Source organism: Loxodonta africana, chromosome X (genome assembly GCF_030014295.1).
Source record: "Loxodonta africana isolate mLoxAfr1 chromosome X, mLoxAfr1.hap2, whole genome shotgun sequence".
NCBI classification, from domain to species: domain Eukaryota; kingdom Metazoa; phylum Chordata; class Mammalia; order Proboscidea; family Elephantidae; genus Loxodonta; species Loxodonta africana.
Window position 1 is genome coordinate 1,145,222 of NC_087369.1, and position 51,631 is coordinate 1,196,852.

The 51,631-nt window shown below is 49.1% G+C and overlaps 1 protein-coding gene across 6 annotated transcripts; it reads left to right on the forward strand.

Moving 5' to 3' along the window:
- Positions 1-24,134: 24,134 nt before the first annotated feature.
- Positions 24,135-51,161, forward strand: LOC100664139 (colony stimulating factor 2 receptor subunit alpha). Of its 6 annotated transcripts, none has more exons than XM_064277866.1 (13): positions 24,136-24,278; positions 32,369-32,512; positions 34,010-34,101; positions 34,194-34,336; positions 37,742-37,865; positions 38,593-38,722; positions 38,812-38,984; positions 42,218-42,351; positions 42,907-42,936; positions 44,293-44,425; positions 45,191-45,287; positions 48,119-48,200; positions 49,485-49,850. In XM_064277866.1, exons 3-13 carry the CDS (start codon positions 34,056-34,058, stop codon positions 49,563-49,565), a joined length of 1,173 nt encoding a protein of 390 aa, XP_064133936.1. In that variant the 5' UTR covers positions 24,136-24,278; positions 32,369-32,512; positions 34,010-34,055; the 3' UTR covers positions 49,566-49,850. The 6 variants fall into 6 exon arrangements, with proteins under 6 accessions (XP_064133939.1, XP_064133936.1, XP_064133937.1 ...); XM_064277867.1 differs by having other exon boundaries at positions 32,429-32,512; XM_064277865.1 differs by lacking the exon at positions 34,010-34,101 and having other exon boundaries at positions 24,137-24,278; positions 32,429-32,512; positions 49,485-49,847.
- Positions 51,162-51,631: the final 470 nt, after the last annotated feature.

A 51,631-nucleotide genomic window follows, 5' to 3' on the forward strand; every position in this document is an offset into this window, starting at 1 on the left:
TTGTGAAGATGGAGCTGGACCGAGCAGAGTTTCATTTCATTGTGCATGGGGTTCCCACGAGCTGGGGTCAGCTTGACAACAGCTAACTACAAGAACATAAAGGGTCTTACAACGGAAAACAATTAAAGGAAGAACCCTCCTTTGCAGCTGTTGGCTGTCTTGGAATCCAGCCTCTTGCTTCAGTTTAGACAACAGCACGTTGTGAAAATTATGGATTGATCTTCCACTGAGAACTGTCAGTCGCATTGTTGTGTGTTCCGGAGTTGGGTGGCTTTGAGCAAACTGTGGAATATACCGTTTGCCCAAGGGCAATAATCTTTTTCAAGCAAAGTCCTGTGTTGTTGTCGAGTGCCATCGAGTCAATTCCAACTCACAGTGACCCTGTAGGACAGAGTAGAACTGCCCCGTAGGGTTCCCTACATGGTAATCTTTACAGGAGCAGATCTCCAGGTCTTTCTTCTGAGGAGGAGGTGGTAGATTCGAACCACCAACCTTTGGGTCCACGGTGGATGCTTAACTATTGGACCACCAGGGCTCCTACGAAGTCCCCCTTTTTTTGTTTTTATTTTATTGTGCTTTAGGTGAAAGTTTATAGTTCTCGTTTCTCATAGAAAAATTTATGGACGTGTTGTTATGTGACCCTAGTTGCTCTCCCTGTAATGTGACAGCACACCCCCCCTTTCCACCCCAGATTCCCCGTGTCTGTTCATCCAGCTCCTGTCCCTTTCTGCCTTCTCGTCTCACCTCCCGACAGGAGCTGCCCATTTAGTCTCGTGTATCTACTTGAGCTAAGAAGCACACTCCTCACAAGTATCATTTTATGTCTCATAGTCCAGTTTAATCTTCGTTTGAAGAGTTGGCTTTGGGAAAGGTTTCAGTTCTGGGTTGACAGAGAGTCTGGGGGCCATGTCTTCCAGGGTTCCTCCAGTCTCAGTCAGACCAACAAGTCTGGTCAAAGTCCCATATTTTTGAAAAAAAAGACAGCACTTCTAGGAATCAACAAGTCACCCACAAGCTGGCACTCAACTGCTTAAAACTACAGAGCCGGTCACAACCGACTCAGCATCTTTTATGACAACAGCGACTCCGTCACCATCCAGGCTGCTGGGAGTGAGGGGTGGGTCGATGAGGGAGTGTGGGAGCCTATGGGGCCAGGAGGCCAGTGAAAGTCCAGTACCATTGACGAGAGGCTCGTGGAGAAAGCAAACAAGGGCAAAAACAACATTTTCTGTCTACAAAATGTTTCCTGGAGCTGGTTCTGGGCCTCAGTAGCTTTAACTACTCCTCCTTCTAAGGAGCTCTGATGGCCCAATGGTTAAGAGCTCGACAGTGTTAACCAGAAGGTGGGTGGTTGAACCCACCTAGCAGCACTGAGGAAGAAAGGCCTGGCGACCTGCTCCCATAAAGGCTACAGCCTAGGAAACTCTATGGGGAGGTTCTCCACGAGGTCACTACGAGTCGAAATCGACTCAAAGGCATGGAACAGCAACCACTGTGCCAAGGTTCAAAGGAAGGAGAAAATGCTTGATCAAACCGGAGAAATCCAAACAGCTGGTGGGCACGAAACGTTTTCTAGGGTCAGGGCCTGTGAGTGTGTGCAAAACGCTGAACCAAGGAGAGGTCCCCAGCAAGCACACACAAGTATTTTATATAACTGAAATCAGGAGGGTTGGCTCCCTCCAGAGGCTCTAGGGGAGGACCCTTCCTCGTCTCTTCCCACGTTTGGTGGCTCCAGGCATTCCTGGGCTTGTGGCCACATCACTCCATTCCCCGCTCCGTCTTCACAGGGACGTCTTCCTTTTGTGTCTCTTCTCCTCTTCTATAAAACACCACTCAGATAGGACTGGGACCGACCCTGCTCCAGTAAGACCTCACGTTAATCTAACTGATAACATCTGCAGAGGCCCTATGTTTCATACTCCTAGGTACCAGGATTTCAACATATCTATTGGGGATGCAATTCAACTCAGAAAACAAAGCAAACCCCGGAGATAAGGGTCATTTCTGATCCTTATCTGACCAAAACAAAGATAGCTGAGCTGTTCTGCAACCACCAGAAACATACATTAAATATCTACAGGTAGGTATACAGAAGGCTCACACTCACTGCTGATGCAGCGCACTCAGGAGCAGAGCCTGTATGCAGAGGACCAGGTCCCAGAGGCAGGGAGCGTTCTCCAAGATGAACCTAACAATCTCAGCTGGCTCTAAATCCAGGTGGAAGCTTCCCTAGGTGCCCTCAAAAAAACAAAACGACATCCCTAGACACCCTGTTACCGCAGAACTGAAGCCACCCTCCAAGTTCACCTTGCAGCCAAAGATTTGCCCAACTCACAGTGATCCTATAGGACAGGACAGAACTGCCCCGTAAGGCTCCCAAGTAGCGGCTGGTGGATTCAAACTGCCGACCTTTTGCTTAGCCGCCGAGCTCTCAACCACTGCACCACCATTGCTCCTAATCACCCAAAGATCAAACAGGCGTGTAAAACAAACAATAGCACACGTGAGGCTCACGCGTCTTAGTTCAATCAAGTCTACAACACCAAATGGGCAACAAGCGGCAAAGGCCAGAAGGGCCAAGAAAAGGGGACGAATAGACACAGAGAACCCCGGGCAGAAAGGGAGAGCGTGCTGGTACATTGTGGGGATTGCAACCAACATCACAAAACAATTTGTGTATAAATTTTTGTAAACTTTCACCTTAAACACAATTAAAAAAAAAAAAAACAACACTGGAAGCATAAAACATGAATAAATAAATAAACCTGGTGCTGTTGAGTCGACCCCACCTCATGGCCACCCTGTGTTTGACAAAGTAGAACTGAGCTCCACGGGGTTTTCTTGGCTGTCATCTTTATGGAAGCAGATTGCCAGGTCTTTCCTCCGCATGCCATTGGGCAGACTCAAACAGCCAACTTTTAGATTAGTAGTTGAGCACAAACCGTTTGTACCACCCAGTGTCTTCAGCCTTGAATAAAGACACTAGCTTCTTCCTAGTGACCTCTGGCTGCTTTTGGAAACCCAAGCATCAGAGTAGCAAAACAGTTTCTTTCCTGAACCTGAAACCCATGGCACCCATGGCAAAGGCAGTTAGTCCACTAGAGGCCAGGGAACGTGCACCCTATTATTTCCACAAGGCTGCCCTGGATGGTGCAAACAGTGAGCGTGCTCAGCTGCTAACCGAAAGGTTGGTGGTTCAAGGCCACCCAGAGGCACCTTGGAAGAAAGGCCTGGCAATCTACATTTGAAAACTCTGCTATTAAAAACCCTATGGAGCACAGTTCTACTCTGACACACACGGCGTCACCGTGAGTCAGAGTCAACTCAAAGTATTTTGCTTTTGTTTTGCCCTGGTCATGGAGAAACCTTCTGGCCTAGAGTGAAATACCGTCATCTCTTGTGGAATAACGTGAAGACATCCAAGGTAGGTAAATCTCCACCTATGTTTAAGCTTGGTGCTTCCTGGATGTGCAATCGAGTCGACGTGGTGATCAAACGAGGGCCTTCCACGACAGCTGGGACAGTCTGTCTTTGTCACAGATGGGTCCCTGAGTTCCTGGAGACCCCAGCACACCCTCCCTCCCAGTGCTGCCTGCGGTCCTGCCTGGCTAGCAACTTCCCCGAGCTGAGGGCACCCGGGCCGGCTTTTCAGAGGGAGCTGACTGACCCCTAGTGTCCAAAACATCGAAACCCAGGGCACAGCTCAGAACGCCCAGGGTCCTTCGTTCAATGGGCTCCCTTAAAAAAAGCCCAAAAAACCAAACCCACTGCCATCGAGTCAATTCTGACTCATAGCACACAGATGAAAAAACAAGCCAAAATTGCTGCCGGGAAGTTGACTCTGACTCATGGCGCCCCCATGCGTGTCAGAGCAGAACTGTGCTCCACGGGGTTTTCAATGGCTGGTTTTTCATAAACAGATCGCCAGCCCTTTCTTCCGAGGCGTTTCATTTAAACTAGGTTCCTTGGAAAGATTTGTTACTTAGGTAAGCTGTTGGGTTATTGGGCTGTACCCAGGCCTGTACCGTAGGTAACAGAGCCCTGGTGGCTGCTCTCCAAAAGGTCGACAATTCAAACACACCAGCAGGAGAAAGATGTGGTAGTCGGTTTCTGTAAAGACTTGCAACCTTGGAAACCCTATAGGGCTGTTCTACTCTGTTCTATGGGTTGCGATGAGTTGGAATTGACTTTATGGCAACAGGTTTGGCTTTTTTTTTTTTTTTTTTTTTGGTACCTTGGGTCGAGTTCAGGAGCCCTGGTAGTGCTTGGCTGCTAACCAAAAGGTCAGTAGTTCAAACCCACCAGCTGCTCCAAGGGAGAAAGACATGGCAGTTGGCTTCCATAAAGATTACAGCCTTGGAAACCCTACAGGGCAGTCCTGCTCTGTCCTATATGGTCACTATGACTTAGAATCGGCTCGATGGCAGTGGGTTTGGGTTGGGATTGGGTCAAACTGAATGAAGAGAAAACTATATTCTTGGACAAAGCTGTGTTGGCTGCTACTGACCAAAACTAATCTCCATCAAGTCAGCTCCGACTCAGGGCGACCTCACTCACGTGCGTCAGAGCAGAACTGTGTCCTGCAGGGTTTTCAAAGGTTCACTTTTTGGAAGTAGATTGCCAGGCCTTTCTTCCAAGGCACATCTGGGTGAACTTGAACCTCCAACCTTTTGGTTAGCAGCGGAGCGTGCTGTTTGCACCACCCAGGGTCCCCCCATGTGGTGCCCAGGAATTCCTCATGGCTGCTGGCTTCCGGGGCCCAGGATCCCCTGAGACAGAAGATGGAGGAAGTGTCCAGGATCCTGTGCCCGGGCTAGTGCCCCCCCAACACACACACTGCACTGGGCAACACCCCAAAGCTGTGTATATAGTGAAAGTCTGCTCTTCTGTAAATGTAGCACGCTGCCAACAGGTGGCAGTAGAGCTTCTGGAAGGAAACGGTTGGACCTGATCCTAGCCTGGTGCTATCCACCTGCTCTGGTCAGTTAGGGGGTCAGCAAAGATGACTTACAAAGAAAGATGTCTCCACAACCTGGGGACACTGGCCCTGGGACCCCCGGAGCTGCTGGGCGTGGGGGCCACAGCACAGCAAAGTGCAGTCCTGCAATTTCTCCTCTCTGAGTCTGTTCTCTTGTGGTGAAACTCAGTTGTTACTATTATTATGATATAGTTATTGTAATACAGTTTCATAACATAAAGCAAGAAAAACCAAACCCAGTGCTGTCAAGTCAATTCCGACTCATAGCGACCCTATAGGACAGTGTAGAGCTGCCCCATAGAGTTTCCAAGGAGCGCCTGGTGGATTTGAACTGCCAATCCTTTGGTTAGCAGCCGTAGCACTTAAACACTACACCACCAGGGTTTCCTATTATAACATAGCTATTGTTACATATTGTTACATAGTTATTATAACATAGTTATTAAAATATAGTTATAACATACCCATATCCATTGCCATTGAGTTGATTCGACCTCATAACGACCCTATAGGACAGAGTAGAACTGCCCCATAGAGTTTCCAAAGAGCACCTGGTGGATTCGAACTGCTGACTTCTGGTTAGCAGCCGTATCACTTAACCACCACACCACCAGGGTTTCCAGTTGTAACATAGTTACTGTAATATAGTTATTATAACAGTTGCTATAATATAGTTGTTATAATATGATGTTTTTGTTGTTGTTAGGTGCCATCCAGTTGGTTTCGACTCATAGCGACCCCATGTACAACAGAAGGAAACACCGCCTGGTCCTGTTATAGTTATTATAACATAGTTGTTATAATATAGTTTTTATAACATGTTGTTGTTGTCAGGTGCCGTCAAGTCAATTCCGACTCATAGCGACCCTATGCACAACAGAACAAAACACTGCCCGGTCCTGTGCCATCCTTACAATCGTTGTTATGCTTGAGCTCATTGTCGCAGCCACTGTGTCAATCCACCTCGTTGAGGGTCTTCCTCTTTTCCACTGACCCTGTACTCTGCCAAGCATGATGTCCTTCTCCAGGGACTGATCCCTCCTGACAACATGTCTAAAGTACGTAAGACACAGTCTCACCATCCTTGCCTCTAAGGAGCATTCTGGCCACACTTCTTCCAAGACAGATTTGTTGGTTCTTTTGGCACCCCATGGTATATTCAATATTCTTCGCCAGCACCATAATTCAAAGGCATCAACTCTTCTTCAGTCTTCCTTATTCACTGTCCAGCTTTCACATGCATATGATGTGATTGAAAATACCATGGCTTGAGTCAGGCACACCTTAGTCTTCAGGGTGACATCTTTGCTCTTCAACACTTTGAAAAGGTCCTTTGCAGCAGATTTGCCCAATGCAATGCGTCCTTTGATTTCTTGACTGCTGCTTCCATGGCTGTTGATTGTGGATCCAAGTAAAATGAAATCCTTGACAACCTCAATTTTTTCTCCATTTATCCTGATGTTGCTCAATGGTCCAGTTGTGAGGATTTTTGTTCTCTTTATGTTGAGGCGTAATCCATAGTGAAGGCTGTGGTCTTTGATTTTGATCAGTAAGTGCTTCAAGTCCTCTTCACTTTCAGCAAGCAAGGTTGTGTCATCTGCATAAGGCAGGCTGTTAATGAGTCTTCCTCCAATCCTGATGCCCCGTTCTTCTTCATATAGTCCAGCTTCTTGTATTATTTGCCCAACATACAGATTAAATAGGTATGGTGAAAGAATACAACCCCGACACACACCTTTTCTGACCTTAAACCAATCAGTATCCCCTTGTTCTGTCCGAACAACTGCCTCTTGATCTATGTAAAGGTTCCTCATGAGCACAATTAAGTGTTCTGGAATTCCCATTCTTCGCAGTGTTATCCATAGTTTGTTATGATCCACACAGTCGAATGCCTTTGCATAGTCAATAAAACACAGGTAAACATTCTTCTGGTATTCTCTGCTTTCAGCCAGGATCTATCTGGCATCAGCAGTGATATCCCTGGTTCCACATCCTCTTCTGAAACCGGCCTGAATTTCTGGCAGTTCCCTGGAAATATACCGCTGCAGCAGTTTTTGAATGATCTTCAGCAGAATTTTGCTTGCGTGTGATATTAATGATACTGTTCTACAATTTCCGCATTCGGTTGGATCACTTTTCTTGGGAATAGGCATAAATATGGATCTCTTCCAGTCAGTTGGCCAGGAAGCTGTCTTGCATATTTCTTGGCATAGATGAGTGAGCACCTCCAGCGCTGCATCTGTTTGTTGAAACATCTCAATGGATATTCCATCAACTCCTGGAGCCAATGCCTTCAGAGCAGCTTGGACTTCATCCTTCAGTACCGTCGGTTCCTGATCATACGCCATCTCCTGAAATGGTTGAATATTGACAAATTCTTTTTGGTATAATGACTCTGTGTATTCCTTCCATCTTCTTTTGATGCTTCCTGCGTCGTTTAATATTTTCCCCATAGAATCCTTCACTATTGCAACTCGAGGCTTGAATTTTTTCTTCAGTTCTTCCAGATTAAGAAACACTGAGCGTATTCTACCCTTTTGGTTTTCTATCTCCAGGTCTCTGCACATGTCATTACAATACTTTGTCTTCTCGAGAGGCCCTTTGAAATCTTCTGTTCAGTTCTTTTACTTCATCATTTTTCCCTTTTGCTTTAGCTGTTTGACATTCAAGAGCAAGTTTCAGGGTCTCCTCTGACATCCACTTAGGTCTTTTCTTTCTCTCCTGTCTTTTCAATGACCTCTTGCTTTCATCACGTATGATATCCTTGATGCCGTTGCACAACTCATCGGTCTTCAGTCATTAGTATTCAACGCATCAAATCTATTCTTGAGATGGTGTCTAAATTCAGGTGGGATACACTCAAGGTCATACTTTGGCTTTCGTGGACTTGTTCCAATTTTCTTCGATTTCAACTTGAACTTGCATATGAGCAGTTGATGGTCTGATCCTCAGTCAGCCCCTGGCCTTGTTCTAACTAATGATATTGAGCTTTTCCATCATCTCTTTCCACAGATGTAGTTGACTTGATTCCTGTGTGTTCCATCTGGCGAGGTCCGTGTGTATAGTCGCACCTTAGTCTTCAAGGTGACGTCTTTGCTTTTCAACACCGTAAAGGGGTCTTTTGCAGAGAAAACAGCTGCAAACATCCATTAATAATTGGAATGTGGAATGTACGAAGTATGAATCTAGGAAAATTGGAAATCATCAAAAATGAAACGGAACGCATAAAGATCAATATCTTTGGCATTAGTGAGCTGAAATGGACTGATATTGCCCATTTTGAGTCGGGCAATCATATACCCAAATATACCAGGAATGACAACTTGAAGAGCAGTGGTGTTGCACTCGTTGTCAAAAAGAACGTTTCAAGATCTGTCCTGAAGTACAACGCTGTCAGTGATAGGATAATATCCATATGCCTACAAGGAAGACCAGTTAATACAACTATTATTCAAATTTATGCACCAACCACTGAAGCCAAAGATGAAGAAATTGAAGATTTTTACCAACTTCTGTAGCCTGAAATTGATCAAACATGCAATCAGGATACATTGATAATTACTGGTGATTGAAATGCAAAAGTTGAAAGCAAAGAGGAAAGATTGGTAGTTGGAAAATATGGCCTTGGTGATAGAAACGATGCTGGAGATCACATGATAGAATTTCGCAAGACCAACGACTTCTTCATTGGAAATACCTTCTTTCACCAACATAAACGGTGACTATACACAGGGATTGCTATGAGTCAGGATCAACTCGACAGCAGTGGGTTTGGGGTTTTTTTGTTTATTCGCATGGACCTCACCAGATGGCCGAGAGAGAGGATAAGCGAACCAAGCCCCTTCTTGCCTGGAATTCTGAAGATGGCAGTCTGGGAACACTTCACAAGGCTCCAGGGAGAGAGGGGTGGGCGTGCGGAAGGGCAGGCAACAGGACCCAGGCCCAGGAGGCCCACTTACCCTTGGATTTGGGGACAAAGAGCCCACACATACCTTCACTCATGGTGGCGGGCCTCCTCCCGTCCTTTTAGACACAGGGGGCCTCCCGGACCATTTGCCAGGAGTGGAGATGCAAGGGGGTCCCCAGGCATTGCAAATGGTGAACATACTTGGCTGGTAACTGAGAGGTTGCAGTTTCGAGTCTACCCAGAGGTGCCTCAGAAGAAAAGCCTGGTGATCTGATCCTGAAAGATCACCCACTGAAAATCCCTGGAGCACAGCTCTACTTGGACACGCTCGGGGTCACCATGGGTCAGGATCGACTCCACGGCAACCGGCTTGTCTTCGGGGTCACTGGGTGATGCAAACGGTTAGCATACTTGCTGTTAAACAAAACGCTGGAGGTTCAGTCTAGCTGCAGGCACCTCGGAAAAAAGGCCTGGTGATCTCCTTCCAAAAAATCAGCCATTGAAAACCCTACGGAGCACAGTTCTCCTCTGATGCACCTGGGGGCACCATGAGTCGGGGTTGACTCAACGGCACCTGGCTTGGTTTTGGGTTTTTTTTTTTTTTTTTTTTTTGGATATATAAGGCAATGAGGACTTGGCCCTGCTGGCGAGGAGTCCCCGGCTGGCAGGAGCAGAGGTGTCCAAACAGGCACAAGCCATAGGGCGCAGTGGACTGGTCTCCTGGGCTCCAAGAAACTCTTTAGAAACAGTCCATTCCAGGGACAGTCAGCAGAGAGGAGCTGCAGAGAGCAGAGTGTTGCCAGCACAGAGAAAGAGAAGGGCTGAGACGGGGAGAGGAGACAGCTCAAGGCATCGCAGCAGGCTCAGGGAGCAAGCTCTCTGGACTTGAGGTACCCGGGAGGCAGCAGGAGGGTCTGGGGCCATAGGAGACCCTGAGTGTATGGGGTCCCTAAGAAGGAAAAGGAACCTCTGCGGGCCCCTCCCCAGCTCCAAGACCTCCTGCTAGAAACCCCAGGAGACCCCAAGGTAGGCTTCTCACAGCCCAGTTGGATCCTTCTGGCAAAATTCCCCACGGGCCCTCCATCTGGGGGCCGAGGCGTGGCCTCGCCAGAAGAGACTCATGGAGCAATCAGAGACTACTCCGCCCCCGGTTTCCACACCTTCTCTCCTGCAACGCCTTCAAAAGAGCCACTGTGAGAAACAGAAGAGACTCTGCTGAGTAGCGTGACAGGAGTTTTCCTAAGTACAAGCAGAAACAAATTCCAGGGAACTGAAGGACCCAGTGGTTCACAGAAAATGCTTTCAAAACTCTCAGCCTTTGCCTTGTTCATATTCACAAGTTACATGGAAAATGAAAAAATGCTGTGTGTAACTGTTTTATCCAAATAGACTCATTGAGTTCCATGGAAATTAGTCCACGTTTTAAAAACCTCCATGAACTCTAACCTCACTAATCATTCAGTTATGAGGCAGTGCGGCTCAGTGGTAGAACCGTCATCTTTTATGCCAGAGACCTGGGTTCGAGTCCTGGCCAATGACCCTCATACATAGCCACCACCTGTCTGTCAGTACGGGGTTGCGTGTTGCTGTGATGCTGAACAGGTTTCAAAGGAGCGTCCAGACTAAGAGAGACTAGGAAGGAAGGCCTAGTTATCTACTTTCAAAAACCAGCCAATGGATCAAAATGGCCCGACCGGCCACCGATCGTGGGGATGGCCCAGGACCAGGCAGCAATTTTTTCCGGTGTCCATGGGGTCACCATGACTCAGCAGCAGCTGAAAACAGCAACGTAGATAAAGACAAATCCAAAACGTAACCTAAGTATTATCCTAACATATAAACTCTACTCTCTCAGTGCCGTCGAGTCAATTCTGACTCATAGCGACCCTAGGGGACAGAGCAGAACTGCCCCACAGAGTTTCCAAGGAGCACCTGGCGGATTTGAACTGCCGTATATATAAAACTTGTTGCCATTGAGTTAATTCCTACTCATAGCAACCCCACAGGACAGAGTAGAACTGCCCCATAGGGTTTCCTACCCCTGAACCAAAATCGTGAATAGACCCAACACACCATTTTGGGACTAAAGTATCAACAGAGCTCATGGCAGCACTATTCACTGTTAGCAAGAAGATAGAAACAACCTAAGTGCCCGTCAACGGATGAAAGGATAAACAAACCATGGTGCGTGCACACAGTGAGATAGTACGCAATGATGAGCCCGAGAAACACCTCACAACCTGGATGAATCTCGAGGGCATTATGCTGAGCGAAATAAGACAGTCACAAAAGGACAAATATTATACGAAACTGCTATTATAAGAGGAAACCCAGTGGTGTAGTGGTTAAGTGCTACGGCTGCTAACCAAAGGGTTGGCAGTTCGAATCCACCAGGCGCTCCTTGGAAACTCTATGGGGCAGTTCTGCTCTGACCTATGGGGTCACTATGAGTCGGAATTGACTCGACGGCACTGGGTTTGGTTTTTTTGGCTATTATAAGAACTCAAGAAAAGGTTTACACACAGAAAAAAAAACAACATTAACGGTTATGAGGGTGGGAGGAAGGGGAAGGAGAGATCTCTTGCTAGTAGACAAGTGTCAACTTTGGTGAAGGGAAAGACAACACACAACATAGAAGTCAGCACAACTTGACCAAGGCAAAGACGAAGAAACTTCCTAGACACATCCAAACACCTTGAGGGACTGAGTTACTGTGGCCGAAGGCTAGAGACCATGGTCTTGGGAGACATCCAGGTCAACTGGCGTAACACAGTTCATAAAAGGAAACCCTGGTGGTGTAGTGGTTAAGTGCTATGGCTGCTAACCAGGGGGTTGGCAGTTCAAATCCACCAGGCGCTCCTTGGAACCTCTATGGGGCAGTTCTACTCTGTCCTATAGGGTCGCTATGAGTCAGAATCGACTCGACGGCAGTGGGTTAGTGGGTAGTTCATAAAAAAAATGTTCTCCATCCTACTTTGGTAAGTAGTTTCTGGGGTCTTAAAAGCTTACGAGTAGCCATCTAAGGCATACGGGTTCTGTTTGGAGCAAAGCAGAGTGAAGAAAACCAAAGATGCAAGGAAAATATTAACCCAAAGGTCTAAAGGACTAAACGAACCACAGCCTCCATCATCCTGAGCCCAGAAGGACTACATGGTGCCTGGCTACCGTCCCTGTCTGCTCTGACAGGGATCACAACAGAGAGTCCATGAAAGAGCGAGAGAAAAATGCACAACAAAATTCAAATTCACCAAAAAAGACCAGACTTGTTATTCTGACAGAGACTGGAGGAACCCCTGAGACTGTGTCCCCTGGACACCCTGCTAACTCAGAGCTGAAACCACTCCTGAAGTCCACCTTTCAGCCAAAGATTAGACAGAGGCCTATAAAACGAACGATAACACACTGAGGAACGTGCTTCTCGGTCAACTAGGTATACGAGACCAAATGGGCAACACCTTCCCGAAAGCAAAGACGAGAAGGTAGGAAAAGCTGATGAATGGACATGGGTAACCCCGGGGAGGACAGGGAAAGGGGGAGAGTGCTGACACGTTGTAGGGATTGCAACCAATGTCACAATTTGTTTATAAATTTTTTAATTAGAAACTAATTTGCACTGTAAGCTTTCACCTAAAGCGCAATAATTTTTTTTTTTTTAAGATTATGGCCTAGGAAACCCTACGGGACAGCTCTCCTCTGTCATTTGGGGCCGCTATGAGTTGGAATTAATGACACCCACCAGCAATAACAATCTTTACGGGGGTGACTCGCCGGCCCTTTCTCCCAAGGAGCCACCGTGCGGGTTCAAACAGCCAGGCTTTTCGTTAGCAGCTAAATGCTTAACCACTGAACCGCCAGACATCCTTATGCCAATACATGTAAGATATTAATTTTGTTATAAAACACAGATACAGGAAGCCTGGTGGCTCAGTGGTCAAGAGCTTGGCTACTAACCAAAAAGCCGGCAGTTTGAGTCCACCAGCCACTCCTTGGAAACCCTATGGGGCAGTTCTACTCTGTCCTGTAGGGTTGCTATGAGTCAGAACGGACCCGAAGGCAACAGGTTTGGTTTTTTGGCTTGATCTTGAATTAATGGCAGCGTGCCCTTCCTCATCTCTGGTGGCCTCACTCAGGCGGTACTCATGGATGTCAGGAAATGTTTCCCCTCAAGATGCGAGAACTAGCTGGGAATTGGGGGCCTGGGGGCACCCCTCTCACTTCTGTTTCTGACCTCTGTCGCTGCCCACTTTTACCACTGTGTGCTCACATCTGGATATCCATTCCTGCCCCTTCCCCTGTCTGCCCCCGAGAAAAGGAACAGAAACTTGGACCCCAGGACACAAGGACCACAGCTGTTGTCAGCTTGACGGAACATCGGTCAGGTGGGGAGGAAAGCCCCCACGCAGCCCACATTCCCCGTCCTAAAAGGGGGGCTTCCCAGACAAGCTCAAGGAGAGGAACTCATGACAGTACAATTCCACTCAAACAATCCCCCCTTTGGGGCCCCCCTTTTTTAAATTGTGGTAAAATATATAGAGAGGAGCCCTGGTGGCACAGTGGTTAAAGCACTCCACTGCTCACCGCAAGGTTGGCGATTCGAACTCACCGGCTGCTCCGTAGGAGAAAAATGTGGCAGTCTGCTTCCATAAAGATGAGAGCTTTAGAAACCCTATGGGGCAGTTCTACTCTGTCCCGCAGGGTCGCTGTAAGTCTGGATCAACTCGATGGCAATGGGCTCAGTTTTGGTTTGGAAAAATATATATAACATAAAATTGGCCGTTTTAGCCGTTTTTAATTGTACAATTCAGTGGCATTAATTACATCTCTCCTGTTCTAGAGCCATCACCACTATTCATGTCTAAAACATTTTCTCCACCCCCAACAAGCTCAGTGGCCTCTAAGGCTTGCTCCCCATCCCATCAACTGCCCATCCACAAACCCAACAGAGGAAGAAACACGGGCTGTTGTAATAGAATTGTGGCCCCCAAAAACACATGTTGTGAATCTTAACTGTAGATGGGAATAGAGGTTTCTCTGTCATGTTAAGGAGACCATATTGGCGCACAGTGTGTCTTAAGCCAATCGTTTTTGAGATATAAAGGAGCCCACTAGGCCCAGAAGCAAGCACAGATGGGGGAAGACCGATGCCATGTGCAGCTGGCCAAGGAACCCAGGACCAGAAGCTGCAAAGAGACAAGGACCTTCCCCCCGGAGCCGACAGAGAGAGAGCCTTCCCCTAGAGCTGATGCCCTGGGTTCACACTTCTAGTCTCCGGAAAGGTGAGAAAATAAATTTCTGTTCGTTAAAGCCATCACTTACGGTGTTTCTGTTATAGTGACGTTAGGTAACTAAGACGTCAGCCTTGTGCAGAGACGTAGGGAAACCCCTGGAGAAACTGGGGTTGCTGATAATCCAAGCGGCATGTGTCAAGCCTCCTAAGCTCTTTCTCTCTTTTCTTGCCTCTTAAGCGCTGGCGAAAGGAGCCCTGGAGGCACACTGGTTAAAAGCTCAGCTGCTAACTGAAAGGTCTGCAATTGGAACCCATCAGCTGTTCCTGGGGAGAAAGATGGGGCAGCCTGCTTCCGTAAAGATTACAGCCTTGGAGACCCTATGGGGCAGCTCTACGCTGTCCTAGAGGGTTGTTAAGAGTCGGAATCGACTCGACGGCAACAGACTTGGTTTGAGTTTGAAGCATTGGTGAGGGTTTGAGGTTTGTGAAAAAGAAAAAGGGGTGATGCCTGTGTGTGTTCTGTGTGACTAGTCACAGACCAAACATAAAGGAAAGCTCCCATAGCTACAAAAAAATTTGATCCTGAAATTTAATAAACCAAGTCTGTTCACAGTATCAACCCAGATGTCAAATTACACTTTTAGGGGTTTTGGCTCCTATGCCCAGATTTCGGATGGCGTGGGAGATGTGCAAGGAAGTCTAACCTTGCACGACAGGAAACGTGGTTCCCAGGAATATCCCCTCACCTGAGCGTTCACCGGGGAGTTTCTTGGAAACCCTGGTGGCGTAATAGTTAAAAGCTTGGCTGCTAACCAAAAGGTCAGCCGTTTGAATTTGCCAGGCGCCCCTCGGAAACCCCATGGGGCAGTTCTGCTCTGTCCTTTAGGGTCGCTGTGAGTTGGAATCGACTGGACGGCAACGGGTTTGGTTTTGGTTTGGGGGGGTTGTTAAGTTACGCATTGCCAGGGACCCCTCATCCAGAGATGCTGATTAAAGAGGTCTAGGGAAGAAGCTTTGAGTGGGTATTATAAAAACCACCTCAGAGACCCCCAAAACAATTGCCCTTAAATAATCTTTAGACCTTAAACCAAAAATATCCCCTGAAGTTTTCTTTAAACCAAACACTAGTTTAGCTTAATTAGTAAAGAATGTCTGCCTTGAGAATTGTGCTCTTTTAAGGTCTATCTGCGTAGGATCAAATGGACTATCCGCAACTTCAAAGGTTAGATAGGAAGCTTAGGGAGCAGTTAAGTGTATGTCCACGGGGGAGGTTGTTGTTGTTGTTGTTGTTGTTAGGTGCCGTCCAGTTGGTTCCAACTCAGTGACCCCACGTATAACAGAAGGAAACACTGCCCGGTCCTGCGCCATCCTCACAATTGTTGTTATGCTTGAGCCCACTGTTACAACCACTGTGTCAATCCACCTCGTTGAGGGTCTTCCTCCTTTCCGCTGACCCTGTACCACGGCCGAGGAACAACTCAGAAAAGGAGGGTGGGAACGGTTGCACAATTCAAAGAACGCCACCGATGTCACTGAACTGTAGAAACGGTTGAATTGGTGTGTGTTCTGCTGTGTACATTTTCAACGGCACGTACGTAATCGTTCAGGCTGTATTTGAGATGTTTTAATTTAAAAAAAAAAAAAAAAGCAAAAAGCTCCAGAGAATACAGTTTGCACCAGATAGCAACAAACATCCCGCAGAATGAAACGGCATGTTTCCAAGAATTTGGACATACTGATTTGATGGTCGACACAACCTTTGAGGTACGAGTGCCTCTTCTCCCTATCACACCTACATAGTAACTAAAAGCCAGAAATAGCCAAGAGGGAGATAATTGTGGAGCTGTGATTCAACCCAAGAAGTGGCAGGAGTGAGTGTATGTCCGTAACCACTCTCTCTGCCTCCCAGTCGCCAGACGCCCATCTGCCTCCCTCCTCTTCCCTAACTACCCATCAGCCCGACCCCAGTCACTAACTACTCCTCGCCCTCCCTGCCAATCCTACCCACTCCACCACAGAACAATATCCTAGCCCTCTGCACAATAGCCCCATGAAATAGATTTAAGGGCCCAAATTTGTTGTGGTTGTTAGCTGCCATCGAGTCAGCTCTAACTCATGGCAGCCCCGTAGGCAACAGAACGGAACACTGCCCGGTCCTGTGCCATGTTCACCATCGTTGGTTTGCTCCAGTCCACGGTTGTGGCCACTGTGTGTTTTCAGTGCCTTCCAACCTAGGGGCTCATCTTCCAGCCCTATACAAATGTTCTCTTGGGATCCCTAGGGTTTTCATGGGCTGATTTTCAGAAGTAGATCACCACACATTTCTTCCTAGTCTTAGCCTGGAAGCTCCGCTGAAACCTGTCCACCGTGGGTGATCCATGGTGTATGAAATACCAGAGGCATAGCTTCCAGCATCACAGCAACACGCAAGCCCCCACAGTATGACAGACAGACAGACGGGGTGGTAGGAAGGACAATGGGAGGTCAGGAATTCTCCCCAGAAATACCAGGAAACTCCCAGCGTAGGCGAAGAGAAGTTTCACAGCTGGGCAGTGAAGGCTGGCTTTCTGCGAAAGCTGCTTCTCCCTCTTTTCAAAGAAGCGTGGTCCTCGCAGCCAAATTTTAGGGAAACTTGCCACAGGCCAAGGGGATTGTGGCTTGGTCAGAAGTCACAGCTGGGAAATGCTCGGCCCCAGAGAAATAGAAATGCCTTCCTGCAGCCGAATGGCTCCGGTTCCCCGGAATTCTGAGCAGACGCAGTAGCAGCGTTTCCTGCGCAACTTCAGCGGGAAGAAGGGTTATCCAGGCAGTGTCCTTCCCATGGAACTGCAGGGAGCCTGATAGGACAGATTGGAGGGAATGGACTGTGTGGTGCTTTGTAGGGTACAAAGAACTACCGCAGAGGACGAGCTGTCCAACCCTTCACGGCCACCCTTCAGCACCCTTACATCCTGAATCACTCTTCCCAGGGACACCACTGTCCCCTCCCACCCCGATGAAGTTAAATTTTAGCCAATCCCTAACCAAACCCGTTTTCATCAAGTTGGTGCTGACTCCTAACTCAAAACCCATTGCCATCAATTCTGACTTACAGAGACTGTATAGGACAGAGTAGAACTGCCCCATAGAGTTTCCAAGGAGCACCTGGTAGATTCAAACTGCTGACCTTTTGGTTAGCAGCTGTGGCTGTTAACCGCTACGCCACCAGGATTTACAGTGACCCTGTAAGACAGAGGAGAACTGCCCCACAGGGTTTCCCAAGGGTGGTCATCTTTATGGAAGCAGACTGCCACATCTTTCTCCTGCTGAGCAGCTGGTGGATTCAAACCACCAACCTTTCGGTTACCAACCGAGAGCTAAACCACTGTGCCACCAGAGCTCCAGCCAAGCCCTAGAATCCTGCATAACAAAGATGGTGGAAGAAATCTCCTATCCTTTTTTGCTCTGGAAAACAACTTACCACAAACAACTCACCAAGATGGGCTTCAGCTCACCGCTCTGTTTAATTTTCTCCCTGACTGTCCCCCCTCCCTCAGTATTTACCATCTCCAGGCACCCATCCAGGGAACCCCTCATCTCTCTGTCCCTCCTCCCAGTCTCCCAGGATACAGGCGGCCTTGTCACAGAGAAGAAAGCATTCTGAGCCAAGGACCCTTGTCACAAACTTGGAAATTCACTCCTACATCCCAGTGGCTGACCACTTAACTTTCTTTCCAAAACCTCATAGCTCTTTGTCCCCGTGGAATGGGAGTCAGATTTTTCTCCCAGAGACGCAGTACCTTTTTCTCACACCTAGATAGTAACACAAACCAGTTGCCGTCCACTCAATAGTTGGATGAATGGATGAGTAGGTGGATGGATGGATGGATGGATGGACGGATGGACGGATGGCTGGACGTGTGGGTGGGAGGGTGGGTGGATGGACGGATAGACGGACGGGTGGGTGGGTGGATGGATGGGTGGATGGGTGGATGGGTGGATGGATGGGTGGGTGGATGGGTGGATGATGCTGAGTGGGTAGACAAGTGATAAATGAATCATGGATAGATGGATAAGTGGATGATGGGTGAGTGGGTATTGGATGGATGGATGGATGACTGATGGATGGATAAATGGATGGGTGGACGGATGGACGGATGGACGGATGGACGGATGGATGGATGGATGGATGGATGGATGGATGGATGGATGGGTGGGTGGATGGATGGGTGGATGGGTGGGTGGGTGGATGGATGGGTGGATGGATGGGTGGATAGATGGTGTCTTAGTTACCTAGTGCTGCTATAACAGAAATACCACTAGTGGATGGCTTTAACAAAGAGAAGTTTATTTTCTCACAGTGAATTAGGCTAAAAGCCAAATTTAGGGTGTCAGCTCCAGGGGAAGTCTTTCTCTCTCTGTCGGCTCTGGAGGAAGGTCTTTCTCATCGATCTTCCCCTGGACTGGGAGCTTCTCAGGCACAGGAACCCTGGGTCTAAAGGACATGCTCTGCTCCCGGTGCTTCTTTCTTGGTGGCATGAGGCCCCCTGTTCCTCTGCTTGCTTCTTTCTTTTATATCCCAGAGATCGCCTCAAGACACAGTCCAGTCTTGTATACTGAATCCTGTCTCACTAACTCAGCTGCTGCCCATCCTCCCTCATTAACATCATAGAGGCAGGATTTACAACATAAAGGAAAATCACAGGATACTGGGAATTGTGGCCCAGCCCACACATGGGGGGGGCATAATTCAATCCATGACAGATGGATTGATCTGTGGGCCAGTAAGTGGGTGAATGAGTGGGATAAATGGATGAGTAGACGGATATATGGATGAATGGATTATCAAGACTGTTCGGGAGGCTGTTGTCTTTTTTTCTGGGGAAAAAGACCACTTAGGAGATTTTGGGTCTTTCCACTGAGTGTCCTTCGCCTCAAGAGGAATGAGGAGGAGGCTATGCAGCAAAGTTGATGGTCTACAGATGAGGCCCTATATACAGCTGAGACGAACAGCCTCTAGGTCTCTGCTTGCAGGCTCGGTCATCAGTGAGCCCTTGGAGTGAGTGCGGAGACACTCTCTGGCCTCTCATCCAGCAATGCCAGCCACTGGACCCTGGGTGACACCTACCACAGCCACACGGCCAGTGTGACAGTTAGGAGGAGAGCCACGGCTATAGGTAGAGCTCAAGCATTCGTCATCACAAGTTCCTGGAAGAGCCCGGTGTGCCCACTGATGGCCACATTTTAATTTCCCAGAATGTGACCTACAGCAAAGTTTACAATTTGTTGTGGTCAGTGAAAAAGACAAGTCTCCAGTAGAGAAAGTAGAAAGGAGAGAACACAGTTTTTTTGTTGAGGTTGTAGGGATATAACACCAGCCACTGAGGCTGAGTAGTGGTCCCTCTAGTTGAGCTGACTTCCATCCCCCAGTCTAGTCCCCCTTCTCTCCCCAGGCCAGGCACTCCACAGGGCTCTGGGAAGCCACCCAAGCCTGGATGGGATCCCCCTTACTTTCCTTCACATTGCCCAAGCCTGCTGAGGACTCTGAGAAGACCTGAAGGAGCCAAGAAAATAACATCTAAAGATGGAAACGGAGGGATCACAACAGACATCACACTGTGTTATGGATTGAATTGTGTTCCCCAAAAGTATGCATCAAATTGGCTAGGCCATGATTCCCAGTATTGTGTGATTGTCCACCATTTTGTCATTTGATGTGATTATCCTATGTGTTGTAAATCCCATCACTGTGATGTTAATGGCAACCTGGTGGGTGCAGTGGTTAAGAGCTTGGCTGCTAACCAAAAGGTTGGGTGTTCAAATCCACCAGCTGTTCCTTAGAAACCCTATGGGGCAGTTCTACTCTGTCCTATAGGTTCACTATGAGTCCAAATCCACTTGTAATAGTAATAACAAAGGGTTTGTTTTTTTTTATGATGTTAATGAGGCAGGATTAGAGGCAACTATGTTAATAAGGCAGGACACAGTCTACAGAATTAGGTTGTATCTTGAGTCAGTCTCTATTGAGATACAAAAGAGAGAAGTGAGTAGAGAGGGACCTCATTACCACCAAGGGAAAAGAGCTGAGAGCGCAGCGCATCCTTTGGACTCGGGATCCCTGCTAGAGGAGGGGAGATTGATGACAGTTCCTCCAGAACCGACAGAGAGAGAAAATCTTCCCCTGGAACTGGCACCCTGAATTCAGACTTCTAGCCTCTAGCCTCAGAATAAGTTCCTGTTTGTTAAAGCCATCCACCTGTGGTCTTTCTGTTACAGCAGCGCTAGACGACTAAGACACGCTATCGGTGTTCAGAAACTGATTTTTTATCGAGTGTCTTCTACGTGTGAAATGCTTTGCTAGACATAGAGTCCTGGATGAGGGTAAATAGGTGTTGTGTTAGGGGTCTCCAAGACCACCCTCAGGTTCAACGATTCCCTGGAAGGACTTGAAAAACTCAGATGAGCCATTATACTCGTGGTGATGGTTTATCGCAGAGAAAGGTTACAGATTAAAATCAGCAAAGGGAAAAGGTACATGGAGCAGGGATCAGGATTGTTCCAGGTATGAGCTCTCCATTCTCCCATTCCAGCGGGGTTGTGGATGGCACTTATTTCTCCCAGCAACGATGTGTGACGACACGCATAGAGTATTGCCAACCAGGGAGCTCACCCAAACTCTGGTGTCCAATGTGTTTATCAGGGGATCAGTTATTAGATATGGACAGCTCACATGGCTGACTTAATTACTCAGTCCCCAGTCTCTCTGGAGGTTGAGCTGATACTCTGTGGCCCAAGGCCCCCGCCATGAATATTATTGTTGGCATAGACTATCTGGGGTGGCCTAATGAATCTTATTGTTGGCATAGACCATCCAGGGTGGCCCAAGGATCCACCCTGAATCCCATTGGTGGCATAGACTATCTGGAGTGGCCTAAGGATCCACCCTGAATCTCACCGTTGGCACAGACTCTCTGGAGTGGCCCTTGCCCCCACTCTGAATCCTATTGTTGACATAGACTATCTGGGGTGGCCCAAGTCCCCAGGTAAACAAAGACAGTCTTATCAGGCAAGACATTGCCAGGGCTTAGAGATCACCCCCTAGGAACTGGTGAAGGGTCAGTCTTTTCTTTGGAAAGTGCAGAGTGTGTGGACAGCCCAGGCCAGCTGCGTTAACCTTTTCCTGCACAGGTGTATTGTGGGGCCTTTCATGTTGCAGGAACCAAAATGGTGCAAGAAAAAGGAGCATCCCTTCTGCCATCTTAACAGCCAAAAAGAGACTCAGAACCCTGCTCCTTTCCTCAGCTCTCTCCCTTGACTCAGACCCAGCTATCTGTGGACTTCCTTGGCCAATAGGTACCCTGGTAAGCTACACCTGAGCTGATTCTGGGGTCTCCTTCCCCCTCTAGGCCCCCCTGTGCCGGCTTCTTCTCCTCCTCTCCAGCCCAGATAAGGCACCAGTGTTCTGACGTTGTCCCAGCCTTGAAGCTCAGATTCACAAGACCCCTCCGTCTCCCTCCGCACCAGCACAGGATCACAGCTCCATCCTGACCGTCTGCCTGCACGTTGCGGCTCACAGAGGCCTCCTCCTCTTTGGCCCTTCTTCACGTTTTCAGCTTCCTCTGATCCCTCACGCCTGTCGGTTCTCTGAAACTCTTTATGCAACACCGCCGCCCTGTTAGTACAATCATGGGGATGGTGCAACAAACAGAGCTGGCCCAGCACGCACTGTCCTGTCCGGGTGACCCCTGAGCCCAGTCCTGCCCACACTCCTCATCAGAACACTCCTATGCTCCCCGCGAGGCTCAGTTGACTGTGCTCACCAGCGCCCTCCCCTGGTTCTCCCCCCAGCATCAACACCTCCTCTGTGCTCCAGCCACAATGTCACCTCTACCCGAAGCCACCCCACCCCCAGACATGAAGGCCTCTACAGAGAATGTCCCACCCCATGACCCCTCTGATGGGCTTTGTTCTACAGTGAGCTATGAGCTCCTCTCCTACTTGCTCTGCTAGACCTGAAGTACCTGGGGGGAGGAGGGCGGGGTGCTCAGGAGATGTCTGAGACTCGCGTTGAAAGTGAATGCCTGATGCTGAAACTGAGGTGCAAGGCAGGTATGCGGGAGACAAGAAGACCCTCCATGGCACCTGGTGTGAGCGCCCTTGGCGAGCCCATCTGGTTGAACTTTTAGGGAGGATTATCTTCTCTACATGGGTGTGAAAGTTAAGTGTCTTAGTCAAGGCTCTCCAGAGAAACAAAACCAATGAGGTGGATGTAGATACAGACATAGATGTAATTACAGACGTAGACATAGACTGGATGGATGGATGGGTGGAGGGAGGGAGGGAGGGAGGGAGGGATGGAGGGATGGAGGGATGGAGGGATGGAGGGATGGAGGGATGGAGGGATGGATGGATGGATGGATGGAGGGGTGGAGGGGTGGAGGGATGGATGGATGGAGGGGTGGAGGGATGGATGGATAGATGGATAGATGGAGGGGTGGAGGGATGGATGGATGGATGGATGGATGGAGGGATGGAGGGATGGAGGGATGGATGGGGGATGGGCAGGCGGGTGGATGGACGGGCGGGTGGGTGGGCGGGTGGGTGGATGGGTGGCTGGTATGGGTGTTAAATGTGCTTGTCTGTTTTCCCATTCTTGCTTACTCTGTAATATTTCCTTTGACTCGGGTAGACATTAGCTCTGGCTGCGTGCTTGTCCACTTCTCAACTTTTGTCTTTTTGAATGTATACCGAATAAAACTTTCTTTTTGCTTTAGTAAACTTTGTGATGTTTTTCCCCTACAACAAGATCTAGATGGTATAGATATAAATGTGTTATAGCTATAAATGATATAGATTAGATATACAGATGCAGACGTATGTACAGAGATGACATAGACACAGAGAAATGGTATGGATACGGATAATACATGTAAAGATGTAGGTATGGACATGACATAGACAGACAGACAGATGATGTAGCTATGAAGACAGAAGCAATAAGGATACATATCATATAGGTGTAGACACAGGTGATGTGTCTAAAAACAAAAATCCTCACAACCGGACCAATAAACAACATCATGATAAATGAAGAAAAGACTAAAGTTGCCAAGGATTTCATTTTACTTGGATCCACAATCAACAGCCACGGAAGCAGCAGTCAAGAAATCAAAAGACACGTTGTACTGGGCAAATCTGCTGCAAAGGACCTCTTTAAAGTGTTGAAGAGCAAAGATGTCACCCTGAAAACTAAGGTGCCTCTGACCCAAGCCATGGTATTTTCAATCCCATCATATACATGTGAAAGCTGGACGATGAATAAGGAAGACCGAAGAAGAGTTGACGCCTTTGAATTGTGGTGTTGGCGAAGAATATTGAATATACCACGGACTGCCAAAAGAATGAACAAATCTGTCTTGGAGGAAGTGCGGCCAGAATGCTCCTTAGAGGCAAGGATGGCAAACTGCGTCTTACAAACGCCTTGATCAATCCCTGGATAAGGACATCACGCTTGGCAGAGTACAGGGTCAGCGGAAAAGAGGAAGACCCTCAACGAGGTGGATTGACACAGTGGCTGCAACAATGGGCTGAAGCGTAACAATGATTGTGAGGATGGCTCAGGACCGGGCAGTGCTTCGTTCTGTGGTACATAGGGTCGCTATGAGTCAGAACCGACTCGACAGCACCTAACAACAGCAACGATAGGTGATATAGATATACCCACCCCCACTTCCATCCAATCGATTCCAACTCGTATCAACCCTGTAGGACTGAGTAGAACTGCCCCATAAAGCTTCTAAGGCTATAATCTTTCCAGAAGCAGACTGCCACTCCTCTCTCCCATGGAGCAGCTGGTGCTTTCACACTGCTGCTGAGCGCTTAACCGCTGATCCACCAGGGCTCCCTGATACAGACACAGATGATATAAACACAGTTGTAGACTTTGCTATAGGCTGGAGCCGGTGAGCTCACTGACCAGGTTTCCCAATTCTCGGTAAGAATGAGGAAGTGCAGAGGGAGGGGAGGGAGCCAGGGAGAAAAGGGAAGAAGGTCTCCGCCGCCATCAATCACAATGCGGGCTCTCTGACCAGGGAGAGTGCTGTGAAAGAAAGCCCTGGATGCCAGAGACTAGGGACACAGACCTGTGAGGAGCAGCGAGCTGACGGAGGAGGACTCTGTGCCAAGAGGTAAAAAAAGTAAAAACCCGTCGCAGTTGAGTCGATTCTGACTCTTAGTGACCCTCTAGGACAGAGTAGAACTGCCCCAGAGGATTTCCAAGGAGCGGCTGGTAGATTAAAACTGCTGATCTTTGGGTTAGCAGCCTAACCCTTAACCGCTACACCACCAGGGCTCCACGTGCAAAGAGGTAAGCTCCGCCTTGATTCTGTGCCAGCCGAGCCAAGGCCCTGTGGGGTGTTCTCTGCCTCCCTAGCTGGTTCCAGGAAGCTTCCACTCCAGGTCAGGGAGGGGCTGAGGGCAGGAGAGAGGAATCCCAAAACAAAAGGCCCCGATTAAGGAGAATGATTGAGATGACAGGACTACTTTGCGGTCTGTGTGCAGAATGAACCTTCGAGCCTAGCTCTAAGGTACCCGGGTGGCACAGCAGTTGACGGCTAACCTAAAGGCTGGCCATTCGAACCCCCCAGCAGCACCAGGGAAGAAAGTCCTGCCCTTTCGCTTCTGTAAAGATCGTTGTCGCTATGTGCCATCAAGTCGATTTTAAGTCAGAGCGGCCCCCTTTGTGACAGAGTAGAGCTGCCCCATAGGGCTCCCTAGGCTGTAATCTTTATGGGAGCAGATGGCCAGGTGTTTTCTCCCTCGGAGCAAATGCGTCGGTTTGATTTTTCAATTAGCTGCTGAGTGCTTAACCATTGTACCACCAGGGCCCTTTTCTGTAAAGATTACAGCCAAGAAAACACTATGGAAAAAAAATTCTACCCTGACACACATGGGGTTGCCAGAAGTTGGAGTCAACTTGACAGCAATGGGTCTTTGTGGTTTTTTTTTTTTTTTTTGACGCTAGCTCAGCTTCTCTCATGCTCATGCAATCCTGTGTGCGTGAGGCTGTGGGACCACCTGGGCAGACTCCCGAGCTCTGCTGGACGCAGGAGGAAGTAGCGTGGTGGATGGTCACTCACAGAGGGTCTGTGGTCCAGTTCCTGGGGGAACACCCTGCCCACTCTGCTCCATCCCCCTCAGTCCCTGCGACCAGCTGCGGGGCATAGGGTGCAAGGAGTGTGTGTTGGCAAGAACAATTGCTTGCATCCCCTAGACTTCAGGAAAAACCAACCAGCCAGGTGCCGTCCAGTTGCTCCTGCCTCATGGTGACGCCACGTGTATCAGAGTAGAACCGTGATCAACAGCCATTGAGATGGCTGGTTTTTCAGGACATTGCCAGGCCTTTCTTCCGAGGTGCCTCTGTGTGGCCCTGAACCTCAGCCTTTCAGTTAGTACCTGAATGTGTTACCATTTGCTCCCCCCAGGGGCTCCTCCAGCTAATATTGAGTAGTATTAATACCAATTCCTGTTCACTCGATTCCAACTCATGACGACCCCACGTGTGTCAGAGGAGAACTGTGCTCCACAGGGTTTTCAATGGGTGATTTTTCAGAAGGAGATCAGCAGGCCTTTCTTCCAAGCCCCCTCTGGGTGGACTCGAACCTCCAATCTTCCCATTAGCAGCAGAGCGAGTTCACCATTTGCACCAACCAGGGTGTCCTTTAACTGATATTTAAAAAAAAAGCTCGTTGCCTTCGGGTCCGACTCAGAGCGATCCTATAGGACAGATCCCACAGGGTATGAAAGGAGTGGCTGGTAGATTTGAGCTGTCGACCTTTTGGTTAGCAGCTGGGCTCTTAACCACTGCACAACCAGGGCTCCTAATTGATATTAGCTAAACCCTGGTGGCGTAGTGGTTGAGACCTACGGCTGTTAACCAAAAGGTTGGCAGTTTGAATCTACCAGCCGCTCCTTGGAAACCCTATGGGGCAGTTCTCCTCTGTCCTATAGGGTTGACGTCGAGTCGATTACTTCTCATGGAGACCCCTGGGTGCTAGAGCACAGGGTTTTCAATGGTTGATGTTTCTGAAGTAGATTGCTAGGCCTTTCTTCTAAGGCACCTCCGGGTGGACTCAAACCTCCGACCTTGCAGTCAACAGTAAAGCGCTTTGCTGTCTGCACCACCCATACACTCTCCAGCCTCGGGAGCCCGACATCCACACCGGGAAGGGCAGGCAGACCAGAACCACCTGCAGCTGGTTAGACAGGACACTTCTTGGCCCAACAAGGGGCTGAGCCAGGATCTGCATTGAAATGGATCTCAGGTGCCCCTTTGGGAGTTCGGTTTGAGAAGCATGGCTGGAGGCCACAGAGGGAGTGATCAGCTCAGTCATCCCAGGGTCAGCCGCTGAGTCCAGCAAGAGCTGCGTGGTATCCGCGGTTGTTCACTTGCTGATTGGCTGACAGCCGGTTCGTTCTGTTCATAGACCAAGACATGGGATGGCAGAAAAGAAGGGCTCTGGGTTAGGGAAGGAGCCCCTAAGTGGTGTAAGGAGTTAACACACTCGGTTGCTCACAGAAAGGATGGAGGATTGAATCCACCCAGAAGTGCCTCAGAAGAACGGCCTGGCGATCTGCTTCCAAAAAATCAGTCACTGAAAACCCCGTGGAGCACAGTGTCTCCTCTGACACACATGGGGGCGCTGTGATGTGGGGACAACTCAACAGCAATGGTTTTGGGTTGGCCGCCATCTTGAAATTCTTAACCAGCGTTGAACATGGAGGAGTCTCTGGGTGTGCAAACGATGAATGGGGTCGGCCGCTAACCAAAAGGTGCCTGGGAAGAAAGGCCTGGCAATTTGCCCTCAAAAAAGTCAGTCCTTGAAAACCCCAGAGAGCACAGTTCTCCTCTGATACACATGCAGTTACCGCGAGTCACAATGGGCTTTACAGCAACTGGCCTGGTTTTGGTTTGGGGTTAGGGAAGAAGGGGTCTCAGTTAGGGAAGAACTCCAGAAAGGGGAAAGGAAACCTAGGCTGGCGGAAAACTGAAAGAAGAAGAGAAAGTGGGTGGGGAGCGGAGGAGGTGGACCTGATGTGGGCATCCGAGTGCTGAAAGCAGGATGTGACGAGTCAGGTCTACGGTGTACCACAAGTGGGCAAGGCGGCCTGAGTCCTCCATTCGCGAGGGTGGACACCAAGGCACAAGAGACTTGAGGGATCATGCAGCAAAAAACAAGGGGCAAAACCAGGCCAGAAAATTGGGTGTCCCATCTCTGAATCCAGAGAGTTTCCCCACTCACCAGGTGGTGGTGTTCTTAGTTGCTGTCGTCGATTCCAACTCATGGGGACCCCGTGTGTGAAGGGTACTGCTCCATAGGGTTTTCAAAGTTGTGACCTCTTAGAAGCAGATCGCCAGGACTTTTCTTCCAAGGCACCTCTGGGTAGACTCCAGACGCCAACCTTTCAGCTAGTAGTTGAGCACTTAACAGTTTGCATCACCTGTGGACTCCTAACACCAGGTAGTTCAGGGGAAGGAGACAGAAATCATAAGGGTAATCTGAGACCACAAGGGTTGCAAGCATCGAAATACAGCCCCAATCAAAGTTGTGTGGTGCAAGAAATAGCCCCCGGTTGAGCCTTTGGGTGGTAAAGAATGGAAAACACCATCTATTCCAGAGCAGTGATAACTGAGCCAATACCTGACCTGTAACACCTGGAGACCACGCTTCGGTAGCTCAGATTCAAATTCAAACTGAACCCACCACCTGCCAAGAGCCAGGATGCTGGTACACTGACCCTCTTTCAACAGGGAGAACCGCTGTGCCTGGTAGATCTGTAACTGTGTAGCCTGTGTGGGCCTTTGGGGTCTCAGCTTTGGCAAGTGCAATACAGGGCTGAGACGCCAGAGAGACAAACAAGACACTCACCTCGGGCACCAAGTTTAAGGGGACACCCAAAACTCTGCAAAAGAAATAATATTTTCATGCCCACCCATTAAAAACTAAACCCATTGCCATCAAGTCGGTTCTGACTCATAGTGACCCTATAGGACAGAGTGGAACCGCCCCATTGGGTTTCCAAGGAACAGCCAGTGAATTCGAACTGCCGACCTTTTGGTTAGCAGTCGAGCTCTTCACCACTGTGCCACCAGGGCTCCAGTTTTCATTGCCGTATTTTTAAAAAATTCAAAATGAATGGGAAACTATGTGAAGAGTGAGACACTGACATTTTAAATAAGAACGGGATTCGGCAGGGAGGGGGTTACAGTGAGGAGTGTCAGGTAAGGTCCTGCGAAGGGGGATCCCAATACTGGATTTATTTAAAATGTTGCTATTTTGCTTGTTGTTTTATTATTATTATTATTATTGCAATAAACTCATTTATTTTGATGGCTGGGTATCTGGGGAGCCCTGGTGGTGCAGCATTTAAGAGCTCGGCTGCTAACCAAAAGGTCGGTAGTTTGAATCCACCAGGCGCTCCTTGGAAACCCTATGGGGCAGTTCTACTGTGTCCTATAGATTTGCTGAGTCAGAATCGACTTGACAGCAACGGGTTTGGGTTTGGGGCGCCCCCTTAGATATTGTTTCCAGGGCAAGTACCTCCCTTTCCTTACCCTAGGCCTGCCTCTGCTCCATAAAAAAGAAAAACTAGTTGCCATCCAGTCAGTTCTAATGCGTCAGAGCACTGCTGTGCTCGGCAGGGTTTTCCATGGCTGGTTTTACAGGAGATAGCCAGGCTTTTCTTCTGAGGGTCCTCTGGGTGGACTCAAACCTCCAACCTTTTGGTTAGCAGCTGAGCGTGTTAAGTGTTTGCACTTTCCAGGAACTCCAATCTAGATATACGAATATACCAAAACTAAACCAAACTTGTTGCCGTCAAGTCAAGTCCAACTCGTAGCGACCCTACAGGACAGAGTAGAACGGCCCCATAGGGCTTCCAAAGAGCACCTGGTGGATTCGAATTGCTGACATTTTGGTTAGCAGCCGTAGCTCTTAGCCACTACGCCACCAAGGTTTCCATATGAATATAGGTAGGTGATCTAGAAACACACACAGGTGTGAGTAGTCATGATATAAGGAACGATGGTGGCACAGTGGTTAAGCACTCAACTGTTAACCGAAAGGTTGGTGGTTCAAACCCCCCAGCTGCTCCGTGGGAGAAAGGTGTGGCGGTCTGCTTCCGTGAAGAGGCAGCTTGGAAACCCTATGGGGCGGTTCTGCTGTGTCCTGTAGGGTTGCTCTGTGTCGGAATAAGATCGATGGCAATGGGTTTGAGTTTGGATACCTGACATGGATGTAAATGATTGGATTTTTTTTTTTTTTTTTTTTCCTGCAAGGAAGGTCAAAAATCAGAGACCAGCTGCGTTCCGGTTGATGTCAACTCAGGGCGACCCCATGTGTGTCAGAGTAGAACTGTGCCCCACAGGGTTTTCAATGGCTGATTTTTCAGAAGCAGACAGCCAGGCCTTTCTTCTGAGGTGCCTCTGGGTGGACTCAAACCTCCAACCTTTCAGTTGGCAGCTAAGCGCTTCCACGTTTGCAACACCCAGGGGCTCCTCTGCCCCGTAGACAGGCTACTGATCTCCTCATGGTGGTCTTCCTGCCACTGTCTCAGCTTAATTCACCCCTCAGAGAGGGGCCGGGGCTGAGAGTCCCACACACTATGCATAGGAGGACCTCCATCCAGGCCCTGGTGCTGGGTGTTAGGGTGTCGGGTCAGAGTCTCCTCACTTTCTGCTCAGGGGACCCCCATCCTGGTCCCTGGTGCTGGGTATTGGGGTGATAGGTTGAGGGTCTCCCCACTCTCTCCACAGGGGACCCCCATCCTGGGCCCTGGTGCTGGGTATTGGGGTGATAGGTTGAGGGTCTCCCCACTCTCTCCACAGGGGACCCCCATCCTGGGCCCTGGTCCTGGGTGTTGGGGTGATAGGCTGAGGGTTTCACATCTCTGCACAGGGGACCCCCATCCTGGGCCCTGGTCCTGGGTGTTGGGGTGATAGGTTGAGGGTCTCCCCACTCTCTCCACAGGGGACCCCCATCCTGGGCCCTGGTCCTGGGTGTTGGGGTGATAGGCTGAGGGTTTCACATCTCTGCACAGGGGACCCCCATCCTGGTCCCTGGTGCTGGGTATTGGGGTGATAGGTTGAGGGTCTCCCCACTCTCTCCACAGGGGACCCCCATCCTGGTCCCTGGTCCTGGGTGTTGGGGTGATAGGCTGAGGGTCTCCCCACTCTCTCCACAGGGGACCCCCATCCTGGGCCCTGGTCCTGGGTGTTGGGGTGATAGGCCGAGGGTTTCACATCTCTGCACAGGGGATCCCCATCCTGGTCCCTGGTGCTGGGTGTTGGGGTGATAGGCTGAGGGTCTCCCCACTCTCTCCACAGGGGACCCCCATCCTGGGCCCTGGTCCTGGGTGTTGGGGTGATAGGCTGAGGGTTTCACATCTCTGCACAGGGGACCCCCATCCTGGTCCCTGGTGCTGGGTGTTGGGGTGATAGGCTGAGGGTCTCCCCACTCTCTCCACAGGGGACCCCCATCCTGGGCCCTGGTCCTGGGTGTTGGGGTGATAGGCTGAGGGTTTCACATCTCTGCACAGAGGACCCCCATCCTGGTCCCTGGTGCTGGATGTTGGGGTGTCGGGCCAGAGTCTCCTCACTCTCTGCTCAGGGGACCCCCATCCTGGGGCCTGGTGCTGGATGTTGGATGAGAGGTTGAGGGCATTCTACTCTCTGCCCGGGGGACCCCCCTTCAGCATCTGGCATTCCAGTGGCCCCCACTTGGTGAGTGACCCCCTGGGGTGCAGACAGAGATGAACCACAGGCAGCAGGGGCAACTTTCTCAAAGCAATTTGAAGGGAACAAGGAGGCTGCACCCCCACACCCAGAGCTCGGCACAGACTCCGGGTCCAAGTGCTGCCTCCGAGACCAGGCAGGAACCCACCCGTCCTCTGCAGCCTTGCCACCGCCAGGCTCGCCTGGTCACAGGGTTCATCATGACTTCCGTCGTCCTCTAGGGCTGCTGCAACAGAAATAACACAAGGGGGTGGCTTTAACAAGCAGAAATTTGTTCTCTCACAGTTCAGGAGGCTACAAGTCCGAATTCAGGGCGCCGGCTCTAGGGAAAGGCTTTCTTTCTCTGTCGGTTCTGGGGGAAAGTTCTTCTGTCTTTTTCAGCTCCTGTTCCCCGGTTCCTTGCCCATCTCCACGTGGCTTTTGTCTTCTCCATCTGTGCCGTCTTCTCTCTGTGCGTAATCTGCTCCTTGTATATCTCAAAAACAATTAGCTTAAAACACACCCTACACGGATATGGACTCATAATAAAACAAAGAAAACCCTATTTCCAAATGGGTGTACATCCGCAAGGATAAACCAAAACCAAACCCGCTGCCGTTGAGTCGATTCCCACTCATAGTGGCCCCAAAGGACAGAGTATAACTGCCCCATGGGGTTTCCAAGGAGCGTCTGGGGGATTCCAACTGCCGACCTCTTAGTTAGAAGCTGAGCTATTAACCACTGCACCACCAGGTCTCTTCCACAAGTATAGGGGTTAGGATTTACAACACATATTTTTGGGGGGACACAATTCAATCCATAACAATCACTATGGGTGATCCTGTCATCCACACCCAGACAAACTCCTGGGGGAACATTCACAAGGTCCCCCCGTCTGACGAGAGCCCCCTCAAGATTTAATCTCTTCGAACGTGTAGTGGCAAAGTGGTTAAGAGCTTGGCTGCTAACCAAAATGTCAGCAGTTCGAATCCATCCGCTGCACCTTGGAAATCCTATTGAGTAGTTCTATTCTGCCCTATATGGTCACCATGAGTCAGAATCTTGAGGGCCACTGATTTGGATTTTTTGTTTTGTTTTGTTTTTAATGTGTGTCTGGAGCCCTGGTGGCACAGTGGTTAAGAGTTTGGCTACTAACCAAAAAGTCAGCAGTTCGAATTCACCAGCCACACCTTGGAAACCCTATGGGGCAGTTCTATTCTGTCCTATGGGGTTGCTGTTATGAGTCAGAACTGACTCAAGGCAATGAGTTTGTTGGGTTTTTTTTTGGTTTGTTTTAATGTGTGTCTGAAGGACTCCTGGCGGCACAGCAGTTAAGTGCTCAGTTGCTAACTAAAGACCTGGCTATCTGCTCTCACAAACCTTACAGCCTTGGAAACCCTGTGGGGTAGTTCTACTCTGCCCTGTAGGGTCCTTATAAGTCAGAATCGACTCGATGGCAATGGGTTTGGGTTTAACGTGGGTCTGTGACTTTCTCTATCCTTCCAGCTCTTCTCTGCCATGAGAATTTACCCCGATTGTCATCTGTGACACCCCCCTGTCCTGCAGGCAGCTCCATGGGTCCCCTGGGGATGGCACTGCTGTTTTCTGTGTTGCTGACCCCAACAGGACTCCTGGCCCAGGGGCACCAGGGTAAGTGTGGACATCCGGTTGACCCTCTTCTGTTGCTTACATTAAAATCCTCCTGGTGTCTGTGAAAACCCGTTTCTCTCGAGTCATTCCGACTCAGACTTTCTCAGCAATGGGTTTGGTTTGGGTTTTTTTTTTTTTGGTGTGTTTGAATCCCTCTGGAGGTATCATTTTACATTTATTATCTATTAAAATCCAAACCAAAACCAAACCTGTTGCCATCCAGTCCATTCCAACTCATAACGACCCTGTAGGACTAAGTAGAACTGCCCCATGGGGTTTCCAAGGAGCTGCTGGGGGATTCAAACTGCTGACCTTTGGTTAGCAGCCGAGCTCTTTACCACTGTGCCACCAGGGCTCCGTTTATTAAAATGGCATTAATTCATTTAATTTAATGATTTTATCACTTTTTTTTTTTATCACTATTTCCAAACAGAGTCGTTGCCATGGATTGAATTGTGTGTCCCCCAAAATATGTGTTGTCCCTCCTGACCCCCATAACTATGGATGTAATCCCCTTTGGGAGTAGGGTTTTCTTTGTTGTGTTAATGAGGCCATGTCAGTGTAGGTGTGTCTTAAACCAATCACTTCTGAGACGTAAAAGAAGCAGATTAGGCTCAGAGAGAAGCAAGCACAGACAAGACAGATGCCATGTGGAGATCACCCAGGAACACAAGCTGAAAAGAGACAAGGACCTTCCCCCAGAGCTGACAGAGAGAGAGCCTTCCCTTAGAGCCAGCACCCTGTATTCAGGCTTCTAGCTTCCTGAACTGTGATAGATAAAAACTAATACATTTCTGTTCTTTAAAGCCGCCACCTATGGTATCTCTGTTATACCAACAAGCACCTCTACACCTTTAATTAAATAAGGTTCTTGCCTCTCACTGGTCAAAGATGGACAGGTAAGGCATGGAGAATTTTCCATGTGAGCAAAGGTTTATTGAAGAGGCTTGCAAGCAGAGACGAGGAGGGCCTAGGCATAGCTTTCTCCTGTCTCCCAGAACAAAGGACTTGCATGGGATTTTAAAAATTCTTGGGGAGGGGGAAGATTCATGTTTATTCAGAGGCATAGGTGGGGTTTTCCAACACGTGGCCCGTTTGGGGCCAGGACAGGTTAACACATGCAGCAGTTTTCTAAGATGGCTTTAAGACGGCTCCTGTCCTGGAGGCTTCTGGGATTTGTAGCAGGACTTATTGCGCCTGTGCAGTCCCTCCTGTGGTGCCGGTTCGATTCCTGTCTTGGGTACTTTCACCAGGCAGAAGACATCCGTTGGTCTCCTTGGTCACTTTGCTGATGTCTGCATGCTCCAGGGACCAGATCGGGCCAGTCCTTCTGAAAAACATCTTACAAAGGAGTACACTGTTCTTTCCTTATCGCCCTTTCCAGGATGGGGGTTTTCTGTCATTAGCCAAACACACAGTATTGTAAATAAGTTGCAAGTCTTGCAGGGTTCCCTGCTTGGGGGCTCAGTCCCTGTTTCTTCCCTATCTCAACACTAGGAGAGGAAGACAGTCGTATTCACAGGCATTGGGTTAGAACGTGCACATGACTCTGGGAGACACAATTCAATCCATCCCAAGAGCAGCAAGTTGTAAGTTCGCCGACAAGATACACATGTATGGGTTGGGAGATGGAGAGAGATGGGACAACAAGAATTTCTGATCCGGCGACCGCTGTTTTCAGGTCTTTCCACCCAGGAGCCAGTCCCCAGGCTGCATGTGACATTTGATCCGAGGGAAATGACATTAGCTTGGGACTGCAGAGAAAATGCCACCGTCGTCAAATGTCTGATGAGCCACAGGGAAGAAGGGCAGATTAGCATGAAGGTGAGACCCGGGGTTCCTGCATCCAAGTTGACCCTTTGCGGAGCACTTGACTAGAGAGCAGGCTTGGGTTAAAGGCATTGCAGGGTGCTGGGGAAATCCAGCGCAGGGGGTGCTAGCTGTGTCTAAGAGGTGACATGGGGCCAGGTTCCCTGGGGGACTGCAGAGAACCCAGGAAACCATCTTATCCTGAGGATGAGGAGGCAGACATGTCTGGTCTGTTCAGTGAGCCTGGTCTGTGCCAAAAGGAAGGTGCAGTGGGTGTGTCAGGCTTGTCACTTGTCCCCACCCCAACCTCTCCCCACCCCCGGGGGCTTCCGGTTAGGGTTTAGGAGAAAGATCCAGGTGGAGTTATTCTATAGAGCTGGAGAGGGGGGAGCAGGAGGTGGGAGAGGGAGAGGACGAGAGAGAGACAGAGACAGAGAAAGACACAGAGAAAGAGAGACCGAGGGGGCTTCATGTCAGGGTTTAGGAAAAAAATCCAGATGGGGTTATACTATAGACATGGTGGGGACAGAAGAGGGGAAAGGGAGAGGACGAGAGAGAGAGACAGAGACAGAGACACAGGCAGAGACAGACAGAGAGAGGCAAAAGACACAGAGACAGAGACAGAAAGAGACAGAGACGGGAGAAAGAGGGAAGGGAAGAAAGGAGGGAGGAAGGAAAAAAGAGAGAGAGGAGGAGGGAGGGAGAAGACAGCAAGGGAGGGAAAGACAAAGTGCCGTGAGTTAAAAAACATAACAAACATTCCCCCCTACACACACACACAGATGGCTCCAGGTAACCCCCCTCCTCCACCCCAGGCGGAGGCTCCAGGTAACCCCCCTCCTCCACCCCAGGCGGAGGCTCCAGGTAACCCCCCTCCTCCACCCCAGGCAGAGGCTCCAGGTAACCCCCCTCCTCCACCCCAGGCAGAGGCTCCAGGTAACCCCCCTCCTCCACCCCAGGCAGAGGCTCCAGGTAACCCCCCTCCTCTACCCCAGGTGGAGGCTCCAGGTAACCCCCCTCCTTCACCCCAGGCGGAGGCTCCAGGTAACACCCCTCCTCTACCCCAGGTGGAGGCTCCAGGTAACCCCCCTCCTCCACCCCAGGCAGAGGCTCCAGGTAACCCCCCTCCTCCACCCCAGGCGGAGGCTCCAGGTAACCCCCCTCCTCCACCCCAGGCACAGCGAGGGCTGCCAGGCCAGGGGGAGCTCCCAGCTGCAGAGCTGCTGTGGGGTGGAGGCCTGCAGAGGAGCAGAGGGCATGGAGGAGGCAGCCCCAGGGGGTCAGGGAAGCTCAGCCCTGCCTGGGAACTCTGGCCGGTAGCTGCCTTGCCCAACAGGCATGGCCAAGGGCCAGGGGCAGCATGTGGGTGTCACAGGTAGACACCCCAGGTGCACCCAGAATCTCTGGGAGGACTTTCGCGGGATGAACTGTCTACCCACAGCCATCGGTGAAGGCGACAGGAGACCTGGGGCTTGTTCTGTATCCCCCAGGTATGGCTTAGGGAGACCCACCGCCCACACGCCATTGCAGCTGTTTACCTGTGTGATTCCTCAAAGACCATTACATGGTAAACCCAGTCCTGAGAGACAAGTCTCACTGGCTCTGTGTTTCCAATAGAAACAAAATACAGAGATTACCGGGCAGACCCATAGACTTATCTACAATTCTATAATGCAAATTTTAAGCCTGTGGGAAGGAGAAGAGTAAGTATTACAATATCATTTGTCAGTGACTCATGGCACCCCTATGTGTGTCAGAGGAGAACTGTGCTCCACGGGGTTCTCAATGGCTGATTTTTCTGAGGCGGGTTGCCAGGCCTTTCTTCCGTGGTGCCTCTGGCTGGATTCGAAACTCCAACCATTTCATCACCAGCCGAGCCCATTGTTTGCGCCATCCAGGGACTCCACAGAAATATAGACTATAGATACATAGACCCCCCCCAAAAAAAACATAGTTGCCATGGAGCCAACCCCAACTCATGGCAACCCCACACGTGTCAGAGTAGAACTGTGCTCCATAGGGTTTTCAGTGGCTGATTTTTTGGAAGTAGATTGCCAGACCTTTCTTCTGAGGTGCCTCTGGGTGGACTCGAACCTCCGACCTTTCACTTTAGTAGCTGAGAGGGTTAAGAGCTTGCACCATCCAGGGACTCTATAGATATATAAACTATAGATACGTAGATTTTTTTTTTTAAGTTGCCATTGAGTCTATTTGAACTCATAGAGACCCTATAGGACAGAGTAGAACTACCCCATAGCGTTTCCCAGGAGCAGCTGCTGGATTCGAACGGCCAACCTTTTGGTTAGCAGCCAAGCTCTTAACCACTGTGCCACAGAGACACTCTTCTTTGATAAGAGTCCAACTCGTGGCGACCCTGTGCATGTCAGAAAATGCTCAATAACGTAAAACAAGGAGCAGCAAACTCTCTGAAACTCTGAAGTGGCAAAGGAACTCACAACTCACAGTGTGGTCCCCGGACCAGCAGCGTCAGCATCACCTGGAGCTTGTTGGAGATGCAGAATCTTGGCCCCACCTGGTCCTGTTAAGCCCAAATCTGCATCGTCACCAGATCCCGGGGCGATAATGTGCACACTGAACAGTGAGCTGTAATCTAATTTTCTAAATTGCGTGCGGGAGATCTGGGTTCAATACCCAGCCAACACACGTCATATGAAGCCACCACCCGTCTGTCACTGGAGGGTTGTGTGTTGCTGTCTTGCTGGACAGGTTTCAGCAGACATTCCAGACTCAAACAGACCAGGAAAAGAGGCGATCAGCTTCTGAAAATCAGCCAGTGAAAACCCTACGGTTCACTACAGTCCAACCCACAAGGGACCATGGGGATGGCGCAGGACCAGGCAGCCTTTCATTCTGCTGTGCATGGGGTGGTCACAGGTAGGGACCGAACTGATGGCAGCTGACAGCAACAACAAAGTGCTATGGTGATCATTCCTCAAAAAACCAAAAAAAAAAAAACAAACCCAGTGCCTCTGAGTCGATCCCAACTCACAGCGACCCTATAGGACCGAGTAGAACTGCCCCATAGAGTTTCCAAGGAGCGCCTGGTGGATTCAAACTGCCAACCCGTTGGTTAACAGCCATAGCACTTAACCACTACGCCACCAGGGTTTCCATCATTCCTCAAAGATCCTTTAAATGGAAGACTCAATCCTGAGAGAGATCCCTGGGCGGCGCAAAAGGTGAACGTACTCGGCTGCTAACAGGGAGGTTAGAGGTTGGAGTCCATCCGACGAGCCTCTCCATCAGCTGGAGGTTACGCCTCGGAGTCGGCTCCTGGGAGGAGGCGTATGGGGGATATCTCGCAAAGGCAGGGCAGCTGGTATTCTGGGGTTTGTGTAAGGCCATCAGGATCAGGGTGGAAACTGTTTCATAACCCAAGGGCTGGTTACCTCTTTTCAGCCGATAGACAAACAATGTAGCTGCACCTTCGAACTCCGCTCTCTGCACAGAGGAGTCGTTCTCACGGTTGAAGCAAACACCAGCCAGGGACTCTTTGAGCAAGAACTGCTGTACGACAACCCAGGTAAGGAAACCGTTACGGCGGTCCTCTTCCATCCCGCCGGCACCAAAGCACATGTCTTTAAAAATTTTTTTTTAATTTTTATTGTAGCAAAGTACATACTTGACAACGTTCGCCATTTAACTCATTTTTACATGTTCAATTCAGTGACATTAATTACATTCACGGAAGAAAGGCCTGCGATCTACATTTGAAAGTCAGCCGATATAAACCCTCCAGAGGGGAGTTTTGTTTAGAGCACGCTGAATGTGTGTTAATGGTGGTGGGGATAATCTGGGATCAGATATTTGTAGAAGAATATTTGCAAAAGTTGAAGACCGTCACTGAAACGTGCTTGTAGAAACTGATGTTATGTTCTGTTGTATGTATATCACTTTCACAACAACAACGACAACAAAAAAAAACCCTAGGGAGCACAAGGAACATTGTTGGATCCACAACCGATCGTAGGGGTGGCACAGCACCCTGAATGGGGTCGCCACGAGTCAGGGGGCTGACTGGACAGCAACTCACAATGACCACAATAAGTCACCATGTTGTACAAGCTGCACCAGTATCCGCGTCCAAAGTTTTTCAACCTCCTTAACAAAAACTCAGCATTCCGTAAGCAACACCTTCTCCTTTCCCCTGCCTCTGGCCCCCGGGGAACCACGAATCAACTTTGGTATTTCCCGTTCACAGAGATCCCCTTTTAACCTTGGCGCACAATTCATTCCGTTTCTCCCTGTAGGCGAGAATGGAACGGCTGCAGAAAACTTCTCCTGCTTCATCTATGACGAGGATTTCATGAACTGCACGTGGGCAAAGGGCAGAGCGGCCCCAGACGACGTCCAATATTTCTTTTATATCCGAGACTCAGAGTAAGTGCTGGCCTCACCTAGAACACCTTGGCAAGGACAGTGTTGGCAAAATACCCTGACGGTTCTCTGTAAACCTTGGACTCTTACAGGGGAAAGAAAGAAAGAGAATGTCCACATTACCTAGAACACTCAGGAACCCACGTTGGGTGTCTCGTCGAGGACCTCTCGGAATTAGCCTTTCACAGCTACTTCCTGGTTAATGGAACCAGCAGACGAGTGGGAATCCAGTTCTTTGATTCAGTTTTGTCGAGGCATAAAATGAGTGAGAGCAAAGACCCGTGGTTTTACCACTGAGCGCATGTCAAATGGAGTCCCTCCCTGGGTGGTGCGAACTGTGAAGGCGCTCAGATGCTAACCAAAAGGTTGGAGGTTCGAGTCCACCCAGAGGCACTGCGGAAGAAAGGCCTAGTGATCTACTTCCGAAAAAAATCAGCCGTTGAAAACCCGGTGGAGCACAGTTCTACTCTGACACCCGTGGGGTCACCGTGAGTTGGAGTCAACTCGACAGCAACGGGGGGGGAAAAACATGTCAAGCAGGGCTGCTACATGACGCCAACCTTTGTCTCTGTCATCACTATGTCTCCTTTTCTCCTTCTCTGACTCTGAGCCTCCTGCCTCCCTCTTATAAGGACCCTCATGATGACATTACAAGTCCCTGGGTGGCATAAATGGTTTGCACTCGACCACTAACTTAAAGGTTGGCAGTTCAAACCCACCCAACAGTGCCTTGGAAAAAAGCCTTGGTGATCTGCTTCCGAAAAACCAGCCTCTGAAAACCCTATGGAGCACAGTTCTGTAACACATGGGGGCACCACGAGTCAGAGTGGGCTTGATGGTAATGGGTTTGATTTGGTTTTGTGATGACTTTGGCTCCATCCAAATAATCCAGGGCAATTTCCCCATTTCAAGATCCTTAGTGGCAACTGCCAAGTTCCCTTTGCCATCTGAGAGACCATATTCGCAGGTTCTGGCAGTTAGGGCATGGACATGTTTGGGGGGTTGTTACTCAGCCGACAACAGGGACCCAGCTCTCACAGAGTGGCTGAGGGAGGTGTCTTTGAGGAGGTATCTCTGAAGCTGAACGAGAAATGGGAGAGTGGGTGGGAGAGACTTGGCCACCGTGAGATTTTATTCACCGAGGCACTGAGGGTAGCTGTGTTGGAGGAACCAGGCATGTGAATGAAAATTCTTCAGGCTTTGGGGCTGAGGCAGGAATGGATTTCATCCCAGGTACGAGAAGGAGCAATTGAAGACTCCATACCAAGAGCTATGTGGTCGGATCGACACTCGAGAGAGTCTTTCTTGGAAGCAAGGATGGCAAGCCTGCGTCTCATATACTTTGGCCGTGTTGTCAGGAGGGACCAGTCCCTGGAGAAGGGCACCATGCTTGGTGAAGTAAAGGGTCGGCAAAAAAGAGAAAGACTCTCAATGAGATGGATTGACACAGTGGCTGCAACCATGCGCTCAAGCATAACAACAATTGTGAGGATGGCGCGGGACCGGGCAGTGTTTTGTTCTGTTGTGCATGGAGTCGCTGTGAGTTAGAACCAATTAGACGGCACCTAACAACAACAACTACTCCAGTATGACCTCTTAACCTAATTAATCTGCCAAGACCCTATTTCCAGAGAAGCTGCCATTCTGAGGCTCCAAGTGGACCTGAATTTTGAGAAGAAACTATTCAACCCAGTTCAGAGAGTTTCATGAGTGTTCGCAATGGTATAGCTGGTAGGAGACGGGATCAACGAACTCAATCCAGTGGTACCAGCCAGGTGGGGGCTCCTACCTGCCGAGTTTCCCACACGATGGAGACGGAGACATGGAAGAGGAAGGCCAGTTAGAAGACAGTGACAATTGGCAGCTTGACAGGTGATGGTGGCCTTAGCCAAGGAGTAGGGGATGGAGGTGCCATGGTGCTGAAGCTGGCAGTTACAAAAGAAAACCAGCCAACGTTTAAAACCAAAATCCCATTGCACGGAGTCAACCTCGGCTCATGGCAACCCCATGGGTGCCAGAGTAGAACTGTGCACCGTAGGGTTTTCAGTGGCTGGTGTTTTGGAAATATACTTGCCTCTAAGGAGCATTCTGGTTGTGCTTGTTTCAAAACAGATTTGTTCACCTCTGGGTGGACCCAAACCTCCAACCTGCCAGTTAGTAACATAGGTAGAAAATCCCTGTACCACAAGAACTCATATGGGATAGGCACTCTGAGGCTTCAAAGAGGCTTTCACGGATCTTATCTTATTTTTCCCAAGCCCCAGACAATTTTAGAAGGGTAGGTTTTATGATCTGCTTTTGCAAAAGACTATAGAATTCTTTCCCATTCTCCCCCAAGTGAAAAAAGGGGAAACAATGTCATTTGTGAACTGCAAAAAAGAACAAGTCTTGAAAGCAAGGAGAGCTGAGAAGGCATAGACCCAAACTTTGGAGCATCCTAGGTTATTCCAATCATGGCGCCCTTGCTCCAAGTGCTATTGCGTCCTCTTCCCAGCACTGGTGTTGGGAGGGAGAATACGTATGAAACTCCCCTCACCTGGGGCAGTGGATGTCATGTGGCTTTTGTGAACGGATTTAAGTTTTACAAAGTCACAGTGATACTCTTTCTTGTTGTTGTTGTTGTTCTTAGCTGCAGTGAAGTTAGCTTTGGCTCATGGCCATGGTACGTACAACACAACAAAACGTTGCTCAGTCTTGTGCCATCTTTATGATCGCTGGCATGTTTGAGTCCATTTTGCATGTCTTGTGTCAGTCCACCTCATGGTGGTTTCTTTCTTTTTTTGCTGACCCTCTACTTGACCAAACAAGACGTCCTTTTGTAGTGACTAGTCTTTCTTGGTGACGTGTCCAAAGTAGGTAAGCCAAAGTCTCACCTTCCTAGTTTCTAAGAAGCATTGTGGTTATAGATCTTCTGAGACTGATTTGTTTGTTCTTCTGGCAGTCCATGGTGTATTCACTATTCTTCACCAACATCACAATTCAAGGGCATCGGTCCTTCTTCTGTCTTTCTTTTTCATTGTCCATCTTTTCCATGCATAGGAGGCCACTGACAATACCATGGCTTGGTTCAGCCACATGTTAGTCATCAAAGTGACATCTTTGCTTTTTAAAACTCTAAAGAGGTATTCGTAGCCAAAGCAATATGTCATTTGATTTCTTGACTACTGCTTCCATGGATGTTGATTGTTGATCCAAGTAAAATAAAATTGTTGACAACTTCAATTTTTCCTAAGCTTCTGGTAGCCCTAGACATTTCTTGGCATTTCTTGGCCTGTAGACAGTCCCACATGGTGTCTTCCCACTGTGTGTGACCCTATTTTTGTGTTTGTCCTTCTTTTTTATAAGATATCACTCAGGTGGGATTAGGACTTTCAAAGAAAGACCTTATTTCCAAGCAGGTTCACATTCCTAGGTACCAGGGGTTAGGAGGTCAACATATCTTTTGTGGGGACACTGTTCAACCCATAACAAGGGGTATGTCCTGGGTACTTGTTGCAGATATGTACAGTCCACCCACCAACATCACCACGAACTGCAACCACTCACACTGCCTCCTCGAGTGGCAACGCCCCAGGGCCCAGCAAAACGTGCCTGCCAGTGAGCTGATGTATGAGGTAGACATCCGGCAAAAGGTAATGGGAGCTGCAGTACCAGCTGGTTCTCCAGTAATGGGTAGTGGGAGCTGCAGTACCAGCTGGCTCTCCAGTAATGGGTAGTGGGAGCTGCAGTACCAGATGGTCTTCCAGCAATGGGTAATGTGTCCAGGACAGACAGACAGTGAGGGATGATGGGGGAGAGAGATGCCCAAGTGCCTTTGGACCACCCAGACAGCAATTCCAAACCACCTCAAACCCCTGTATCCACAGTGGCCATAGGGGGTTGGCAATTGAGAGTCAGTGACAGAGAAGGGAGGAGGGTCCTTTGCTCTGCTACCCACCTGGACCCAGTCCTGGACCCCCCACCATCTGGGAAACAGGGATGGGCTTCTGGGAGCTGTGTCTGCCAACTCCTAGGCTCCACCCACCACAGATTCCTGCTTTGTGGTAGATGGAAGGGAATCAGCCCTTCATGAATAAGAGACAGCGTGGGTTACCCCTGACCACACCCATAGGGAGAGACTGGACTGGGACTTGTGAAAAGCATTATAAATGGAGGAAAATGGACCTTCTGTTGTGTTGTTTTCATAGGGCAGTAAAGATGGCAGCAGCAATAAACTGGTGAGTGACTGCCTTCCGAAGTCCATCCTGTAGTTTAACTCCTGCAAAAGCGTGCAGTGCAAAGATGAACTTGGCCCAGGCGGGGCGGGGATGGAGGTGGGGATATGGGTCCCAAAGGATGGAGGGGTCCCAAGGATATGGGCAGATCAGCGGGGAAGAGGGGGAATTCCCAAGAACCCCAGCTGGGTGGGGACCCTCTTGTCCTGACCTCTCAAGCCCTATTGGTTGAAATGAGCTATGTTCATTATATGCAATTAATTGTCACGTTCTTTTCCTCTGCCGTCCATCCTGGGTCAAGAAAAATTTCCATTGAGTGTCCGAGAAGATTGTTTCTTACTTCAAAACACCTCTGAGACAGATGATTCAATGACTTTGGTGTGATATTTTCTGAGTGTCCTCACCTCTCTGGCCCTCAGTATCCTCCCTTATAAAATGAGGGTGTTCAAGGTAGTGGTCTTAACGTCCCTTTCAGGTCTCTCTCTTCAGGGTCACTACGAGTCAGAATTGACTTGATGGCAAAGAGTTTTTGGTTTTGTTTATGGTGCAAATGGTGAACGAGCTCAACCGCTAACCCAAAAGTTGGAGGTTTCAGTTCACTCAGAGGCACCTTGGAAGAAAGTCTTGGTAATCTATTTCCAAAAAGTTAGCCACTGAAAACCCTATAGAGCACAGTTCTGCTCTAGCACACATGGGGTCATCATGAGTCAGAGTTAACTCAATGGAAACTTTATTTTCTGTCTGTGGGTCTACCAAGGAGCCCTGTCCTTTAAGCGCTTGGCTGCTAACCAAAACGTTGGTGGTTCCAATGCACCCAGCAACTCTGAGGGAAAAGACCTGGTGATCTGTTTCCACAAAGATGACAGCAAGAAAACCCTTCGGGGCAGTTCTACTCTGCCTCCTAGGGCCGTTATGAGTCAGAATCGACTCAATGGTATCCGACAACAAAAACGCGGGAATACCAGTACTCATTCCCTGCTGCAGAATGGTGATGATATCCGTACTTACCCTTCTACGTACCCCAGAAATGGTTACGTGGTGAATGAAAAAAACATTCACTGCAGTTATTCGCTTAAACACTCATCTGAAGTTTTCAGAATGTGAAGATGTTCATTAATCTTATAAACTACACGTTTCTAAATAACAATAACGTTCAGTGCTATGATTTAAAGCTGTTGCTTTGTTAACAGAATTGCTCTTTTTTTTCCTGTACGATTTGCATGCTTTGATTGAGAAAACGTGGTTTTAAATCTTTTGTTAATTTCAGTTGCGCAATCGAAAAGACACCCTTCTCTGTCATCCTTTCTTTTCACAACCCAAGTGATAACTAACTTTATCTTTCTGTGTTTTTATTCAAAGATTTCCATTCCTGGTAATTCCGGAAACAAGCACAACTTTCCTATCAACCCCAGAGCAAGTTACACTGTGCAAATCAGAACCGCAAACTCCCGGATCCTTCACTGGGGTCCCTGGAGCGAGCCTGTGAAGTTTGGTAAGTGCGCTGAGACCGTGTTCCCTGGGGGGCAAGGGCCATGCTGGGTGGACATCAGGGGCAGCTGTGACATCTGACCCTCTGAGGAAGATAGGTGAGAGATAGATAGATAGACAGACAGATAGATAGGTAGATAGATGATAGACAGACAGACAACAGATGAAAGATGGATAGACTGATAGATGATAGACGAATGGATAGATGGGTGGGTGGTTGGATAGATGATAGATAGATAGAGACACATCATGGATGGATGGATGGATGGATGGATGGATGGATGGATGGATGGATGGATGGATGGATGGATGGATGGATGGATGGATGGATGGATGCATGGATGCATGGATGGATGGATGCATGGATGCATGGATGGATGCATGGATGGATGCATGGATGGATGGATGGATGGATGGATGGATGGATGGATGGATGGATGGATGGATGGATGGATGGATGGATGGATAGACAGGTAGGTAAATATGTAGGTAAACAGATGAAAGACAGACTGATAGATGGAAAAATAGGGGTGTGTACACACAAACATACATACATATAATTCTTATTCCTCCCTCAGTGAGGTCCCAGAAGTGAGCCCCTAGAATTTGGTAAGTGGGCTGAGAGAGGAGTGTGTTTACTCAGAGGCAAGGGCCATGGTGTGTGGACATCAGGGGCAGCCGTGACATCTGAACTAGCCAGGAAATGAACGAGCCATGCGTTGATAGTTGATCCTGTGTACGTGCCCTGCGTTTCACTCTCTCTCGACAGGCTTTGAAGAACAAGAATCCAGCCCCACCTATGTCTATGTGTTGGTGGTCCTGGGAACCCTCCTTGGTGCCCTGGTCATTGGGTTTCTTTTTAAAAGGTAATACTGCCAACAGTGTGGGACTTCTCAGGGTTAAACATAGAACTACCATGTGACCAGGAATTTCATTCCTGAGTGTACACCCAAGAGAATTGAAAGCAGAGACTCAAACAGATACCTGCTCGCCAAGGTTCGTTGCAGCACCATTCATAATAGACAAAAGGTGGAAACAACTGAAGTGTCTGTCAACAGAGGCGTGGATCAACAAACACAGTGTGGTCCAACCCCACAATGGAATATCACTCAGCCATCAAGAGAAATGAAGTCCTGATACACGCCATGACATGGCTGAACCTTGGAAACCCTACGCTTAGTGAAATAAGTCAGACGAAAGGACAAAAACTGTATAATCTAAAATATATAAAATACCTAAAATAGATAAATGCAGAGAGACCAAAGTAGATTCATGGTGGCCAGGGACTTGGGGGAGAGGAGAATGGGAGACTGAAAGGGGACTCGGTTTCTGTTTGGGGTGGTGGAAAACTTCTGCGAACGGATAACAGTGATGGCCGCACAACACGGTGAGTGTAATTAATGTCACTGACCTGTGTGCACTTAAGAAGTGGTTAAGATGGCAAATATTTTGTGTTTTATATAATGTGTGTATGTATGGGAAACCCTGGTGGCATAGTGGTTAAGTGCTATGGCTGTTAACCAAAAGGTCGGCAGTTCAAATCCGCCAGGCGCTCGTTGGAAACTCTGTGGGGCAGTTCTACTCTGTCCTATGGGGTCGCTACGAGTCGGAATCGACTCGACGGCAGTGGGTTTGGTTTGGTTTTGGGGTGTGTATGATGTGTTGTTGGTGGTGGTTGTTGTTGAGTGGATTCCCATTCATGGCGACCCCGTGTGTTATAAGGTGGAACTGCCCACAGGGTTTTCTTGGCAGTAATCTTTATGGAAGCAGATCACCTGGGCTTTCTCCTCCAGCACTGCTGGGTGGGTTCAAACACCAGCCTTTAGGTTAGCAGTAGAGCACAAACCATTTGTACCCCTTGGGTACAAATATGTTTATGTATAATGTAAAATAATATAGTGTTGTGTTGTGTTATGTATTATATTATTATATTAGAGTACAGTGCAATGCAGTACACTATGTTATGTTACATTACATTACATTATGGAGGGTGATTACATTATATTACATAATGGAAAGCGATTACATTGTGGAGGATGATTACATTACACTACATTATGGAAAGTGATTACATTATATTACCTTATGGAGGATGATTATATTATATTATGGAGGGTGATTACATTACATTATGGAGGGTGATTACATTACATTACATTGGAAACGCTGCTAACCAAACGGGTGCTAACCAAAGGGTCAGCAGTTTGAATCCACCAGGCACTCCTTGGAAATTCTGTGGGGTAGTTCTACTCTGTCCTATAGGGTTGCTATGAGTCGGAATCAACTCAATGGCACTGGGATTTTGGTTTTACATTGCATTACATTACACTATATTATATTACATTACACTATGCAGGGTGATTACATTACATTGCATTACATTATATTATATTATGGAGAGTGATTACATTATATTACATTACATAACATCACATTATATTATATGTGGACCAATAAACAATAGCATGATAAACGGAGAAAAGATCGACATTGTCAAGGATTTCATTACTTGGATTCAGAAACAACGCCCATGGAAGCAGCAGTCAGGAAGTCAAATGGTACATTTTGTTGGGCAAATCTGCTGCAAAAGACCTCTTTAAAGTATTGAAAAGCAAAGATGTCACTTTGAGGACTAAGGTGCACCTGACCCAAGCCATGGTGTTTTCAATCACCTCATACGCACGTGAAAGCTGGACAATGAATAAGGAAGACCGAAGAAGAATTGATGCCTTTGAATTGTGGCGTTGGCAAAGAATACTGAATATACCATGGAGTGCCAAAAGAGTGAACAAATCTGTCTTGGAAGAAGTACAACCAGAATGCTCCTTAGAAGCAAAGATGGCGAGACTGCGTCTTACATACTTTGGACATGTTGTCAGAAGGGATCAGTCCCTGGAGAGGACATTGTGCTTGGTAACATAGAGGGTCACCAAAAAAGACGAAGACAGTCAATGAGATGGATTGACACAGTGGTTGCAACAATGGGCTCAAGCATAGCAATGATTGTGAGGATGGCACAGGACCGGGCAGCGTTTCGTCCTGTTGTCTGTACCAAGCAGGGTGGCAAGGCAGAGCAGTGCAGAACTAGATCAAAGCCATCTGTTGTCAGCTGCCACTGGGGCTTTCTGACCTTTTAATGGCAGGGACCCCTGTGTTCGGCCAAGCTGCTATGCCCGACCATGTCTCCCTCTCCCATCCCTGAACCCAAAGGACTTAGAATTCTACAAAGGTTCCTCACGGGTATCACCATGTACCCCTCTGTTGTTGTTGTTGTGGTTAGTTGCCATCAAGTCAGTTCCAACTCATGGCAACTCCATGTGTGCAGAGCAGAGCTGCGCTCCATAGGGTTTTCAAGGCTGTGACCTCTCAGAAGCAGAGGTGCCCCTTGCGGACTCGAACCTCTAACCTTTCAGTTAGCAGCCGAGCACATTAACCCTTTGCAGCCCCCAGGCTCACCATGTATCCCTGTGGTAGCTCCTAGCATCTCTGCTATCCAAGACTTTAGTCCGTCTGTGATTCTTAAGTGAAGTTGTTCTGAAGTTGTCTGAAGACTTTAGTCTTTATGTGATTCTGAAATGAAGTTGTGAAGATTTGGGGCCAGGTGCTGTCAAGATGGCACAACTAAATGTGATAAGATGGGGCGTGAAGACGCATGGCCACCCCGACCTTCTCCTGACCCTTGTCTTGGTATCACTAGGTTCCTTCTGACGCATAATTTATTCCCTCCGATTCCGAAGATCAAAGATAAACTGAACGACAACCAGCAGACAAACCTGCAGGTGCGTGGGGGCGGGCAGAAGATGAGTGCTGGGAAGGGGCAGCAGTGACCCCTGCAGTCCCCTGAACTTCCCCCCCTGCAAGTGCGTGGGGACGGGCAGAGGACGAGTACTGGGAAGGGGCAGCAGCCACCCCTGCAGTCCCCTTAATGTTCCCCCCTGCAGGTGCATGGGGGCGGGCAGAGGACGAGTACTGGGAAGGGGGAGCAGTGACTCCTGCAGCCTCCTTAACGTCCCCTCTACCCACCACACCATTTGGACCATGGCACCATCATTCGGTGTGGCCAGAATCCTGCTCAATGACCTTCCCGTGGGATCAGAGGTGGGATGTTCTCTATGAGCTGTGTCTGGGGAAAGTGAGAGACAGAGACAAAAACAAAGAGACAGAGAGAGAGAATACGGTAGAGAGGGGAGAAGGAAGAGAGAGGGGACTATAAAGAAGCGGGGAGGGGAGGGGAAGAAAGTAAGAGAGAGAGGAGAGACAGAACAGGAGCAAGAGAGATAGAGACAGAGAAAGTATGAGCCAGAACAAGAGAGAGAGAGAGGAAAGGAGGGGGAGAGAGAAGGGAGAAGGGGCTACAGAGGGGAGAGAGGGAGAAGGGAAAAGAGTGAGAGAAAAAAGAGAGAGGCAGAGAGAGGGGAGGGAGGGTAAAGAAAGAGTAAGAGAGAGAGATGGAGGACAGAGGGAAAAAGAGTGGCAGAGAGAGAGAAAGGGACAGAGACAGAAAGACAGAGAGCTAGAGAAGCAAAGAGAGAGACAGAGAGCTTGTATCTGGCCTTGTGGGGGGCACCCTGCTTGGCTGAAGGAGGACTAGGGGCAGGCTCACCTCTATCTGAGAACCCCTTTGACCATCAGGTCCGACTCTCCCAGGGCAGGACCACTTCTACCTGCTGGCAGGTCCCACCTCAGCCCAGGGCTGCCTTCCAGGGGCTCTCCACCAGCATGTCCCTCAGCCACCCACCCACTGTCCCGCCGTCATCTCCAGCTATGCTGACCCCCTGTGGGCACCACATCCCCTGGCCGACACCCCTCCAGTCCACTGTCTGTGACCTGACCCCCAAGACCCACCCAACCCGGGCCCAGGCCCAGCCACTTTGCCCCTCCTCCACCTCCAAGCCCTCTGTGGCCTCAGGGCCTTTGAACTGGCTGTGCCCACTTGGATCTCACTTCCCACGGCGCAGCCCTGTCTCAGATTTCATCCGGGAAAGAACAACCCCAGCGGGAGCCCTTAACAACACTCTGGGCTTGCGGATGAACACCCCATGCCCACTCTGCTTCCTCCCCAGGTCAGCTGGGACCAGCTCACATCCGACGCAGGAAAAGCTGAGAACGAAGACGTCCTGACGGTGGTGGAAGAAGTCGTGTGAGCCGCGCCAGCCCCAACAAGATGTGAATACATCCATGCCTCCACCGTGAGACTCCCAGAAATCGTATTTATATAATGTTTTGAGCATTTATGTAGTTTTTCTACCTTTTTACTTATAAAAATATGACATTTTACACAGATGCTCGGAACCCTAGAGATTGTTCAATCCCCCTCGAACCCGTCAACGTAAAGCTCAGGCTAGATCCTCCGCAAAGAGCTTGTTCTTTCCGGTGTTTTGCTAGTTGCCTTCAAGGAGGCTCTGATTCTTGGCGGCCCCACGCACAACAAAACAAATCGCGGCCTGGTTCCGCACCATCCCCCTGATCCGTTGGTCTCCTCGAGTCCATCGTTGCAGCTACTGCGTGTTTTGAGCGCCTTCCAGCCTCGGGCGCTCACCTTCCAGCACTACGTCAGCCACTGCTCTGTTAGGATCCGTGGGGTTTTCACTGGCTGATTTTCATAAGTAGATGGCCAGGCCTTTCTTCCTAGTCTGTCTTAGTCTGGAAGCTCCGCTGAAACCTGTCCACCAAGGGGAACCTGCTGGTATTTGGAATACCAGTGGCCTAGCTTCCAGCATCCCAACAACATGCCAGCTACCACAGTACACACTGACAGACGGGTGTGAGTTTTAGCTATAAGATCCCATTTCTATGAAATTCAAAAACAGACAGAATTACCCAAAGGTAATAGAAGTCAAGTCAGTGGTGGCTTATGGGGTCAGGGGACAAACTGGATGAGGGACAAGGGAGCCCTCCCAGGCACAGAGGTTACTGACCTTGACAAGGCACACAAAGCGTGCTTCGAGGGGTATGCGTGACAAGTGTGCATTTTTCTGTACGTAAATTAAAAAAAAAAAAAAGATTGTCATTGACTCAGTTTGGACTCCTGGTGACTCCCTGTGTTACAGGGTAGAGCTGAGCCCCATAGGGTTTTCTTGGTTGTAATCTTTACAGGAGCAATTGCCAGGCCATTCTTCTGAGGTACCACAAGGTGGGTTCGAATCACCTGTTGAGCACAAGCCATGCGCACTACCCAGTGACCAAAAGCATGTAAGTTAACCAAAAAACCAAACCCAGTCCATTGCTGTTAAGTCGATTCCAACTCATAGTGACCTTGTAGGACAGAGAACTGCTCCACAGGGTTTCCAAGGAGCAGCTGTAGATTCGAACTGCCAACTTGTTGATTAGCAGTGGATCTCTTAATCACTGCGTCATCAGGGCTCCAGCATGTAAGCTACACCTCAATAAAAAAGTGGGGCATTTAGTGGGGTGTCCCCATCACTGAGTACTGTCCTCCATCCTCCCATGTCCCATTAGTGACCAGCCCCACGCGCAGTCCACCCGACTTCAGGCTCTCTTGGTGCTACTAACCTAATGCTTAGCAACTAGAACCCTCCCACCTCCAAGCTCTCTGTGGCGGCCCCAGGCCCTTTGCACAGCCCATGCATCCTTGCTCTGGAGGGTTCATGGCTACAAACTCGCCTTCCCAGCACCTGAAGTCCCCTTGGGCTCTGCTCTGTGCAACCGCAGAGGGTCCAGCTGGATGGGGCTGCGACGTCCGCTCAGCACTCGGGGGCAGATGGACACCCAGTCATTTGTCTCCAGCCGGGCGAAAGGCTTGTGGAGACTCCACCGGCAGGACTGTTCCTGAGGAGCAGGGGGCCGTTCTTGTGTTTGTGGGGAGAGAGCTCCTACAGAAACTGGAGAAAGCTGCTCCCCCGACCACTGCTCAACAGGAGGGCCCAGACAGCCTAGCTGTGGGGTCCGGGGGTGCTGGGAGTGGGGGGAGCCTAGCCATGTCGATAAGTGAGGAGAGGGTACGATATTTTATTGTGTTTTCGGTGAAGGTTTACACAGCAGTTTAGGTTCCCATTCAACAATTTCTACACAGTGACCTTGGTTCCATTGTTCACAATGCGTGAATATTCTCATTATTTCCACTCTGGCTGTTCTGTTTGCATTCATCTAGCTTCCCTGCCCCCTTACATTCTCATCTTTGTTTTAAAGTCATTGTTGACCGTTTGGTCTCATATAAGTGTTTTTTTTTAAGGAACACAGTACTTACAGG

What these genes read in the sequence shown, in the direction of transcription:
- LOC100664139 (XM_064277865.1), top strand. Translation starts at nt 32,437, where the DNA reads ATGGGTCCCCTGGGGATGGCACTGCTGTTTTCTGTGTTGCTGACCCCA. An exon ending in AAGGGCAGATTAGCATGAAG is followed by an intron (nt 34,337 to 37,741) that starts GTGAGACCCGGG and finishes ACCTCTTTTCAG; the next exon opens with CCGATAGACAAACAATGTAG. An exon ending in TTTGTCGAGGCATAAAATGA is followed by an intron (nt 38,985 to 42,217) that starts GTGAGAGCAAAG and finishes TACTTGTTGCAG; the next exon opens with ATATGTACAGTCCACCCACC.